Source organism: Salvia splendens, chromosome 1 (assembly GCF_004379255.2).
Source record: "Salvia splendens isolate huo1 chromosome 1, SspV2, whole genome shotgun sequence".
NCBI lineage: Eukaryota > Viridiplantae > Streptophyta > Magnoliopsida > Lamiales > Lamiaceae > Salvia > Salvia splendens.
Window position 1 is genome coordinate 34,429,248 of NC_056032.1, and position 72,089 is coordinate 34,501,336.

General features: G+C 38.8%; 4 protein-coding genes and 1 pseudogene across 4 annotated transcripts in view; 4 read left to right on the forward strand and 1 right to left on the reverse strand.

The window, feature by feature from the left end:
- Positions 1-2,863: 2,863 nt before the first annotated feature.
- On the forward strand, positions 2,864-7,609 carry LOC121798815 (pyruvate kinase 1, cytosolic-like). The gene is made up of 16 exons (XM_042198021.1): positions 2,864-3,124; positions 3,208-3,304; positions 3,385-3,482; positions 3,614-3,769; positions 4,056-4,133; positions 4,320-4,451; positions 4,570-4,650; positions 4,738-4,809; positions 4,938-5,027; positions 5,600-5,744; positions 6,015-6,103; positions 6,481-6,576; positions 6,700-6,767; positions 6,848-6,947; positions 7,033-7,092; positions 7,228-7,609. Exons 1-16 carry the CDS (start codon positions 3,053-3,055, stop codon positions 7,378-7,380), a joined length of 1,587 nt encoding a protein of 528 aa, XP_042053955.1. The 5' UTR covers positions 2,864-3,052; the 3' UTR covers positions 7,381-7,609.
- Positions 7,610-23,622: 16,013 nt separating this feature from the next.
- On the forward strand, positions 23,623-25,265 carry LOC121803439 (putative homeobox-leucine zipper protein ATHB-51). The gene is made up of 3 exons (XM_042203106.1): positions 23,623-24,084; positions 24,237-24,574; positions 24,798-25,265. The coding sequence occupies exons 1-3, from the start codon at positions 23,985-23,987 to the stop codon at positions 25,014-25,016; spliced, it is 657 nt and encodes a 218-aa protein (XP_042059040.1). The 5' UTR covers positions 23,623-23,984; the 3' UTR covers positions 25,017-25,265.
- A 26,543-nt stretch (positions 25,266-51,808) lies between these two features.
- LOC121802783 (probable glycosyltransferase At5g03795) lies at positions 51,809-53,562 on the forward strand. The gene is made up of 4 exons (XM_042202486.1): positions 51,809-52,086; positions 52,166-52,329; positions 52,393-52,738; positions 52,811-53,562. Exons 1-4 carry the CDS (start codon positions 51,916-51,918, stop codon positions 53,480-53,482), a joined length of 1,353 nt encoding a protein of 450 aa, XP_042058420.1. The 5' UTR covers positions 51,809-51,915; the 3' UTR covers positions 53,483-53,562.
- A 335-nt stretch (positions 53,563-53,897) lies between these two features.
- On the reverse strand, positions 53,898-58,506 carry LOC121804506 (annotated as a pseudogene).
- An 8,705-nt stretch (positions 58,507-67,211) lies between these two features.
- Positions 67,212-72,089, forward strand: part of LOC121748072 (ER membrane protein complex subunit 1-like) — a 6,413-nt gene continuing 1,535 nt past the window's right edge. Inside the window, exons 1-8 of the mRNA XM_042142285.1 lie at positions 67,212-67,444; positions 67,540-67,667; positions 67,783-67,845; positions 68,102-68,223; positions 69,306-69,421; positions 69,510-70,320; positions 70,826-71,557; positions 71,710-71,931. Of these exons, the coding sequence (XP_041998219.1) occupies positions 67,344-67,444; positions 67,540-67,667; positions 67,783-67,845; positions 68,102-68,223; positions 69,306-69,421; positions 69,510-70,320; positions 70,826-71,557; positions 71,710-71,931 (2,295 nt within the window). The 5' untranslated portion in view covers positions 67,212-67,343. The remainder of the gene's footprint in view (positions 67,445-67,539; positions 67,668-67,782; positions 67,846-68,101; positions 68,224-69,305; positions 69,422-69,509; positions 70,321-70,825; positions 71,558-71,709; positions 71,932-72,089) is intronic.

Below are 72,089 nucleotides of genomic sequence, written 5' to 3' on the forward strand. Positions count from 1 at the left end.
AACAACTGAAACTCTCACGAGAGAATTCCTAACTTCCTGTGATGAATTGGAATGGAAACTCTCTCTGCTTCTCTATCTTTCTTCTGTTTTGCAGCCTTCCTTTCTATGATGAATTGGAAACCCAATCCAGTCCATTCTCAATCACTTGCGTACGGATGTACTATGTGATAGTATACCCCCTTTTCATATATTTCTCTAGGGATGTCAATGTAGCCCGCAACCCGTGGGCTGACCCGAATAGCCCGCCAAATTTATAGGGTTAGGGCTGGAAATTTCTAACCCGATAAAATTAAAACCCGATTAGCCCGCACCCGATTAACCCGCGACCCGTTAGGGTTAGACCCGAAAACCCGATGGGCTGGCCCGAAAACCCGATAAAATTTCTATTATTCTATTTTTTACTCATAATTCGACATTTTATTGATTAATTTTATAATATAGATAACTAAAAAAATAACTTTCAATTTTATATTAAATATATAAATTATATATTGAATTTTTATTAATATAATAATTGATAAATAAATTAAAAACTTCAAATTCACTTAAAAAAATATTTAAATTTCTACAACATCACATTAAAATTTCTCGAAATATCTCAAATATTAGTATTTGATCATGTTTATGATTGAGTTTGACCATATATCTCAAATGTATCATAATTAAATATTTTACATGTTATGAATATAACTAATTTTCATCGTTATTTATTGGATTGATTGTATGCTAATCTTATCGGTAGCAACTCGATTAACCCGCTGGGCTAGCCCGAAACCCGAGCTTTTAGGGTTAGGGTTGAACTTTTACAACCCGAAAAAATTCACAACCCGATTAGCCCGCACCCGATTGACCCGCAACCCGAGTAGGGCCGGCCCGAAACCCGATGGGCCGACCCGATTGACATCCCTATATTTCTCTAATCAATCAAACACTACATATAATTTTTTTATTACTATAAGATTATACTCCATCCGTCACCATTAGTTGTCCACTTTTGTTATTTTCGTCCGTCTCTAGTTAATTGTCCACTTTCACTTTTTCCCATAAATGGTAAGTAGGCTTAATATTCCGCTAATTCATTTCATTCACATTCTATCATTCCATAAAACTATATAAAAGTGAGACTCATATTCCACAAACTTTTTAAACCCACTTTCCTTATTATTTCTTAAACTCGTGCCGGAACAAAAATAGACAATTATTAAGGGACGAAGGGAGTATAATAACAAAAATATCATAAACATCCACTAACTTTTTAACCCATTTTCCTTATTATTTCTTAGAGGGAGTATCTTTTTAGATCCACAAACTTTGTCAAAGTATTATTTTAGGTCCGTGAACTTTGAAAATATCATTTTAGGTCCGTCAGCTACAAGTTAATATCATTTGAGGTATTTTGAACTTTTTTCAGACGAAAATACCCTTAAGGCCTTCAAAGGGCAATTTGAACAATTCTTTCGCCACTCATCTTGCGTCAAACACCTAGAGTCCAACAATTTTTTGTACTACTGTTTAATTCAATTACAATCCAAATTGAATTTAAATATAATTAAAATTTGCCGTAAAATAGTACATTTTTCTATTATTAGATGACCAATTATATAGGGATAGTGAATTGGGACTTAGATACTTTATTTTATTTTTTTTAATTTAAACTACATTTTAAGAACTTATTATAGGTGATTTGTGAATTATATTTAGTTTATTTGTTTTGAAATAGGATAGCTATTAATTTGGATTGTCATTCGGAGTATTATTTACATGAATTTCAGAATGAGATCAATTAACATCCAAATTAAATTTAAATATAAAAATTTGCCGTTAAAAATTGTTGGACTGGTCTCTGGCGCAAGATGAGTGACGAAAGAATTGTCCAAATTGCCCTTTGAAGGTCTTAAGGGCATTTTCATCCAAAAAAAGTTCAAAATACCTCAAATGATATTAACTTGTAGTTGACGGACCTAAAATGATATTTTTAAAGTTGACGGACCTAAAATAATACTTTGGCAAAGTTTGTGGATCTAAAAAGGTGTTCCCTCTATTTCTTAAACCCGTGCCCGAACAAAAGTGGACAATTATTAGGAGATGGTGGGAGTATAATAACAAAAATATCACACAATTACTCAAACCTGAGATGGATTGCATACAATTAGGTCCATAAATACCCTCCAGCCCACAAATGACCTTTGTTATCTTCCTGTCTGGGCTACACACTTCTAAATTACTTATGATTCTTTCATTTTTTTAACTTGTGAATACTATTGAGATAGACACCATTGAAACACATGATTTTCGATCATGACGTGTTATATTTCACAAATCAGGTCGACCAGAAGACTGCCTATTCTGCAACTCGACTAACAACTTATGAAGTTCCAAAATTAAACACACCTAAAGCTTACACATTTCCCCTATTGGTAATAGGTAATGTTGTGCCTGTCATGGTCCCATTTATCAAGCCTAACATTTTATATAGCTAAGATGGATATGGATTTAAACAAAAACTGATCACTTATGACTTTGCGAGAAGTAGATCAATAATATCCTAATAGGATTATAAAACAACCCTTTTCATGAGCCTTCGAATTCAAGCAGATATTAATAAAATATATTTATTGTACTGTATTTAATGAATGGAGAATTGTAGTTGTAGATGGGAACAACGTAACTGTATGTTGAGGTCATCAGATTACCGATGTATTTGCCATCAAGACTTCCCAATATTCCACCATTTATTAACAAAAATAGTAAGTAGAGGTAATTTGGGGAAAGAATTTAATTTAATTGAGTTTTAAGGGGAACAAAAGAGGAATATGCTCGCGCATCTAAACTTTCCACTACTATTAATTGGATCTACGTTTTGTAGCACTCGCTACTTATTATTGGATCATTCATTACGTGGTGATTTGTTATTGAATATACTAATTAAAACAAAAGTATCAACTAAGAGGAGTTAAGTGCCACTGGCATGTGTTTCTCTGCGCAGATTTAAATTTCTTCATCGTCTTCCATTCTAATCATTTATTCGCCGCGAAATTCATTTTTGGAAATCATGCATCATTCGAATCACCTGCTGCTCGAGGAGCCAATCCGCATGGCCTCCATTCTGGAGCCATCCAAAGCGGTTAGTATCTGTTGCAGAATCTAGATTTCGTAATAGATCTGTGCATGCATGATTTTGATATTTGCATGATCGATTTGCGGCAGAGTTTCTTCCCTGCAATGGCGAAGATCGTCGGGACGTTGGGATCGCGCTCTCGATCCGTTGATCTTATTTCTGATTGTCTTAAAGCCGGAATGACTGGTAATTTGATCGACCTCCTTTTTTTATGAGGTCGCTGTTTTGATTTATATGATGTTCTTATTCTCTCTCTGTTTCGGCAGTGGCGAGATTTGATTTTTCGTTGGGTGATGCTGAGTATCATCAGGGAACTCTGGAAAATTTGAAGACTGCGATTAAGAGCACTAAGAAACTCTGTGCTGTATGTATATTACTTTTATTAAAAATCGAAACAAACACATGAATTTAATAATTAAGGAATCAGATTATTTCTGTCAACCAAACATGGCCTTAGTGTAGAGTGTTGATTTTACTTTGTTTCTTTCTTTGCAGGTTATGCTAGACACAGTGGGACCTGAGTTACAAGTGGTTAATAAAGCTGAAAAGGCTATAACACTTGAGGCTGATGAAAATGTTACTCTAACACCCGATGAAGGTCAAGGAGCTTCGAATGGAATTTTGCCTATCAACTTTGCTGGACTCGCCAAGGTTAAGCATCTTCCCTCTTTATCATTGCCTGGTGGCTTTATGTATTGGGATTCTAGTGAGCATGTCATTTGCTGGTTGTTTCATTCCAAGAATATGGAATACTTGCAAACACCTATCAACCTCGTTTCAACCGTCTGGGCATGATTTCCTGTTGCTAACATCTTTCAGGATGTGTCAATGAAAAAGCACAGTGATGAGTAAATTCATTTCTCATGTTTAATGGTTGCATTCTTTATAAACTAGTCTCCCTTATCTGTACTTTGTAATATTTCTTGGATACTCGCAGGCTGTGAAGAAGGGCGACACCATTTTTATTGGCCAATACCTATTTACAGGAAGTGAAACCACTTCGGTGTGGCTTGAGGTATGTCTAGAGAAGGAATTCAATTATTGAAATTTTACAATATTCATAGTGAGGCTCCTTTTCCCCATTATTCTTCTGAGGCCTTTTGTCCTGCTTGTGGGTGATTTTCTTCTCCCTTCTTTAAGTATCTCTCTATCATTTGTTTGCGGCTTTGCATTGCTAGATATTGGTGGTTTTGCTGCGCAGGTAAATAAAGTAAAAGGCAATGATGTGGTTTGCGTAGTCAAGAACGCTGCAACATTGGCTGGATCGTTATTTACATTGCACGCTTCTCAAATCCGTATCGAACTCCCTACTCTGTCTGATAAGGACAAACAGGTTTGTGTAGGACAAAAGGGCGATGTATGTTTTGTGGTTTCTTTATCTGGTGCTTTCATAAAAGGTTTTTTTAAATAATTTGTCTTGTGCTTCTAGTAATATTGCTCTTGTACTTCAGCTTATCAGCACTTGGGGTGTTCAAAACAAAATTGATTTTCTATCATTATCTTACACCCGCCATGCAGAGGATGTTCGTGAGGTAACTTTGAAAATGAAAAGAAATGTTTTAACAGGTTAATGTGCATTATATGACCCACCAACTTACTGATGCCTTCTTGTAATGCAGGCACGTAATTTTCTATCCAAGCATGCTGATTTAAGTCAGACACAAATTTTTGCTAAGATTGAGAATGTAGAGGTGATTTCATAAGCTATATCTATTTCATTTCGTATAGTTGTTGCAGTTTGTGTGAGTTCCAGAAAATGAGATATGTCGTAGTTAAGGGGAGTTAAACTGTTTACTTCAGCATCTCCCTCACTTTGCAGGGTTTAACCCATTTTGATGAGATTTTAGAGGAAGCTGATGGCATCATTCTTTCGCGTGGAAATCTTGGGGTAGATCTTCCACCTGAGAAGGTTAGTTGTTACAATTTCTAAGCTATCAATATCTTCCAGGTTCAACATATAGTCTTTCTGTTGGATTTTATGATTTTTGTATATAATTGCCTAGATATAATCCCTGAATTTGCTCGTGCAGACTACATCTTAGTGTGAATTTAACAACACATTTATGAATAAAAGCTACAAAGAGCCACAGTCTATCCCCACCAACGACAATATACTGTAAATGAGCAGTCAATAACTATAAATATGCATTCTCTAGCCCCATTGTTTAAGGAGCGTGATACATTCAATATAACCAATAGGCTTCATTTTTTTTACCGTAAATCTGCCATGATGTGTAAATACCTTGCATGTTTACCTATCTTTCAGTTTTATCTCATATCCCACATTCCAAATATTTCCTTGGGTTATTCTTGGAATAAGAATCTCTCCTAGAGTATATTTCTGAGGTTGTCCAGGCTTTACTTAAATAACACAGAAAACTCAGAATGATGCATCTTTACTGTAGGTAGATTAGCATTAATTTGATGCTATTTTACTTGCCTGCTTTATTTTTCTTAGTGAGCTTTCTTCTGTACTTGCAGGTGTTCTTGTTTCAGAAATCTGCTGTTTACAAGTGTAACATGGCTGGAAAGCCGGCAGTTGTAACTCGTGTAGTTGATAGTATGACCGACAATCTTAGGCCTACCCGTGCTGAGGCAACTGATGTTGCAAATGCTGTTTTGGATGGTGTGGCACTCTGCTGAAATCTCAGAAGAATTCTTCTTATTTTCTCTTTCTATTTTCTTACTAATATCTTTGAAGAAATCTTTTTATCTACCTTTTGATATTTCTTGAAGAAATTGTTAAATTTTCCTTTTTTCTTGCTGGGAATATGTTGTCTTAATAATCTCTTATCTTACCATTCTATTTATATTTATTGTCCAGATACTGATATATGTTAATAGGTTGCAGCTTACTGGTAGCTGGTGAGATTGATTCCCGGTAACTATTTTACAGGATGTGATGCAATTCTTCTTGGAGCTGAGACCTTACGTGGACTATACCCGGTTGAAACAATTTCTACGGTGGGAAAAATTTGTGCTGAGGTATGCGTACATGATGTTCTTATCATAAGATACTTGTACACGTTTGCATCTGAATGTTTTTGATACCTCAGATTTTTCTTGCATTTATAAGTTTCATTTGGCTGGCGTAGGTGCCTTTTCTTCTTACAACTTTGTTACATTTCCTTTATAATTGGTACAAGTTTGATACCCAATCAAACAAATTGTATATAGAGTATTTGAAATTATTTCTAGCCCACGTCTTAACTCGACTGCCCTTCTTGTAGAAGACTAGGATATGCACCTGACCATCAAGTAGTTTGACAGTCAATGCGTATCATAATGCAATCTAAAGCTTTTGCTTTAGTAGGAAATCATAGTATTTAAAAAGTATTCTTAGTTTTTAAATTGACATGCAGGCTGAGAAGGTTTTCAACCAAGACCAATACTTCAAGAGGACTGTAAAATATGTTGGAGAGCCCATGAGTCACTTGGAATCTATTGCATCTTCAGCGGTATGTTTCTCACAAAGAAAACAATAAAGAATCAAAAGGAAGATAGTTTACTTAGTGCCTTCTATTGTTGGCATGTGTTCAAGAGTTCATGGTACAGATAAAAAACTTTCGGAATCTGTTTAGGTTCGAGCTGCCCTTAAAGTGAAGGCATCTGTTATTATATGTTTTACCTCATCTGGAAAGGCTGCTAGGTAATCCATCAGTTGGTATATCAATTTTCTTTTATAGTTCTGATTCATCTGTGAATTCAATACTATCCTGTTAAGTGCAGGCTGATAGCAAAGTATAGGCCAACGATGCCTGTTTTATCAGTTGTCATTCCCAGGCTCAAGACGAATCAGTTAAAGTGGAATTTTAGTGGTGCATTTGAGGTATCAGTTTGATCTTACAACATAAGAATATAAAAATATGTTTTTCTTTTGTTGTTTATATATATATATATATAATAATGTTCAGGCAAGGCAATCACTTATAGTAAGAGGGCTCTTCCCCCTGCTTGCCGATCCTCGCCATCCTGTAAGTTCTTCATGTGCTGCAATAGTTTAGAAAATCATAATCTTAGGTTGCAATGTTTGGTCACACAAGTTATGTTAAAAATGTGTTTACGGTCTGGGTTTTTGAGCGTTGTCTTCATCACTGCTTGGTTTACAGGCGGAGTCTACAACCGCAACTAATGAATCAGTTCTCAAGGTAGCTCTTGATCATGGAAAAGCCTCAGGAGTGATCAAGCCACACGATCGAGTTGTGGTCTGCCAGAAGGTTGGAGATGCATCCGTGGTAAAGATAATTGAACTTGAAGATTAAACACGCCACTGCCTCCGATTTGCCACTGACTCGTTGCTGAATTTTGAATGGCCACACGTGTGCTGGCGAACGGAGAAATAAGCCTTTTTGGTGCTTATTTAGGATGAAATGCGGCACAAATTGAGATGCCACAAATGTAATTGTAACAAGTGGGAGTGTAAAACTGGAAACGATTCTCCAGACACAACTCTGGTATCTTAACTCTTTACTCAATGCAATAATTGCTGCAGATTAGAACGAAATCTAAACCTCTAGCATTTTGTTAGTATTTGTTAAGTTTTCTTAGGGCATCCACGATAAGAAAATCCAAGCTATAGCTCAGCCACAAACTACTCATGCCACATCATCAGCACTAAAAATCCTCCTACCATATCATCAGGACCAGCAAATAGCCTAGCAATAGCCTAGCCACATCACTCAAAATTATATAAAACAAATAATTGACAATCACCCAAAATACGGAATTAAATTTACGACACAAATACGGGAAAATTCAATAATAATATTAAAATTTAAAAAAATACATTAATTAAAAAAACACACTTCATTAAAATTAAAATAACATTACAACATCCTCATAAAAGATTTTGTCCCACATCGAAAGTGGAACATAAAACATTCAAGGATGTCTCTATAAAAAGAAACGACCAAAAATGAGTTTGTCCCACATCGAAAGTGGAACATAAAACATTCACGGATGTCTCTATAAAAGAGAAACAACCAAGAATAAGTTTCATAAAAAAACATTAAATAAAAAAAATTAAAATTTCCGCTCGCCGATCGGGAGCCTGCAATAGCGGCCAGCCGATCGGCGAGCGCTCGGGAATCGGCGTGCGCTCGCTGTTTTTCTCGCCGATTTGGCGCTCGCCGGCTGCAATAGTTCGGCGAGCGGACCGGCGAGCGCCAAAAATCTGTGAGCCGGTGCGCTCGCCGCTATTGGAGATGCTCTTAATGGTAGAAACAATCACACTTTTAGGTGAAGAAAAGGTATTACATTCAAGGGAAGGACCTTTTTGCAGCTAAAACTATCTATTTTATAGTTCATTCTTGATTAATACTCACTATGTCCCTGAAAGGTACGAACATTTAGTCAAGAGTGAGCTCCACATTATTGGTAGTGTAGTGTAATGGTATAAGTTGTAAATAAAATGATGTGTAAGGTAATGTGTTGTTTAACTATTCCAAAAATAAAATGTTCATACTTTTGATAGACAGACTAATAAAAAAATAGTTCATACTTTTTAGAACGAAATGAGTAGTATAAATGATTCAAGCATAATATTATAAATCCAATTAATGCAAAGTTTGCCACAACTTAATTCCAGACGCTATAAAACATTACTCATATAAACTCTGTAGAACTAATAAAGTTACGTAGTAAAATACTTTCTCAATTTTATGAAAATAGAATTTTTTTTTCTATTTTCTAAACAAAGAAACTCTTCAATTTAAAAATAGACCTCACAATTCACTAACATTAATTCTACTATTTTTTCTAATTGTCTCTCTTACTTTACCCATTTTTTCTCTGCATCTCTCTTACTTTACCCATTTTTTCTGTGCATCTCTCTTACATTATCAATTATACATTAAAACTTGTGTCATTTTCAAAAAATTTATTTTTAGGAAACGCAGTGAGTATAACTTTGATAATTAAAATAAGAAGCGCCAATGGCCTAATGGATAAGGCGTCTAACTTCTAATAAGGCGATTGTGGGTTCGAGTCCTACTGGGCGTGCATTTTAAAAGTGTCTCATTTTGCCATTTTAGAATATCCGCGATTTAAAGTCTCATTTACCTTTAGCTTTTTACATTTTAGGTAAGTGTATCCCACCACTCACCAAATTATAAACTCACATTCTATTATAAAACTCTTATATAAAAGCAGAATCCACGTTCCATTAATTCATTTCCTCATTTTTCTTCACAAAGTCAAATAATTTCTTAAAACCGATATCAAGTCAAAATGAGACTATATATTGCAGACGGATGCAGAATATGCTCACTTGAGTCAGACAATGGTCATCTTAAATAAACGGGAGGGATTATGTTTTTTGTCTACAATCTTATCTACAATATATTATTTAAAAGTTTATTGTTTTTGATAGCAAAACGGTACTAAAAGAAACAAAAGACAGTACGAAGTTTGAAGTAGACTTGGAGAAGAACTCCAGGAAGCCATCAAAGCAAGGGACATATCTCAAGCAGAAGCAGAGGTATGTGCATTATGTATTCAATATGTGCATTTTGTGCTGTCTGTGTGTGTGTGTGTGTGAGAGAGAGAGAGAGAGAGAGAGAGAGAGAGAGAGAGAGAGAGAGAGAGAGAGAGATTTTGTGACGTCATGAGTCGTGAGTTTAATTGAATAATCATTTTGGAGGTGGACGTACATCTAAAATAAATCAATAATTCAAAAGCATATATCCGTTGATTTAAAATTCAAGTATTTACGTTTTTAACAAACAAAATGAATGAAATTACTTGGATTTGAAAGTTGAAACTCACCAGCCAAATTCGGATAAATCGTAGTAGTAATGAATATACCTAACCCAAATTGCAAAATGTGCAACCTATTTTTATTTTTCGAATTTGTATCATAATTTCTCTCTTTCTTTACACTGTTCTTAAGATCATTATAATTTGATGTTTGATTTAAGATCCTTGTGGTAAATAATTGAACCAACATTAGATAATCTAAAAAAATTGCACAAGTTACGCATTTTCAATCCATTTATCTATTTTCTTCATACCGATTTCCCTAAAACCTATTGAATTTGCAACGGCAGATTAATCCATACCAATTGATCAAGAGAATGATGCAGTAGATTTAGAGTTGATGTTGATGTTGATCAGAATGCAGTATAGTTGATGTTGGAGTCGGAGTTGGAGTTGAGGTTGAGGTTGAGGTTGTCATACATAATACATTGAGTTTGGTAGTTGAGTAGTACTAACATTGAGTAATGTCGGCGGCAATTTATGGTGAATTAGGTGCTGCGATCAATTCTCCAACACCGTTTCCGTCCAAGGCGGCGCCGCTCCTCTCTTTCTCAACGGTATATTCTTTTTACTCATTTAGGATTTTATTTTCATGCATGTCTCTCTTGCATTGGATTTTACTACCACTTTGTTGTTCCGTCATCTTTTATTTCCTCTCTGCGATAAGTAGTATTTTTTAGTTAGAGGTTTCCAAATTTAATTACCTCATCACACGCAAACTCATCAACCTAATTCATATATTTGCATTTCAGAGTTTATACTTGAGGAAATACTAATATAATCACACAATTTTTAATTAGGATACTATATTAATTATTCCAATTTTTACTCGTATGTAGCACCTTCAATTTATCAGTTACTCCATCAAACAGTCTCACTACAAAAAAAACTTACTAGTATTTTTTAAGAACACAAAATTTGAGAAGCAATAAATTGCATTGGAAAATTTTTAAAAATAACAATTTTGGACGCAAAAGAAAAGGATTTCTAGTTTAAAGACAAATTAACTTAATTTTTTTGCTTTTTCAGAACGCTTCTATTTGCGTCCTCTAATTTTAGTTGTGACGCCAGCAATAAGGACATTTTTTTGAAGCATTAGGGTATATTTAGAAACACAAATTAATGTCCTTAATTGTATTAGAAAATATCCTTATCCGATATTTTTGTAGTGTCTGTACTGTAAGCATGGTGGAGAAATAGTGAGAATGCTTTAATTGTAAACAAATTTAGATAAAAAGCATATTGTTTCTTTATCAATGGTATGGAACAACATGAAGCAGACTTCTCTTTCGGGTGGAGTAAAACAAAACATAAGTAGGACTCATGTTATTTCTAACAATTAATTCTTTAGATTTATGATTTTCCACGTGATAGAAACTTTTGATAAAAAGTAATAATCGAACCAAAGTTCAAACTATACCCTAAACTATATGCTAAGAGGAGAAATAATAAACTGAGGAGGCAGTTATTGCGTTTCGAATCCTTTAAAGGTCGTAAATAGTCTATACTTGTTTGGCTCTGATATGGAGTCAAGTCTATGGATTTATCCTCAAAATTTACTTTATCTGAAAGTTGAAACTATACATAACCATTGCTTTTGAAGAATTTCATTTCATATGAACAAGCATACACAAATAATCTACAAATATCACTGTACGTTGCAGTTTGCACACACAATAATATATTGCTATAAAAAAAAGGGCAACTAGCCAAATAAAACCCACCAAATTTGGTCAAATTCTGGTCTCACTAGTACGACCAAAAATTTTTTGTTAAGAATATTTTTTAATGCAATTAAAGACGTTAATTTGTGTTTCTAAATTCAACATTAACGTTTCAAAAAGTGTCTTTATTATTGGTATCTCAACTAAAATTAGAGGATGCAAATTGAAGAAAAATAAAAGATTAAGTTAATTTGTCATTAATTTAGGAACGCTTTCTTTTGTATCCTAAATTATTGCTATTTTTTGAATTTTCTAACGTAAGTAATTGCGTCTCGATTTTTGTAGTGTCTATCCCATAACTTTAAAAATAACTTTAAAAAATGACTGATTAAATCATAATTTTGACGATTTTCTGAACCTGTCCTATGGATTTTGAATTTGGAGAAAATTGAGCGTGACATGGACGATGCAAACGTTCGTGATTGAATCTGTAATTCACAACCTCGTGAGTGAAAGGATATATGAGAGAGAGATAATTCAGATCCCTAGTGAGGTTCCATCATAAAATTATTTAACGATAGATGAAGTGATTCACTAGACATTTAACTTATCTCTCTTTCTTCACATCATATTTGAGATGAGACAACTTACATGTATTTTCCCTAAAATCCATGAGGATTTTAAAAAGCTACTACCAAGTAATATGCTCCCATCAACATAAATTTGATTTCACTTATATCCACTTTTATTTTTTTCTTTGGTGGGTAAATGAACATAATTAAAATCAACTTATGGAGAAGCAAAAGTATAAACTAGTACTACTTATTTAATAAATTTGTCATAAGATACTTGGTGATGAGAAATTGTAAAAATGCGATAACCGTTAGAGTGAGATTGTAAGGCCGTGCATTTACGTATCCCTACACACATCGCCGGCGTCTCATCATGACTCATGAATGTAACGTTCATTTTCTAGGGTTTGAGTTTCCATTATTTATTTCGATGTTGGGAGTTGAGACTTTATTATTTCTCTGAATAAATATTAAATAGCACACCCCAAACTACATATTCCTACTCTTTTTCTAACTTGATGTTTTGTTTTTATATGTTATCGTATAACATCATGTTGTCTTAGCTTTATATCTATATAGAAGATTTATTTCAAACTGATTTTGATCTTATCTTTCCTCATTGATGGGGTACGTACTAAACAAGCCCAATAGCAGTGACAGCTCGGCCAGCCCAAAGCCCAAGAGTTCAGTTCGGCATTACCAAAGAGTTCGGCCTCAGCCTACAGCTCGGTAAAAGCCAACCAATCAAGCTCTGCTCTCAGGTCGGCATCAAGCTCTACTCTCAGATCGGCAACCAAAGCAGTTCGGTCTCGGTATTCGACCGAACAAGGAGTTAGTGGACCCATACCGGATGTCCAACACACCCACTACCACGTGATGTCAGTTCAGGCCACGATCGTAGGCCATGACCTACGCTTCACCCACGATCTTAGGCCATAACCTACACGACATCCACGACTTAGGGTGGTGACGCAAGCCATGATCTGAGTTCATTATATAAATAGAACTTAGATCTGATAGAAGAGGTTAGAATCTCTCTAGAGAAATAATCATATAGCAAGTCTGTGTTGTAAGCTGTAATTCGCAGATCAAGCAATACAAACCTGCCCCCATTTCTCCCCGTGGACGTAGATTTACCTCAGTAAATCGAACCACGTAAAATTCTCTGTGTCGTAATTTATTTTTACGAGCATTTATCATCATCAAAAATTCGCGGAATCATCACTGGCGCCGTCTGTGGGAACCAGAGAACCAAATTTGTGATAAAGCGAATTTTTGACCATTTTTTCAACCCAAAAAATGCATACCAGATCGCAGAGTACCCGTATTCCTGCCCGTGAGAACCAGGAGGAAGCCAATCCATCCCATAGGACGGGAAAACAGCCTAGGGATAAATCCACCACCAGTTCTCATGGTGGAGGAACAAGCCGCTCCAAAAGCCGTCACACCGAGTCTTCCCAGCAGCCCGATTTGAACGAGGCTGTCAAGCTGTTTTTGGTGGAAAAGCAGGAGGAATTCTTAACCTTCCTGCAAAAAAGCCAAAAGCAGCCGGGGACAAAAACGGCGGATTCTCCCTCTCCCTCCATACGAGACAGTCACTACCGCAGTAGTGTCATGTCTTCCAGAAGAAAGAATCCTCGGTACCGGAATCACAGGAGAACTCCATCTCCTCCATACCGAAGAAATGTCGGGTTCGCCATGTACGGAGCATTGAGGACTCCGTTCTCGGACGATATTACCCGAACTCCCCTTCCACAGAACTACCGAACTCCGTCGATAACCTATGACGGACTCGTGGATCCTCATGACTTCCTGGGACGCTATCAGTATAATATGGCGAACCAAGGTCTCAATGAGGTCCATATGTGCAAGCTGTTCCCCGAGCTGCTCATCGGGAACGCCAGAAGGTGGTTCGACAGCCTTCCTCAAGGCAGCATTAGATCCTACCGAGATCTAATGGATGCTTTCCACAGGAGGTTCTTTCAGAAAGCGGAAGCCCGGATCACTTCGGCTCAGCTGCTTTCTATACGTCAAGGTCGCGACGAAAAGATCAGCGATTTTATGACGAGATTCCACAAGGAATGCCTACAAGTAGATAATCTCAATGATCTACTTGTCTTTTCGGCATTCCAAAATGGAATCCTGCCCGGAGCTCTCTACAGAAAGCTCGTGGAGTGCGGTCCGCAAACAGCTCAAGAGATGTGGGACATTGTGGACAAGTTTTCTCGTGCCGATGAGGCAGACCGTCGAAAACGGTCTTTAGACAGCTCATCCAGAGAAGACAAAAAGAAGCCCGGTCATAGCGATCAGAGGCATCCTCGCCGAACACCTTCTCCACTAAAGGAGAGATAGCGGTCATCCGAGGTGATCGAAAAAGAGCAAGTGTGTTCGCAGATTGCGCTTAAAAGTGCCGAGCAATCAGTTCGGTACCATCAAGCATAGCAATCACAGCAGCCGGAATCAGAGGCCGGCGAAATGGCCGAAGTCACACCGGAGCCGAACTCGATGGTGTACGGCACTGAAGCCGTGATTCGGTTGAGATCGGCATATCCAGTCCCCGAACTCAATTTCTCCTCAGAAATGAATGGTGATGGACTGAGAGCCGAACTAGATCTTGCCGAAGAAAGAAGAGAATTGGCCTGCCTAAAAGCAGCCAAGTACAAGGAGCAAGTAGCCCGGTATTACAACCAAAGGGTGAAGAAGCTGCAATTTCAAGTGGGAGATCTCGTCTTGTGAAACAACGAAGTAAGCCGAGCAGAAAAGCTGGGCGAACTCGAGCCCACATAGGAAGGTCCATATCGGGTGTCAGAAGTCCTCGGCAAAGGGTCTTGCAAATTGACTCACGTCAGGAGCACAAGTACCCCGAGCATGGTACGTTTCCAACCTCAAAAAGTTCCATTTGTAAGAGACAGTCCGGTCAGTCAGTCTTATGTGTTTTCTTTGTTTTTTACTTGTTCTTGTCCCTACGTGCGTTGTGTCTATGTGAGTGTCGTCTCTTACAAATAAAACTGAGGTATATCGTTCTTTAAAGACTGATCCCCTTTTTAGATCGATTATTAAAGACTATTGTGAGTCCAAGCTTCTAAGGAGGATATAAGACCACAATTCAGCTTAACAAGCAGTCCGTCTGAAACGAACTGCAATAAGCCAACGATTGTGAGTCCAAGCTTCCAAGGAGGATACAAGACCGCAATTCAGCTTAATAAGCACTTCGTCTGAAACGAACTGCAATTAGGGAAAGTCCGATCCACGCGATAAACCTCGCCGAATTAGGACGACCAAGTTCGGTCAAAGAAGTTTACCTCATAAGACCGGGGACGATCATGTCTAGTCAAAGAGGTTTACTGCATAAGACCACTTCGGTTAACTGGGAAAGTCCGATCCACGCGATAAAACTCGCCGAATTAGGACAAGGGAAAGTTCGATCCCGGCGACAAAAATCGCCAAATTAGAACACAAACCAAGTCCGGTCAAAGATGTTTATTTCATCAGACCAAAGACGAGTCCGGTCAAAGATGTTTATTTCATCAGACCAAAGACGAGTCCGGTCAAAGATGTTTATTTCATCAGACCAAAGACGAGTCCGGTCGAAGATGTTTATTTCATCAGACCAAAGACGAGTCCGGTCAAAGATGTTTATTTCATCAGACCAAGGGCCAAGTCCGGTCAAAGAAATTTACTTCATAAAACCGAGGACAAGTACGATGAAATTTTTTCGCTAAGCTGTAAATACAGTGTTAGAAGCGAAAACAAAATTTCATTTATCAAATCTTGTTCAGCATACAACTCCGCTACCCTACAAAATGGCGTTACGCTATTACAAAGGACTATTCTACTGTCCAGGGTTGCTGAAGTTAAGCCACCTATCTGCAAAATCCTCTGGAAGCCGAGTTCGGTTGTTCCGAGCAGATGAAGAATAAGCAGGTCGACGAGATGCTATCCTCGACCCAACGCCTCTTCCCCGAGCCCGAGAAGTCCTAACACCTCGGCGATGAAGAGTCTCTGCAATAAGCATCTGCTGGTCTTGCTCGCTCATAGTCACAACTCCTCGGCGAATTTCAGTCCGTCCCCGTCTTGACGATTCCGGTTGCTCCTGAGCCCGTTCTCGTCTTGACGTTTCCGGCTGTTCCGGAGTTCGTTGTTGGCTGGGAGTAGGATTTTGAACAAGGGAACCAGAGGTTTGATCTGGAGTGCGAGCATCTGTTGGCGCGATATGCCGGAGGAATCTCTCAATTGAGGGACGCCGGGCAAGAACAATGTCGTACCGAGAAGCCCAGCGCCGCAATGATTTCACGACTTGTTGGCAAGCCGAGCTCTCCAGCGCATTGTTCCTCCGGAGTACATTATACTCCTCCCACAGTTCGTCAACTCGTTCCTGAACATCTGAGATGGTCAATCCCCCGCGCACACGGATGTAATCCTCGTACGCAGTCCTCTCAGCAATGGTCGTATTCAGCTCGGCCTCCAGATCCTTCTTATCGGACTCTAAGTCCTTATTATCGGCCTCCAGCTTCACTAAACGAGCCAGAAGCTCGTCATTCTTCGTCTGATCGGCTATAGCTCTTCTCTCAGCTTCGTCTAAAGCCGAAGAGTACAGCCGTTTCCAGTGAAGTATCTCCATCTCCTTGAGTACAAAGCAGCTATATTAGTTCGGCAGCTGTACCGAGCAGATAGTAAAATACAACAGGAGTAAAGGCGAGTACGCAAAGCTATACGAAGACAAGTGTAGAGAATTTTTCATTCACAAGGAAAATTTTTTACACTAGGGCTTCAAGGCCATTTTACAAGGAAGAAACTAGACTAAGAGAAGGGAGACGAAATCATACTCCGCCAGCTTCGTCTCCGGCTCCTCGGTCTGGTACAGCTTCTTTCTCTTGGGCTACCTCAGCCTCGGCCTCGCTTCCTGCCGGCCTCGCCTCCGCCTCCTGATCGGCTTCCTCCTCCGGATGCCCGGCCCGCTCGACTTCGGCCTCCGGCTCCAGCGGCTCGGCCTCACCCTCTCCGTTGTAAGTCGAAGCGGGTGAAACGGGTCCCACGGAGGCAAAGATAGCCTCCAGGTTCTCGTCCCGATCAGCTCGACAACTCCGGACTCGGTCTGCAGAAAGCAGGACCGAGGATGAAGCGAGCTCCTCAAGGAGCGGCAGATTCTGAAGCCGAGCAGCTATCTCTCGGCTGTACAGAGGCAGCACGACGTCGGGCCCCTGCTCGCCCTTATCGGCAATTAGCCTTACCAGACTACCGACAAAGGCCGAGAACTGGCTGCTCAAAAAGAGTCTCTCCGTGTAGGCACGGAGACCCTCTCCTTGGGCAACCACGGCGGCAGCATCCCTCCGTTTCGTCTGCTCTCGCTGGATGACGAGCTGGTTTTTGGCAAACTGAGCTTCATCCTGGGCCGAAGTCCTAGCAGCCCTGGCTTTCTCAAAGTTTGCCTCAGCCTGCTCGGCCCGGTGACAAGCAGCCGCCAATTTCCTCTGCATCTCGGCATAGTCGTTGGACGCTTTGGAGAGTTCGACGGCGACGAGCTTGGAGAGCATATCATTCCTCTGAAAATGGATAAGGAAAAAAGTTAACAGAGGGCACCAAAAATACAAGACAAGCCAAGCCAAGGAATCAAGAAGACAATTCACCTCGGCGAAGTCCGTGGGCCATAAAAATGGCTCACAGATATGCTCCGAAGGAGGCGCCAAGACCACGTCTTTCTCTGGCGCCCTTGGGGGCTTCTGGGTCTTCCCCTTCTTGCTTGCCGAAGTCGACTCCGGCTTCTTTGGACCCGAAGAGGTCTTTTGCCTCTTCGGATTCTTCTCGGCATCAGGCGCCGAGCTGGTAGCCTTCTCTCTCTCCGGCTCCACAAGCTCGGAGGACTTTCTGATAGCCTTATTCAACATGAACACTGCCAAAAAGCAAGAAAGCAAAGTCAGATTTTCTTCGTTAAAGCAGTAGAGCATAAAGATAAAGAGAAATCCTCACCCTCGGCCTCTTCGTCCGAAGACGAGATGTCGAACACGACGTCGCCCTTGACGAGCTCAGACTCCGTGTATTGTTTCCTAACTATGGGAATCTTGTTGAGCTCGCCATCGAGCTCGTCCAACGGTTCAGGCCGAGGGTGACGGATAACGGACTCCGGCCCTCTCCAGGGAAAACTAGGAGCCGCGGTCCTATCATAGTAGAAGAAGCGATTTTGCCACTTCGGCCACTTCGTTTTACAAAAGGCCCTAAAGGGCTGTAAAGGGATCAAGTAAAACCAAGACCCCTTCCTCTTAAATTGAAAGAATTTAAGGATCGCCTTCAAAGACAAATCCCTTCCTAACCTACGGAGTTCGGCAGCGAAGGCCGACAAGTGCCTCCAAGAGTTCGGAGTCACCTGGCCTAAAGGAAGCTGAAAAAAATCTAGTAAATCTATAAAGGCAGAAGGGAGGGGGAAACGAAGCCCGCATTCTAAGCAGGCCTCGTACACGGTGACGTAACCCTCCGGCGGGGAGTCAGCCCTGTGATCACCGTCAGGTACCACCGCCTTCCCCCCAGGAAAAGAGTATTTTTCGTAAAGGGATATCACAGTATCCTTACTCAAGATACTGTGAAAATACTCTACGGTCTTCTCCCCGGATTCTTTCCGGCTAGAAGACCCCTTACCCCCTTTCCTAACGCTACCCGACTCCGAAGAAGAAGAAGAAGACATTTTTCTTACTTTTTGAAGGTGAAGGTAGTCTGAAGAAATTTTTGAAAGCGGAAGGAAATTTTTCACGCAGAAGATAGAGTGCAGAAGAAGCCAATAGCAAAGGTGTTCAAATGATGAAGAAAGACGGTATTTATCAGATTTGGAAAAGATTTCAAATCATCGCACCGTTTCATATCCCACCTTTTCAGGATTCAACGGCCGGATTTTACTGTCGCATTTAATGCCGCATTTAATGCAGTCACGCGCAGGGCACGTCCCCTGACTTCAGCCTCCCCCGTACCCTTTTCCAGAATGCCGAAGTGACTCGCTTCGCCGAAATGAATCACTTCGCTTTTCGGGGGGGGTAGTGATGGGGTACGTACTAAACAAGCCCAATAGCAGTGACAGCTCGGCCAGCCCAAAGCCCAAGAGTTCAGTTCGGCATTACCAAAGAGTTCGGCCTCAGCCTACAGCTCGGTAAAAGCCAACCAATCAAGCTCTGCTCTCAGGTCGGCATCAAGCTCTACTCTCAGATCGGCAACCAAAGCAGTTCGGTCTCGGTATTCGACCGAACAAGGAGTTAGTGGACCCATACCGGATGTCCAACACACCCACTACCACGTGATGTCAGTTCAGGCCACGATCGTAGGCCATGACCTACGCTTCACCCACGATCTTAGGCCATAACCTACACGACATCCACGACTTAGGGTGGTGACGCAAGCCATGATCTGAGTTCATTATATAAATAGAACTTAGATCTGATAGAAGAGGTTAGAATCTCTCTAGAGAAATAATCATATAGCAAGTCTGTGTTGTAAGCTGTAATTCGCAGATCAAGCAATACAAACCTGCCCCCATTTCTCCCCGTGGACGTAGATTTACCTCAGTAAATCGAACCACGTAAAATTCTCTGTGTCGTAATTTATTTTTACGAGCATTTATCATCATCAAAAATTCGCGGAATCATCACTCATTATTTGGGAGTATGCAATTTATGAGCATTAACAAGAAGTCATGAAGTATTATATATGTACCGTGTCTCCTTTCTTTTAGGGTGTGTTTTAATTTCTTTTTAAGAAAATAGTGGAAAATATATATTTCACCATTTTTTCATATTTTGCAAACTACTTTATTTTAAATTAATTATTAGGTTATATAAAATTGGATACTGCTGATTTATCTGATTCAGGAAACAAATTATTGAACATAAAGTAGTGCATATCCCTTCCAAAAGCATATGGACATATACTTCAGCTAATCTAATAATTTTATTCTTTCGAAGTTATATTATTCCAATCACGAGAGTTCTAATTAGTTATGAGTATAGAATATTCTTTATCATTCCTACTCATTAACGTAGCAGACTAATTCATATAAACAATTACTATATAAATTAATTACAGGAATTTTGAAATTACAAATTGCAAAATCGAAGTTGCCCTTAACTTAAGGCTATTTACTTCACTTCAATACTATAATGAATTATTGCCACCAAGATTTATTGATTTATCTATATTAGGTATGGCTGGACTTTCTCTTTACAACAACGTATCAAATTAAATTCATCTCCCTCGTTTTATCTAATAAGGGTTGGACATATTTCAAATAATTCTTTCCAATCATTACAATGTGCCTTAAAACTGGAAAATAAAAATGATCTTAGTTTAGAGAATTCTGGACGAGAAATAATATTAGTACAATTTACATGGATGAAAGTTTATGAAATAATAATAACTTATTCTGAATAGTTTGAATATATTTGTATGTGTAAAAGTTTATGAAAACGTGGATGAATATAATGGGATTGAATTCCAATTTCCAGGCGGTGAAGGTACAAGTATAGTTGGTTGTACTCAAAGATTGAATAATAACAACTAGGGATCGGCGCCTAATGCATATGCCTTAATAATTATAATCCATATCTACTTAATCATAATCTATAAATCCTACCTATTAATATTCGTGTCAATGTTGATGACTTGACTTTTCTTATCTGCCACCACTATTATTAGATACTTCCAATGTTAATTATTTAATTTTCACTTCAAAAAATTGGTGTATAAAATTACTAATTAAAGCAATCCCAACCATACTATAAAATAGCTAGAGTAAAAATACTATTTGGAATTGTATGAATTGCAATTGGACCTCTATACTCTATTTTGACGATCTAGGCAGTAAAAAATTAAGAGGAGTATGATTTTTGTTTCGTAGTCTTATTTTGTTTTATTTATTTAGTTCTTTACATTTTTAATTGATTTTTCATATGTAATGTAAATCAACTAACATTATGGTTATACTACAAACCGGCCTCCTTAGTCCTTGGAATGTCAATTACGATTTATTGAAAAAATGACAAATTACTTAGAAAATGCCGAATTCATTATGAACTACATTTCGTTTTGCAGAATCAACTACAATTTGAACAATCTCTTTCGTTGATTTTGCAAACTCTTTTATTCAGCAGTTCTATATTTTTTCAAATGAGAATCATTTTTAATTACAAAATCATTATTATGACTATTATTGTTGTTACTATTATCCTTGGAGTTTCTTCAAAGTATTTTCTCCAGGTGGGATGCTTGATTTAATCTTTAAAGGTTCATACACACTGACAACAGAATATTTTTTTTTTCTTCTATTCGTTTATCATTATCGAATTTTCAGTATTTTGTGTGAATTGATGTGAAAAACTTATGTCATTGTACCGGAAAGGAGTAGTTATAAGTTTGTAAGTGGTTTTATGAACTTGAAAATATATGGAGTAGCTCATATATACCAAAACAGATATATGCATTCATCCGCGTAATTTAAAACGGATTAGTTTCCATGTAAAAAGAGAATTTCATACGTTTCTATCATATGTGTGTACCAAATCAAATTTACCCATCAAGTAGAATACTGTTTACTGAGAGCTCAGATAAACATTATGAGAAAACCGCAAAAGATTTGATAATAGTAGTAATTGACATTCAGATTAAAAATCCATGTGGCCAGCTAAAGAAACACGAAAAGATTTAACACAAATATTAACCCAACATGATTTGCTTATTCTTCTTTTTTTTTAACTAGTATAAGTAATTGAAATGGTTAGTTGTTACGACATACGTGGACGGGTATAAATAAAATAGGAGTAATAAAAAAGAGTGTTTTTGTATTAACATAAAATGGAAGGGTTAAATTTGGAAGTAAGTGGGGGCAAGGGTACAGTCATTGAATTTGGATCTTTGTATAGATCCTATTCCTACCCAAATCTTTAAATGCGCGCAGTTGCAGTGTGAAAGAGAAGGGAGCTTCATACAAAACTTAACTCATTTAATTACTCATCTAAAAAGCAACACAAAGTATTAAGAAATGGCATGCATGCATCTCTCTCTCTTTCTCTCCCCCCTACCTTAATAATACTAGTTTTTTACAAATATTCTTTTACACAATCCAATCTAGCTATGGTGTGTGTGCTATTTCCGTCTTTACTCCATATATATAGTGGAGTAAAAAAAATAAAGTTCTTAGGTCCCAGGGTCGTCAGTTCCGGTCAAGAGGAATTGGTCCATATAAAAAACAAAGAATCATACACTATACTATATCTTGTTTTTCTTGTTGATGTTTATGGTAATATATATTTTTGAAACGCTCTAAGTTATAGGATCGGAGTACTACTACTATTTTCGTTCAAGACCAAATATGCCACTCAATTGCATTTATGATTTTCTTTTATGGAATGAATTCGTATCTTATATTGCTATTTTGGGATGTTCATTTTTAAACGTCTCATTTATTTTTACTATTTAATATATAAGTCAACATTCTACTAATTTATTTTATTCATATTTTATTATAAAATCTATATAAAAATAGGACTAACATTTCATTAATCCTTTCCTTCTACTTTCCTTTATATTTTTGTAATCAGGGAGTAAAAATGTGACATTTAATTATGGACGGATGGAGTAATAAACCATAACACTAAACGTAGATGGGATATCCACACCACCCTAATGTATGAAATATACTCCTATTACACTGCAAATAAACGGTATTTGAATCCAAGAACTGTTGCTAAAAAGAATTTAGTGGATGATTAAATAAAATCTTGAAGCCCTACATAATGGATGGAGTAAACACGCTGCTTTATTGTCAACCCAACTTTGATACTTATATGTAGCTAGCTCCTCGTAGGCGCTCAAATAACAATTTTATTAGTATTTTATTTTCTCAGTATCTATTTTATGAAATTAATGCCAACCGAATACGGATATACTATAACAAAATGTGAGCGGTATTATTTTTGAATTGAAACTATGAATAAAAAATTGTTTGTCCAAAAAAAAGGAGAATGAGTATCCAAAGTTGCGACAATAGGCATGAATGGAGGCTCCAAAGTTAGATCTCCAAAATCTCAACAACAATATTTTCCAATCCAAAAAAACATCATTTAGACATTACCCAGTGGACAAGGAATTGGATTATCGAGAAATAAAAAAAATAAAAATGGAGAGGAGAAGAGAAGGTGTAAAGTGTACGGAGAGGAAGGAAACATAAGAGTGATGAAGGAGAAGGCGTGAGCGAAAGAGGATGCATATTGTCAGTTGTATGGGGCAGGGGTTTAACGGGGACCAGATCGTGACCTCTCCACTATTTTTCAATTTTTACAACTTAACCATTATTACACGGCCTATACTTCTTAAATACTATATTGGTTTTTGTTATTTACACTCACACTCATAGACTCGTCTTCTTTTTTCAAATATGTTGTATATTACTCCATGTGTTTGTTGATAAGGAAGACTTGCATTTTTGCAGTAAATTAATTAGCAGTAGCCTACTTTTACTATTTTTAATCTCTGTGTGTGTGTTTCTCTTACACACAGACAGCACAGTGAGTATGGGTACTGTTGTGGTGTTAGTAGTATTTATGAGTTGCATCCAAAGTTAGAGGCATGGATTGTTACAAAAGCCAAAGGCCTTTTGTCCAATTTCCTCTTGTGGTGGGCAACATTCTTGTAAGAGTAAAGCTTCCAAAAGAGATCCACACTCCCTTTCTCATATTCACTTTGTTTCACCAAAAGGGAACTAAAAAAATAAACCCCCTCCCTCTGTCTACTACCTCTGCACAGAGAGAGTGGTCCATTTGATTCACTAATCCCTCACATCACCTCATCATCATCATATATACACTACACAACATTACATTCTTCTCTCTTATTAAACAAACCATGGATTGGAATGGCAACCTCCGCGTCCCTTTCGTTTCTCGACCCGCCGCCGATAACTCTTTCAGCTTTCTCTACAACTACAACTACGATCACTTCCCAGGCAAGCCTTTGCTTTTGTCTCGTTAACCATGCAACATACTTTACTCGGAGTTTTATGACTAAAAATGACGGGTTTATCATGTTTTGTTTATTTATTTATTTATCTTTCCTACTGAAGTGGCCATAAAAATGACGTGTTTATGATTTCTTCAGGGATGGAGATGAAGCAGGCGTCCGCATTGCTTCCGGCCATAATGGACAAGAGCAGCAGCAGCAACATGAATTACGGAATGGGACATGATCCCAAGAAGAAGCGGCTGAGCACGGAGCAGCTCGAGTCGCTGGAAAACAGCTTCCAAGAGGAGATCAAGCTGGACCCGGACCGAAAAATGAAGCTGGCAAAGGAGCTAGGGCTTCAGCCCCGCCAGATCGCCGTCTGGTTCCAAAACCGGAGGGCGAGGTGGAAGGGCAAGCAGCTTGAGCGCTTGTACGACGCCCTCAAGCAGGAGTTCGATGCGGTCTCCAGAGACAAGCACAAGCTCCAGCAAGAGGTACCTTCTTTTCTTTGTTTTTTTCTCTTCCAAAAGAAGAACGCAATTTCAAATGTCATTTTCATGCAAACAGAAACTAAAAAACTGCAGGAACAACTTTTTTGTGGCTTTGTGTTTCCATATATGCATAAAGTTGTGGAGTTATTTTGTACTCTAGCTAGTTAGCTCACAATTATTATTATTATTATTATTATTAAATTTTATATTTTTTTGAAATATCTAGGTTTTGGCATTGAGGGCGATACTAAAGGAACAGGTGGCGAAGAAGCAAGCGTCGGCAGGGTGCACGGAGGTTTCAGGCGAGGAGACGGTGGAAAGCACGAGCTCGGGGAAGGGGAGAGGGGAAGGCAACAATCAGATGGGAGAATGCAACTATGTGCTCAACGTTGAAGACTATAGTCCAATGATAATGACTCCTTATAATTGGGATGCTCTTCCTTGATCAACTTAATTATATGTTGCTTGCTGTGTTCATATGATCATTAACTAGCACTACTTCAAACTTTGAGATTATCACTGTAATCCCTAATTTTCTAGGAACCCCTAACAAATTAAGGTTCTTGTAGGAGAGTTGGCTCGCAGGGAATTAGATTTTCTTGGTTTCTTCACCTTACTTTACAACTTGCATGTTTCCAGACTTGTTACTTATCACTAATTATTATTTGCTTCATTAAGATTTTTATAAGTTCTATTTTTCTTTCTTCGTTATCTCCTTAATATTCTGCATGGTTGCTGATTTTCATTCCTATAAATTCAATATAGGAGTAATAATTTTTATCTCCTTAACATAATAATTAACGAATTTTAATTGTCACAATATCACATAATCAGCACATTATCAATATCATTTAATCACCACCAAAATGTTGGTTGAGAAGTGGTGAAGTTAAAAATTTAATTTTATGAGACCACGCATTATCTCTACAAATCATTATTGGTTCAATCATGTCATAGCTTAATTAATTAGTCGCTATTAATGAGCCGTGGTTCAATAGTTATATGTATATTGAATTGCTACTCGATAAGCTTAATTAATACTAGGTAGTATACTAAAAATGATACCAGCACCCGAAAGCACTCTTTTTTAAAATCAATAAGTAATGTTGATGCTATAATGTATGTGCATTTACACTATATTAAATGAACGGGCATTCTTTTCTTTCCATCAAAGTGATAAAATACAACGTTACGAGGAGAAAAAAACTAAAGAAAGCATTTATTATGCTGAATATTTAAAAGACACACAAGCAAAAGTAAGTAATTACTGAATAGTGAATATAGTATTCAATTTTGTGTCACAGTTAATTGAAAGCGTATTAAAGTAACAGAGAGGCTCTTTCGTACGTATGCACAGAAATTGATCAATGCAAGCGCTCGGTCAAGACATCATGCTTCTTAAGTCCACTGGAGCACAGGGTCCAGGAACTCAAGAGAACATACAGTGCTTCAGTCGTTGGGCACTCTCAACTCCCCTTTCAAAAAATAATATAAATCCCTCAACCCGAATACTATGAATTAGTATAGGGAAGTGGGGTCGATCCCACAGAGATGGACTCGCAAAGTAGTGCTCAGAGGCTTTGGACAAACAAATGGCTGCTGCCACGCAAAAGGGTTGAGAATTTTAAACTAACTCTAAACCTAGGCAGGAAATGTAAATGCTAGACCTAGGACATATTAAACTTGTAAATTCAGACTTCAACAGCAAGAAACATAACCACTTCCTAGACAGTGTAAACAACTACCTAATCTAGCTAAACAGAAGATAACTGAAAGTGGGGACCATAATTCCAAAAGTGGCAAGTACGGAAAAAAAACTGCAGATAACAAACTCTGACGCTAGCTCGCAGCGAAATGTATCCTCTCAACCGAATTAAACTTGCAGATGAACAAAACAGAGCACAAAGCGAGATTCGAACAGAATATAGAAATTTGGTCGTCGGAAACTTGCCACAAAACGGAAACACATTAGATCTGCGTACACTAGACGGAATGAAAGAAAAACTCGTAAACTAAGCATGAAAATCAGATCGAAACTACTCAGATTCACGTCAGAATACTTGATCCACTCCGGATCCAAGACATCCGAACCCAACAACCAACAAATCCAGCAAATCCAACCAAAGTTCTTCCACAATCCAACTCCAACTTCCCAGATCTGACCATTAACCTATAATAACTCAGAAAACAGCTGCGAAACGCATCCAACTCAGACAATTTAAAACACCTAAATCTCAATAAACGAAGCAATCAAACTAGAAATCAACACAATCACCATAACGGAAAATCAAACTTGCATTTAAACCAGAAACTATTTGGTGAAAACAGAGAACCGAGCTTCGAACAACGAAGCTCGGCAGAGTAAGTAAAATACGGAAAGCGGAAAATAAATTGTTTCTTCGCTCCTAACAAGAGCGGTGTTACACCATATCGGAAGCTAAGATGAAACCCGAACGTGTGAACTGAGATCTCCTCAAACTAGTATCAAGTGTGTGTGTGGGAAAGTGAACTAGGCAACAAGCTGTGGTGAGGTCTCCACCGAGAAGATCCCTCCAGCTTGCATGCTTCTGCCTTTTATAGATGCGGACATAGCCCTTGAGTCTTCGTAGAAATCCCTATTCTACCCTTCAACTCTAGAGCTTCCTCCGTCGAGCAATTCTCTTCATAATCGTTCACTAAATCGCCAGTTCCTCGACCTTGTGATTTTTTTGTCTTCTTTCTTGGACCTGGCGAATTCCTTTACACACCTGGCTTAAAACGTGTGTTAGCCCCAGTAAAATCACGAATTAAATCCCTAGACCCATGCATGAAATTAGCCTTATCAAACTGCTCACACTTAAACCATGCTTGTCCTCAAGTATGAAAGACAAGAAAAAGAAATAAGGCGAATTTCAATGCACGGTCCCCCCAAGTACTATTCCACAAACAAAACAGGCTCCTAGACCTAGACAACTACAACACGAAACACATAAAAATCACAAAAGAAAAGAAAACACATAAGCGCATAAACTGGTATTTTCCTAGCAGCCATCCCCACAAGTTTAAGGTCAATCCAAGCGTTTACAGCCTCAGATTCCTCCCCCTCCCTTCTTCTGTCTAGTCAAGTTGTCAGTTCGTCAAGATAGCCTTTTGACTTCCCAATTGTTAGAATCACTCGATCACTCATTCCTCACCAGGGATGTTAGGATCGAATCGCTCTTAAGTTAAAGTTACACCACTGATGCGTCGGGTTATGAGAGTTTCTCCTTCCTACAATCCTCCTTGTACTTTTATTTCCTGGGTCAGGTTACTACTGCTTCCTGCCCCTTAAATTTTTTTTTTTTTTTTCTCTGGACTTCGTCCAGCTTATACCTCCTTTTCCTGGACTTCGTCCAGCTTATACCTCCAGAACCCTATTCCCAATTTTTTCTCCTTCAGACTCTTCTCCCTAAACATCCAGTGGCGGCCCCCTTTTTATACATGTTAGCTCAAAGTGTTTTGGCTTATAACTCACTTTTATAGTAGGGCTGCACAACTAGGTTATCTAAGGCATCCTCTATCGTTTTTACTTCATCCAACTGACTTTGATTTATTAAGAGAAAAGGATTCACAAATTAGCATGTATTTTCTCTTCAATTACTCTCCCTAAGGGGCTTTTGCTATTTATTATACCAGTTATGCAAACACAGAACCTAAAAAAAAAACTGCAAACTCCTAGGCCTAACAGAATATGTACAAGACACTAACTACACTAACTGTTTCCCCCCTCCCACTTCATCCATGCTTGACCCCAAGCAATCCCAATGAAGTGGAAAACAGGACAGTTAGTGGCGACAAGAAACGAACACAACAAAACACAAACTTCTCACACTCAGACCAAGCATTGGGCTGAGTGGGAGAAGGGACAACATACAACACGAAACATGTTATGACATACAACCCCTTCTCACACTTAGACCAAAGATTGGGCTAAGTGTGGAAGGGTTCAACACGTATATACAGAACCTAGCATGCTGGCAGGTATAAACAGAAATAAAAACGAAAGCACTTTGAAAGAAAAGAAAAGAAAAAGTTACTTAGGTTTGAGGGGAAATTTAATTCGGTGTCTGGCCCCCGCGGGAGCCAAACTTTGGTGGCACCGTCGGCTGGGTCACCTTTGCTTTCTTACTGGCCGGCATCTCCGGCTTCTCTGGTCTGTCGTCAGTGGGTCGGGGTATGGCTGTTCTCAGGATCACGGGTCTAGCAGAAGAGGGGGTGGTGTGAGGCCTCGGGCCATGCGATGGCTTCTGCGCGGATACACTTCCTGGACTCGGCGTTGTAATGTTGCCGCTAGACCCAGGAATAATTTCTGATGTATCCGGGAACTTTTTGTGCAGCCATTTCAGCATTGTCGTCATTAAAGCAACACCCTCCGCCATCTTGTTGGTTTGCTTAGTTGACGAAGCCACCCAATCGGTGATACGTCCCCTCAGGACTGCGGCCTCTTCCCTGCTTCTTCCGAATTCCCTTCGGATCTCGGTCATTTCCTTGCGTACCCCGTCGATTCCTTTCCTTACCTCCTCAACTTCTTTCTGCACTCCCTGAACCATTAGCCTGACTTCGTCCTCAGCGGCTTGATCCTTTACCTCCACACCATCGGGTTCCTGCTTAATTTGTGCCTCTGACTTACCGACCTCATAAAAACACACCTCCTTCCCTCGGGCGATCAGCAACCCCTTGTTGAAAAAGAAGTCGAAATTGAAGACTTCCGGAGCTGAGCACATTTTTACTTCACGGCAGGCCTTGCTGATTTTGATTACAACGTTGCGCTGCAAATAGGCCCCGAGAAGATGGCACGTGTACAGATGCCTGGACGGGTTGGAGGTGACTTGATGGCAGGCCTGGGCTAACCAATAACCCAGATGAACTCGTACTCCTGTAGCCATGCACCACGTAAAATATAGGTCGGCGGTCGTCAGGGCGTTGTTGGCAGTGCCCATCAAGTTGTAGCTGACAAAAGTTTGGGCGAATCGCAGGACCCGATTCTCTATATGGTGTGCCTTCGAAAAACTTGTTTTAAATTGACCCACTCTTGAGTGAGTCAAGAACTCCCACGCGCCTTGTGCCTGAAATCCTGGCGTCAACTTCGGCGGACCAACCATTCTGTCGTTCCACAGGCCCTCATCATCTTCTGTTCTCGTTAGCAAGCCCATCCGCAAGGTCCACTCCCGGATACTCATCCTATGTTCTTCATTAAAAAGCCTGAAAGTTATGGATTCCGTATCCAAGTCGGCAGTGGATTTGAACCGGAATGTGGAGAAGAATTCACGGGCCGCGTCAACCGGAACTTCGAAAGTGCTGTGCTTTAGTAACCAATCAAAACCGATTGCATCTATAAACCCCCTGAACTCATCGTTAGAGCTAATATGATTGAGCTCCGCCGGGTGGTACATCTTACCGGACTTCGCAACCTTTCCCTCAGCACTCTTTTCCTTGTATACGGCCACACGTTTTGGATCGTCAAATTTTCTCATATCGTCTAGCAGCTCCCTTGTAACCCAAATTTCCGTCGGCTCAAAGTTCAGAACATCTTCTTCTTGCTCCTCCTCTGAATCACTGGACCTGGCTCTGTGGCGTATGGTACCTTGGCGGGTGGAGGAAGTGGAGATTCAGTAGATTTCCCCCTCGCCTTCTTGGTCGAGGAGGAAGCAATTTGTTTCCCTTTCCTCTTCTTAGCCGTCGCGCGGCGCCCTTCCTCTTCACTCTCCCTACCACTCGGTCTGGGAGAGTCTTCCTGCTCAGACACGGCTGTCGCTAGGTCCAGCGTTTCCTTATCCTTTTGTTGGGCGGATTCGTCAATGTCATCAAGTATACTTCGACGTGTCCGTCTCCTTGTTCCCCTTAGATTTAGCTGCGAATCGGCCTCCTCAGGGACCTCAGTTAGATCCACTATCATGTTGAGTCCTGCATCAACAGTTTCTTGAGCATCCTCAGAATCGAGTGCTCCACCTTCCTCTGCTAATAATGGGGTTGCCCCCGCGATATAAACAAGGGTTTCCAACCCCTTAAGATTTCCTTCAGGTTGGGCATCAGTGCCCACAGACTTGTCGGGAGTCCTTCCCGCAACAACATCTTTCTCAGCAATTTGGGCTTCATCACCCTCAACTACTTCTAGGGCTTCGCCCACTTGAACATCATCACCATCAACAACGGCATCCTTCTCAACAGACGCCTCCAGAACAGGGGTTCCCCCCTCAACATCCTTACTAACAGTGATAGCGGTGTCCTCAACTACCGCCACAAGAACATTTACCCCCTCAACAACACTCTCCACTAAGCCCACAGCAGAAATATCATCACCTCCATCCTTTAAAACGGGGATTTCCCTCTGAGAAGCAGAAACTAACCTGGGTTCACTTACGACCAATAAATTCAGTCCCGCGGCCAGATCTGTCTCTACTTCGCGAATTTCCGCAGTGGAAGGTTCTGGAACGGCGGGTACTGTAATGTCCTCCGGCCTGGTGGTGGTTTCTGGGACTGTGTCCTGTGCAGAGGTGGTTTCTTCTGGAATAATGGTAGCAGCCTCCGGTGCGGTTTCTTGTACAGCAGTGGGCGGTGTCTCGACAGCTTCCGGTTGTGTCACGGTGGTTGTTGGACCGGCTGGCATGGTTTGTCCCATTGCGAACATCGCGAACGCCTGCATCGCTTTATCGGCCCCTCCGAACTTCTGAAATAGTTCATTCATAAACTCCGCCGCACTCTTCTCGGCGGATCCAGAGGCGCTGCTAGCTTCTTGTTTGTTATCCATGGTATTCGATTATAGTGTAGGCATGGGAGAGGACATCTTTCTTTTGCAGGCGGTGGTAGGTGGTGACGCTAGCGACCGTACGCCTCCCCATAAAGTGCCATGTGAAATCCGAACTGGTGCCAATTCCCTCCAAAACTCCTTTACCCCACAATTCCTTGCTCAAGTAAATCCCTACTGCCAAAACACACTAAAAGAAAACATCAAACTAAAAAGAATGAAACGCCAAACTCCCCGGGCCTAGGATATGACAGCATCAAAATCATTCCCGATGGGTCTGGTGTTTCGAAAATATTTTTGAAATTTTTTTTTTTTTTTTTTAAAGAAAGCAATTAAATATTTACAAAATTTGTTTTTAAGTGTTCTCAAAATTTCCTGGATCAGGGTATGGTCAAACTTTTAAGTGCTAGACCCAGGAGATATTCTAAGAACACTTCCTTCCTAGACTGGTTAGGTGATATCAAAGAGTGCGCGTAGTGGCACTTCGTCCACTACACACAACTCCGAGCTATCCCTAAAGACCTTTATCCTATGTCCATTGACAAGAAAGGGTATGGAATTTGGTGCACTTCCCTGGATTTCAACTGCTCCGTTTGCTCGAAGTCCCACGATGATGTAAGGCCCAATCCATTTAGACTTTAACTTTCCAGGCATCAACTTGAGCTTGGATTGAAACAAAAGGACTTTCTGTCCTACCTTGAGTTCCTTGCCCCGGAGATTTTTATCATGCCAAAGCTTAGTTTTTTCCTTATACCACATGGCAGATTCATAAGACTCAAGCCGTAACTCTTCCAGTTCCTGGAGCTGCATCTTCCTCTCTTTTTCACAAGCCTGCGGGTTCATGTTGATCTCTTTGACCGCCCAGTATGCTCTGTGTTCGATTCCCACGGGCAAGTGGCACATTTTTCCGAATACCAACCTATATGGTGACATACCAATAGGTGTCTTATAAGCTGTCCTATAAGCCCATAATGCATCATCCAGTCTCTTACTCCAATCCTTCCTAGACGGGTTCACCGTTTTTTCGAGAATGGCCTTTATCTCCCTATTTGATATTTCTGCCTGGCCGTTGGACTGAGGATGATAAGGTGTAGACAACCTATGGTGGACTCCGTATTTCTTCATGAGAGCCTCTATTGTACGGTTCTTAAAATGGGTTCCTTGGTCTGAGATGACAGCCCTAGGGATTCCGTACCTGTTGAAAATGTTAGATCGCAGAAATTTGGCTACTTCTACAGCTTCGCAGGAGGTCGTAGCTTTTGCCTCTATCCATTTCGAAACGTAGTCCACCGCCACAAGTATGTATGTATTCCCATATGAAGATGGAAATGGACCCCATAAAGTCCATACCCCAAACATCGAAAATCTCACAAACAATCACCGGGACTTGTGGCATTTCGTCCCTTCTAGAAATTCCTCCGGTCTGCTGACACCTTTCGCAATTCTGGCAGAATTCGAATGCATCCTTGTGTAATGTCGGCCAGTAGAAACCACTGTCTAAAACCTTCCTTGCAGTCTTCCTAGGTCCAAAGTGACCCCCACAAGCTAGAGCATGGCAATGATTCAGCACATCCCTTTGCTCCCACTCCGGAATGCATCTCCTAATTACCTGGTCAGCTCCCATTTTCCACAAATACGGATCGTCCCAAAAGTAGTATTTGGCTTCACTTTTTAATTTCATCTTCTGGGCCCGGGAAATTTCGTCGGAGCTGGGCACTTCTTTAGTGACCAAGTAATTTGCTAGGTCAGCGAACCATGGTTCTGCATTCGTCTGGCATTTCCCTTTTTCAGCACCTCCTGGACCTGTCGCTGCCATTACTTCTTCAAAATCGATAGGTCTAGGAGAATCGTTAAGATAATAAAGATGTTCTTCCGGGAACGCATCAGGTATTGCTTCATCCGTCTCACCTTGGTGAATGCGACTCAAGTGATCAGCCACCTTGTTCTCCGTTCCCTTCTTGTCTCTGACTTCCCAGTTAAACTCCTGTAACAGTAACACCCAACGGATCAACCTTGGCTTAGACTCCTTCTTTGCCAGTAAGTACTTTATCGCAGCGTGATCTGTGAAGACTATCACCCTTGACCCGAGCAGATATGGTCGGAATTTTTCAAAAGAGTACACGACTGCCAACATTTCCTTCTCCGTGGTGTCGTAATTTTTCTGGGCTTGATTTAGCGTTTTTGACGCATAGAAAATCACGTAACTTTTTCCGTCAACTCTTTGACCTAGCACCGCCCCTACTGCATAGTCACTCGCATCGCACATGATTTCAAACGGCAAACCCCAATCAGGTGCTCTGATGATGGGGGCAGATACTAATCTGTCCTTCAGCAGCTGAAAAGCCTTAATGCACTCCTCATTAAAAACAAACTCAACATCGTTGTGCAACAGATGAGTGAGTGGCTGAGCAATTTTGGCAAAATCCTTTATGAATCTCCTGTAGAATCCTGCGTGACCTAGGAATCCCCTTACCTCCTTTTGATTTGTCGGGTGGGGCAGTTTTGATATCACGTCCACTTTTGCTTGGTCCACCTGTATGCCCTTTTCCGATACTACATGCCCTAGGACAATTCCTTCAGGGACCATGAAGTGGCATTTCTCGAAATTCAAGACCAAGTGCTTCTCTTGACATCTTTTCAGTACTACATCCAAGCTCGCCAGACATGAATCAAATGAATCCCCGTATACAGTGAAGTCATCCATAAAGATTTCAATGCAATCTTCCAGCAGGTCTGAGAAAATACTCATCATACACCGTTGAAAAGTGCCTGGTGCATTGCAAAGGCCAAACGGCATTCTCCGATATGCATACGTTCCGAACGGACACGTGAAAGTTGTCTTCTCCTGGTCCTCGGGGTCTACGTAAATTTGGAAATACCCACTGTATCCGTCCAAGAAACAGAAATATTGCTTGCCTGCTAATCTCTCCAGCATCTGGTCAATGAACGGAAGGGGAAAATGGTCTTTCTTGGTTGCCTCGTTCAATTTTCTGTAGTCAATGCACATCCTCCAACCGGTGACTAGCCTGGTCGGTACCAACTCATTCTTGTCGTTCCTAACAACCTGGATTCCCGACTTTTTGGGTACCATATGTACTGGGCTAACCCATTCACTGTCTGGTATGGAATAAATGATTCCTAGGGATAGCAGCTTCAATACTTCCTTCAATACCTCTTCCCTCATATTGGGATTCAATTTGCGTTGAGGGTCTCTGCAGGGTTTCGCTCCTTCATTTAGTCGAATGTGATGCATGCACAGATCAGGGCTAATCCCCACCAAGTCAGAAAGTGTCCAACCAATAGCGTTCTTGTTCCTTCGGATGACTTTCAGCAGCTCCTCTTCCTGTTCCTTGATCAAGTTGCTGTTGATAATCACCGGAAAAGTCTCATTCGCCTCAAGGTAAGCATACTTTAGGCCTGGCGGAAGTGTTTTCAACTCCTTCTTGGGAACATCTTTTTCCTGAGGCAAGGGGTTCTTTTCTGCTGCTCCAGTCGTCGTCCCCTTAGTCGATCCAGGAAGATCTTCCTTGCTTGCCCCATAAAGTGTCTCCCTCGATCTGGTTAGCTCGGGCTTGGTGCAAAACTCCAGAATTGCTTCTGCTAGCTCTTCATCCGACAACTTGCTTGTATTCATTGCTTGGCACCAACTGGCCACTTCCCTATCAACAGCATGACTCATCTCTGAGTTCTCAATCTGTCCCTGCATTAATTCAGTCTCGAGGTATTCCTGGACCAAGGGGTTAATGACATCTACGGAATGCAAATTTTCAACATCAAGTGGCTTCTTCATTGCCTCATCTATGCTGAATGTATATTTATCCCCATTGTAATCGAGACAGATAGTACCATCAAAGACATCAATGATAGTCTTAGCGGTTCGCAAGAAAGGTCTCCCCAATAATACTCCGCCAGACTCTTCAGACTCATTATCGCTCATCTTAATCACATGGAAGTCAGCCGGGTACAGGAAGTCGTGTACCTTGACTATTACGTTCTCGAGCACTCCTTCAGGGCAGATGCATGACCTGTCCGCCAATTGGATCACAACCTTCGTATCCACCATACCTACTCCCACTAACCTCTTGTATATGGACAGGGGTAACACATTTATGGATGCTCCCAAGTCACACATAGCATGCTCAATTTTTACATCGCCGATAGAAATGGGCAAAGTGAACATACCCGGGTCATTGCATTTCGAGGGCATCCTCCGCTTCTGAATCACCGCGGACACATTCTCGCCTATCAAGATTTTTCCACTAGGTCGAGCCTTCCCAGCTATAAACTCCTTGATGAATTTGCTGAAAACTGGCATTTTCAAAGCCTGTAAGAAGGGTAGATTTATCTCCAGTTTCCCGAAAATATCCATAAGATCCACTGGCTCATCCCTCTTTTTCTTTGCCTCTCCTCGGTTCGGGAAAGGTTTTGGTCGTTTCCCGGTTCCAGAACATTCACCTGCTGAAGATTTATCAACTCCTCTGTTCTCTACCAATTCCGGCTCTGGATCTAGGAAAAAGGGTTCGATTGTCCTGGGCAACTGTTTCTCTAAATCTCCTGCCCGAAGTTCATCTCTAACCGCAGGGTTGCTCTCAACCGAGTCCCTTGATTCAGTGGTTGTATCCTCTATTCCCTTATCCTTAATGGGGGTCGTGACCTCTCTGTACCTCATGACCGGCACTTCGTACTCCTTCCCAGATCTTAGTGTGATCTGGCTAATATTGGCTCTGTCAGGTGGTCTTACCGATACAGGAATCTTGCCCTCGTTTCCCCGCATATCACTCAAGGAAGTAGCTATTTGAGACAACTGTTTGGCCAACATATCCATTGCTGCCTTCTGTTCTTGCTGCGCATCCTGAAGCTTGTGGACCACATCATTGTTCGACTGTAAATTGTTCTGAATGTGCTGCTGGGAACTGACGAGGTCGTGAACCATCTCATCAAGGTTCCTTGGTCTAGAGCTTGGCTGACTGGAACCTGGCCCTATATTCTGGATTGTTCCACTTCCTTGGCCTGGGCGAATGTGCCCTTGACCTCCTGGATTGTTGTTGAAATTACTTCCTTGACCTGGGTAAGGTGCTTTGGCATTCCTTTGATGTGGTGGTACATAAGAGTTCCCTTGATAATTCTGATTCTTGTCTCCCCAGGTCGAGTGATCTCCTTAGTTACGGTTATTCCAATTTCCTTGCCCCTCATGATTTCTCCAGTTACCCTGCCTCTCGGGCTGCGGTGCGGACTGTATACTCAATTGGGGTGCTGGCTGGCTTTGCTCATTTTCAGACCATCTAAAGTTCGGGTGATTTCTCCAGGGTGCATCTCTTTGTCTTCCTTGGTTCCAACTTCCATCAGGATTCCAACTTCCCATCGCGTTCGCCTGGGCCTGGTAATCACCTTCCTGAGGTCCGTAATATTGCTGGAGTTGATTATCTCCTGGACCTAACATCTTAGCCGTTTCCTTTAGTGCGGCTGTATTAGTCCTTTCGATAGCATTCAGCAAGGCTTTCTCCAGCCTATCAATCCTTGCTTCAACTTTGTCATCCTCCAGCTCCCTCAATGCATTCGCAGAGCCTCTTCTCACAGCATTCCTCGTGTTGTCATACGCCTTCTTGGCGTCGATTAATCTTCCCAAAATCTCTCTTGCCTCGCTTCCTCTCTTCCTTGTAAAATTCCCCCCGCTCGAGGAGTTCATCAAATCCTTAGACTCGGGAGTTGCCCCTTCATAAAACAGAGAGTATGTCTCCGCCTCTATCATCCGATGATTCGGGCACGCGTCCAGCAATCCCTTGAACCTTGACCAGTATTGGCTCAATGACTCATCGTAATCCTGCTTGCATTCCACTATCTCCTTCTTCAGAGCGTTCGTCTTGTTGGATGGAAAGAAGTAATCTAGGAATTCCAATTTAAAGTCCCTCCAGGTGCGGATAGAATCAGGGGGTAATCTCAACAACCATGTATTTGCCTCCCCCTTTAGAGTGAAAGGAATCGCGCGCAAGCGATAGTCCTCCTCTGTCGCATCATTAGGCCTCTTTTGAATGCCACACAACTTGCTAAACTCGTTCAAAAACTCGTACGGGCATTCACTCCTTCGCCCAGAAAATGTTGGCAAGACGCCTAACACATTCGTTTTGATCTCAATAGATTTCTGACGTGGGTTCATCACTATTGCATGCGCTGGTTCTCCATCGAGATGAGCCGTTAGTGACCCTATTTCTGGATCTGGGTCTGCTACGTGCGCCATCTCAACTTCCTCTTCCTCCCCTGTTTCCGACTCTGTTTCTGATTCTGGGTGGGACTCCGGATCCTTTCGTCCTGAAGATTCCCAGGATTCGTCACTCAAAAACTCAGTCGGGAACGGATCTCCCGTCGTGAACCCTGATCTGGTAGTTACGGTGGAGGCTGTATCCTTGATCTTCCAAACGGACTGACCGTGTTTCCAACCAGACGAGTTACTCCGGTAGAAGCTCCTGCTCATGCACTACAAAGAAAACGAAAAAAAAAGTAAATTAAAATTATTCGTACCAACTACTCTAAGCACTAACACAAAGTACGCCATCCGTCCCCGGCAACGGCGCCATTTGAAAGCGTATTAAAGTAACAGAGAGGCTCTTTCGTACGTATGCACAGAAATTGATCAATGCAAGCGCTCGGTCAAGACACCATGCTTCTTAAGTCCACTGGAGCACAGGGTCCAGGAACTCAAGAGAACATACAGTGCTTCAGTCGTTGGGCACTCTGAACTCCCCTTTCAAAAAATAATATAAATCCCTCAACCCGAATACTATGAATTAGTATAGGGAAGTGGGGTCGATCCCACAGAGATGGACTCGCAAAGTAGTGCTCAGAGGCTTTGGACAAACAAATGGCTGCTGCCACGCAAAAGGGTTGAGAATTTTAAACTAACTCTAGACCTAGGCAGGAAATGTAAATGCTAGACCTAGGACATATTAAACTTGTAAATTCAGACTTCAACAGCAAGAAACATAACCACTTCCTAGACAGTGTAAACAACTACCTAATCTAGCTAAACAGAAGATAACTGAAAGTGGGGACCATAATTCCAAAAGTGGCAAGTACGGAAAAAAAACTGCAGATAACAAACTCTGACGCTAGCTCGCAGCGAAATGTATCCTCTCAACCGAATTAAACTTGCAGATGAACAAAACAGAGCACAAAGCGAGATTCGAACAGAATATAGAAATTTGGTCGTCGGAAACTTGCCACAAAACGGAAACACATCAGATCTGCGTACACTAGACGGAATGAAAGAAAAACTCGTAAACTAAGCATGAAAATCAGATCGAAACTACTCAGATTCACGTCAGAATACTTGATCCACTCCGGATCCAAGACATCCGAACCCAACAACCAACAAATCCAGCAAATCCAACCAAAGTTCTTCCACAATCCAACTCCAACTTCCCAGATCTGACCATTAACCTATAATAACTCAGAAAACAGCTGCGAAACGCATCCAACTCAGACAATTTAAAACACCTAAATCTCAATAAACGAAGCAATCAAACTAGAAATCAACACAATCACCATAACGGAAAATCAAACTTGCATTTAAACCAGAAACTATTTGGTGAAAACAGAGAACCGAGCTTCGAACAACGAAGCTCGGCAGAGTAAGTAAAATACGGAAAGCGGAAAATAAATTGTTTCTTCGCTCCTAACAAGAGCGGTGTTACACCATATCGGAAGCTAAGATGAAACCCGAACGTGTGAACTGAGATCTCCTCAAACTAGTATCAAGTGTGTGTGTGGGAAAGTGAACTAGGCAACAAGCTGTGGTGAGGTCTCCACCGAGAAGATCCCTCCAGCTTGCATGCTTCTGCCTTTTATAGATGCGGACATAGCCCTTGAGTCTTCGTAGAAATCCCTATTCTACCCTTCAACTCTAGAGCTTCCTCCGTCGAGCAATTCTCTTCATAATCGTTCACTAAATCGCCAGTTCCTCGACCTTGTGATTTTTTTATCTTCTTTCTTGGACCTGGCGAATTCCTTTACACACCTGGCTTAAAACGTGCGTTAGCCCCAGTAAAATCACGAATTAAATCCCTAGACCCATGCATGAAATTAGCCTTATCATTAATATTCAAAATTTTGTTTTTAAATTTGACATTACATAACACGTAAAATTATTTTTAAAGATAGCAACATTATGGTATTATATTACGGAGTATTCAATTTTGAAACCTTACATTTCAAAATACAAAAGAAATTACATAACTATCTAATATATTTTCCGATCAATCTCCATTTTTTGAAAATGTAACCTCGTCCATTTTTTGAAAAATGGGCCCGAACCCATTTTTATTCATTTTTTACTCACTGCTCTTTCGCAAGAGCACAACATCCACATCCATGTTCTTCTGCAAGAGCATGCTTAAGGGTCCCACCATTCTATTATTCAATTTAAATACTTCAATTACCAAAACCATTTCCACAATATTAAAATGCATTAAAAGTACCTGAAACACTATTACAAATTACTAAAAAATTAAAAATTACATAATTAAAATCCTAAAAATTAAAAATTACATAATTAAATTCATAATTAAAAAAAATTAAAGTATGAATAAGAGATAATTTGATGTAAAGAATGGATGAAGAATGTGAGTATTTATAGATGATTTTGGGATAAAAAAAATTAAAAAAAATTGAAAAAAACGTTATAAAAGACATTATTTTTGGGAATCGGAAATTTTTTTTCTTTTTTTTTCGGATTATTTTCAAATTTTTTTTATGAATTTTAAAAAAAAATAACGGAATAAAAACGAGCTCAATTAGGAGGCGCGCCACGTAGGCGTGCTCTTCGGCACGGCGGTGCTCTTGCTATCGAGCAGGGCCGTGCCATCGGCAAGCGGACCCAGGTGGGGTCGCGTGGGGTCGACCGACCCCACCGGCGGTCCACTGAGTGCTGTCGGAATACTTCATTTTCGACCTTTGACCCAGCCCAGCTCCGTCTCCGACCCCACGGCAGCTTCAAATCCACCCAAAACCTTCTGCCTATTTTCTAAAAATAAGAGGAGAGTTGAGAGGTATAGAGAGGGGTTGCAGAAAACTGATGTTGGAAGGATGACGGAGAAGATCTAAAATGTTAAATGATTGAAATAATTTGGGCCTATTTTGTGCAAATAAGTTGGGCCAACTAAAATGTTAGTGGGCAACTAATTAAATAGACTTGGCTCTTTGTGGATTTATTAAGTATTAACTATTTTTATTATTTTCATTTCAAGTTTCATTATATTTATATTTTATTTACTAATATTTTAAAACTATTACTATAAAAATGTTTGGTGCTAACAATTTTAAAATCGCTGTTTAACACTTTTACATACGGATATTCTGAAAAATTAACTATCCCTCACAGAAAATGACTATTTAAATTATATTCCCTCCGTCCGCGAAATGTTGTCCAGTTTTGTCATTTTGGTCCGTCCATGAAAAATTGTCGACTTTGCTTTTATTCTACTTTTGGTAAATGGACTCCAATTTCCACTAAATTTTTACGTTCGCATTCTATTATGGAGTAAAACTTATATATAAATGTGAGATTCTCATTCCACTAACTTTTTCAACTCATTTTTCTTCACATTTCTTAAAACTCGTGCCGAGTCAAACTTAGACAATATTTCATGAATGGATGGAGTAATATTTTTAAATATTATATTTATTATTAAATTTTTAACAATATCCGACCCCACTGGCTTTATTTTCTGGATCCGCCATTGGGCAAGAGCACAGCAGCGAGTAGGGTACTCGCTGCGCCGACGGCACGGCGGATGCTCTTAACTAAGCACCGCTGCGGATGCTATTAGAATCTCATAAAAACATCACCATCTTCAATCAATGTCCTTTTCCGCTATATATTCAGTAAGCATAGTTGTACTAGTACATATCTTTCTCAAATAAATGAATGGGCTGATTACGTAGAGGTCCGAATCTGAAGAAGCCCAAAAACAAATAAAAAAGGTGATATAAATTGATAAATCATTACCAATGTCAATGTGTAATACTATAAATCATTACCAATGTCAATGTGTAATACTACTAATACTACATTTTGTACAATATTAGTCACGCATGTACAAATTGTGTTTGAGGTTGCAATTTTTTCTATTTCTAAACTCATTTGCCATAATTTTCTTTTTCTATAATCAATACGTCCACAACTTATTTGCTTGTCTATTTTTAATAATCTATTAACTTTTGAATATATTACAAATGGAGCTTTTTTACTTCACTTACCATTCATCTTTTATTGATTAAGTCAATCTAATTATTATTACTCTTATGGGAAACCCTTGGTAAGAAAGGTTATTTCTTAATAAAAATTGTAATTTCACCCATTTATTTTAAAATTCTTAGCTCCATAATATGGTCGACGGGAAGGGAGGGGGGAGGATCATTAAGCATTTGTGTTAAATAGGTTAATTAGGTGATGAATAGAGGCACCCACGGTTCAGGAACTCACAGTTCTGATTCCAAAAAAAACTTGGAACTATAACCAGATTCTTAACCATTTTGATGGTTCCGAATTTAAACCGGAAAAATTGCTGGTTTTTTATGGGTTTTGACGATTCTAATTCTGATTTTGACGGTTTTTCAATTTTTTAATAAAAAATAATTTATATATATAAATATTTATTTTTTTTGTTTATATAGACATCTATCCTTGAATGAATGCTCTGTTCTTTTCAAAGTGAGAAAAATAGAGGACAAACTTATCACCCTTTTTTAGCCAAGCACTAGCATCTTTTATACATTGCCAACTCTTTTAATTCCTTTCTAAACGAAGCACTTATTCAAAAGCAAAGTGTTCGGATACTCTATTTGATCGGTGTCAAAGGACCGTAAAAAGGCCGTTTTCAGAGATAAGAAAATTGATAGCATTAATTCAAATTCCTCCCCAAATTCTAAAGTAGAACCAATCACGACCACCATCCTGCTCTCATTTTCTATAAATAGCCCAAGGAAAAATGTTCTCAATATTGATACTTTTATCCTCAAAAAACTACTATTTAGTATCTCTATTATCCAAAAAATTACTACTAGCATATTTCAAGGCCGACGTGGGTACTGCATTGAAAATTTAAAGGTATGTTAAATTTGCAGAATTTGTCAAATGTCCCTATTTATTAGAGAGTCGCCAATTGTTATCTTAGTCAATTTGAAATAGAATTTTGTTAAGTAATCATGTGATCATAATGATATAAGTACTATAATAGTAACTCAAAGAGTGTAAACTAGTCATCTACTGCTTCTAGATTGTAAACTTATTTGATGGAAGCCTTTTATTTATGGGAAAATGTCTTTTAATTTATTTAGGAGAAAAAGAGAGAGAAGCAAGGAGATAAATGACGCGGATTCAAATGGTGAAGCTCGTGCATGCCGGATTATCTGCCGGACCTACTCCACATTTTAATATCGCATAACCAAATCGTGCCGGCCCCTTCACGTTATCCTATTTATATGTTGCTAATAATTCCATTTTACAGAAATTTAGAACTGTACTTGTTTGAAACAAAGAGAGGAACTAGATTATCTACACTTACTATTTTACCCTTACGTTACAATTTGGTATATAACTTTGGCTTTAATTTTAGAAGACATATAGTTCACACACTTCAGAGTCTTATGCAGGATATATTGTTAAGGGTGTTTCCCTTAACAAGCACCGGCGGCGAGTTCGCTCGGCGGTGGAGATAAATTTCCGGCGACCAACAGGCTCGGCGGACGATTGCAGAGTTTCTGTGTGCGGGAGTCGCTCCCGTCGGGCAGATAACTCGGCGATGATAGAATACTCCGGTGTCTAATTAGGATCGGCGGAGGGAATCCAAAATTAGGATTGGAAAACACACGTTATCTTTGGGGGAGAAAATATTTCATTAATTGATTGAATAAAAAAGATAACAGTCTATCCTATTTATAATGCTACTGACTTAATGAACAAGAAAACAAAGATATAGAAAAAGATATGCTAAATCCCTATAATATCCAAACTAAATAATAATAATAGAGGTTCCTATCATTTATACTCTACCCAAAATGTGCTACTAAATGTATTTCAAATATTCACGCATATACAAATTATGTGAATTATAAAAATGTTCCTGATGTTTCAATCATTGACATAGATAGTATCTTAAGAATTTTATAGTCTTGGGTGAACTACGTAAATGGTCCATAAACTTTGTCTTTTGCATGTCAATAGTTCCTGAACTTTAAACATATCACAAGTAGTCCATAGACTAACACGTAATCACTTTTATGATACTTTTCACTATTCGTCATAATTTTGCACCAAATGCCCGTAAGCAGAGGTTGACCCATGTAGAGGCATGGTGGGTCCTTGGGACCCCAGCCATTTGGATTTTGATTATGTATATTCCTAAATGTTTGCCAATGTGTCATATAGCGAAGCTGGTTGCAGAATGGGTCTGATTCCTACTGCATGCGTTCTTTTCCATTTTCGCATGTCTACAAGACAAGCTTTCTTCTCTTCATTTTCGCACAGATCTTGCAATTAATTCATTTATATTAGTATAGTAACTTTGTGTAATTTTTACTATTCGTCATAATTTTGCCCGTAAGCAGAGGCGGACCCATGTAGAGGCATGGTGGGTCCTTGGGACCCCAGCCATTTGGATTTTGATTATGTATATTCCTAAATGTTTGCCAATGTGTTATATAGCGAAGCTGGTTGCAGAATGGGTCCGATTCCTACTGCATGCGTTCTTTTCCATTTTCGCATGTCTACAAGACAAGCTTTCTTCTCTTCATTTTCGCACAGATCTTGCAATTAATTCATTTATATTAGTATAGTAACTTTGTGTAATTTTTACTATTCGTCATAATTTTGCACCAAATGCCCGTAAGCAGAGGCGGGCCCATGTAGAGGCATGGTGGGTCCTTGGGACCCCAGCCATTTGGATTTTGATTATGTATATTCCTAAATGTTTGCCAATGTGTTATATAGCGAAGCTGGTTGCATAATGGGTCCGATTCCTACTGCATGCGTGTTCTTTTCCCTTTTCGCATGTCTACAAGACAAGCTTTCTTCTCTTCATTTTCGCACAGATCTTGCAATTAATTCATTTATATTAGTATAGTAACTTTGTGTAATTTTTATTTATCTCATTTGTGCTTTCTTCTCTTCATTTTCGATTAGATCTTGCAATTAATTCATTTATATTAGTACCTTTTTGTATTTATTTATCTCATTTGTATAAATCTTTTTATCATAAGATCATGAATTATGCCCAATAAATGACTTTTCCACATTAATTCATTTGACCGATTCTCTAGGTTGTGTTTGGTATACGGAATTGGAATTGAAGCTTTCAATTCCAAATCTAGCGTTTGGTATTATAAAAATTATAGGATTGGGAATTGAATTCCAATTCTAAATCCTCCAATTCCACAATTTGAATTCCATATCAAAAGTAGTGGAATTCCAAAATATTCACACACACACTACACACACTTCACATATTTCACACATTTCACACATTTCACACAGTTCACACACTACACACAATACACATATTTCACACAATACACATATTTCATACACTACACACACTACACACACTTCACACATTTCACACACTACACACAATACAAGTATTTCACACACTACACAATTTCACACATTTCTCACACTACACACACATCACACCCTACACACACTTCACATACTACACAATTTCACACATTTCACACACTTCACACACTACACACATTTCACACACTACATACACTGCACACATTTCATACACTACACACACTTCACATATTTCACACACTACACACATTTCACACAGTTCACACATTTCACACACCACACATTTGAACTGTATGTAGTGTGTGAAATGTGGGAAGTGTGTGTAGTTTGTGTAGTGTGTGAAGTGTGTTTAGTGTGTGTAGTGTGAGAAGTGTGTTTAGTGTGTGAAGTGTGTGAAATGTGTTAAGTGTGTGAAATGTGTGAAGTGTGTGTAGTGTGTGTAGTGTGTGAAATATGTGAAATGTGTGTCGTGTGTGAAATTGTGTAGTTTGTGAAGTGTGTGAAATGTGTGTAGTGTGTGAATTGTGTGTAGTGTGTGTATTGTGTGTAGTGTGTGAAATATGTGTAGTGTGTGAAATATGTGTAGTGTATTAAATATGTGTAGTGTGTGAAATGTGTGAAGTGTGTGAAATATGTGAAATGTGTGAAGTGTGTGTAGTGTCTGAAATGTGTGAAGTGTGTGTAATATTATATGAAGTGTGTGTAGTGTGTGTATATTTACCAAACATGTCAATTTAATTTCATATCAATTCTTCATTTTACCAAACATAGGATTTGGAATTGAATAATATTCATAGAATTCCAATTCCAATTCAATTCCAATTCCGTGTACCAAACGAAGCCATAGTATATTTCTTGCACTATAAATGATCTTTACAATTTAAAATTAAAAAATAATTTATTAGCCCTATAAATATGCATGTATAGCATATAATATTAATAGATTAATTATATAATTGTACTTTTTATTAAAAAGATTTATTCTTCCATTATTTTTGGCATCGATATTGTCATTGTACATATCTTTAATTTATATTGTTCATTCTCAAATTATGTATCTCTCGTTAATTCGTTATTCATGTATTGTTCATGTCATGGTTGTTTCTGGTATCGCTGACTCTAAAAATATGCAACAATTTTTAACTGGAGTTTGGACCCCAGTGTCAAAATCCTGTGTCCGCCACTGCCCCTAAGTCTAGCACATCTAGGGTTTTTTGTGAAGAAAATAATGATAATTGCTTGAAAGATAAAAGCCAAGAAAAATAAAATATGTGATTTTTCTATTGATTATCGATTATGAAATACTCCACCCATTTTTATAATATATGGAGATACAAAAGTATATCAAAAATATTCTAATATACATGAATCATATCAAATTTTAAATATAATACTAACCAACTAAGGAAATAAATCATAAAAATACAAATTACTAATATATAAATATGAGTTAAATCTAGTATAAATATATTTACTCACTCTATCCAACTAATGAGGGATTAATACTTTAGCCAAAAACATGTGTATTTCAAATATTCACGTACAGCAAAATGAGTGGACCACATTTTAAGATGGGGATCGTTTGTGAATTGTGACATTATAATTTTTGGAATTTTTGATTAGTTTTTCTTTATCTTTCATTTTGTGGTTTTTAGTCTAGTAGGATTATGATAACTACGAGAATCGACCAATATCATTTGAATTATAATTAGTATTTTTAAATCCTGGAATTAGAGTTAATTAATCCAAAGTTAAGGTATACTTTTTCAAAATTCTAAATTTCAGTAATAAATTTTTTACTATAATAAATACTCCAAAGTATAGGATTAATTTTTTTTTTCTAATTTGATTTCATCACCAAAATCGATAAAAAATGCTTTTTATAGGTTGGAGGGCCTTTCTGTTTAAAAAATTAGTATTTCAGCGGCACGGAAGACGTCGTCCGCCGCTGGCACGGCGCTGCTCGATGCATCGAGCAGGTGACGTGTCGTGCTGCGATTGGGCAACGGCTATGCCGTTGCATTTGAATATTTTTATTTATTTTTTTTCAAAAATTCGGTTTTTAATTATAAAAACCGATTAAAAATAAAAAAATTATTTTCCCAATCCCCAAAAAATGACCATTTTTTGCCGGTTTTTTCTGTATTTTTTTATTTTTTTTATTTTTTTTCCCAAAAATCATCTATAAATACACACATTCATCTTCAATTTTCCACATCAAATCATCTCTCATTCATCTCTCATTCATCTCTCATTCATATTTTTCATACTACTTATCTATACCTTCATCTCTCACTCAAAACCTCAAATGGATTTCACCCATCTTATTGCGGAAGCGGAGCGCGAAGAACAAGAATACTACGAACAACACCGTGCTGCTTATGATGCATATGTCGCAGCGAATACCCTGCCCCTCCTCCTCAACCAACTAGATCAACTTGCCGCTACATCCATCGTGACCGGGAGGGAGCCCACGAAAGGCTCGTTGCCGACTATTTTGCCGACCCGCTGCGGTTTCTGGCGGATTACTTCAGGCGTCGTTTTCGCATGTCAAAGCGTCTGTTTATGCGTATTGTCAACACATTGTCCGCAAAGTATCACGTCGTTGCAGAAGTGTACGTGTGCCATCCGACAACTCGCTACTGGGCAAACGGCCGACCTCTTCGACTAGTATTTGTATGTCGGTGAGTCCACTGGAATCCTTTGTCTTAAAAATTTTTGCAAGGGCGTTCGTACAGCTTTCGGTGATGAATTTCTTTGGGCACCCACCACCGATGATTGCCAACGGTTGCTTCGTTTTCACGAATCAGTCCATGGCTTTCCCGGAATGCTTGGCTGCATTGACTGCATGCATTGGAGGTGGAAGAATTGCCCGACTGCTTGGAGGGGGCAACACTTAAGCGGCCACAAAGGCGGCGACCTAACACTTATCCTTGAGGCGGTCGCCGACTACCGCCTATGGATTTGGCATGCATATTTCGGCGTTGCCGGATCCAACAACGACTTGAAGGTGCTCTATTCTTCACCCCTCTTCAATGCTGTGTTAAATGGTGTAGCACCGGTGATCGACTTCACTGTCAACGGAAATACATACCACATGGGTTACTATCTCGCTGATGGTATCTACCCAAGGTGGTCGACTTTCGTGAAGACGCTCAGGCCATCCACAATAGGCGCCCAGCGACCGCCGGCGCTGGGCGGTTCGCTGGACGATCTATTGCAACCGCCCAGCGGGCGATTGGAGAGAGAAACCGCGCAGCGCTGGGCGGTCGCGTGGCGCTGGGCGGTCGGCTGGGCGGTCCGTTCGGCGCTATTGCAGCGCCCGGATCGCCCAGCGCACCGCCTAGCGCGAAAATTAATTTTTTTTTTCCGAAACACTATATATACGCGCTTTGCTCGTCATTTTCATTCGCACCACTTGTTTTAACGAGTACTCTCTCTATCTTAATTTCTGTTCAAGATCAACAACGGGAAATGGATCTCAACAACGAGCCTAGTTCCGGGAGTAGCGGGTCACAAACTCCGACGATCCCTGTGGGAAGTGGATGGGGTCAGGTGCCCGGGTACTACAACATGTACCCGTGGCAGCAGATGATGCCCGGGGCCCCAATGGGGGGGAGTCCGCCGGGGGGGTTTCCGCCGATACCTGGGTGGGTACCCGGGATGCAGATGATGCCCGGGGGAGCACCGGCGACACAGTGGACTCCGGGGGTCGTACCGGCGACACAGTGGACTCCGGGGGTCGTACCGGCTACACAGGGGACTCCTGGGGGGTCCCCGGTGACGGCGGGGGATGTCTATCGCCCCAGTTTTGATTTTTCGACTGGGTCTTCGCACACATCAACCCAAACACCCTTGGGGTTTGATATTTTCTCCTTAGATGAGTTGGGGTTTGATACTCTCGGAGCTCTGGAGACTCTAGTTCAAGGGGGGGGGCAGTGCCGGGGCGTGGCGCCCCAAAGAAGAAGGGCAAGAAGAAGGTCGGCGAGTCGTCGCAGCCGGGTGAGGAGGAGGTACGGAGGAGGTGGACGGACGACGAGAACGTCGCGCTCATCAAGGCGTGGGTGAGTGTTTGCGACGATCCTCTCGTTTCGAACGAGCAAAGGATCGTCAACATGTGGGGCAAGATAGCAGCAGCCTACCAGATATTTTGCCCGGAGGGGAGGCCCCGCAACGGGGAGGATTGCCGGAAGGGCTGGAACCGAATCAGGGCGGCGGTCTCCCGATTTTCGGGTTTGTACACCAACGCACTCCGCATGATGAGCAGTGGCCAAACGGAGGATGACTGCAGGAGAATAGCGGAGAAAGCCTTCCCACTGAAGGGTTTATACAAGGACTTCACCTACTGGAACTGCTATCTTGTACTGAGCGAGTCCGAGAAGTTCCGAGTAGGTGTCGACTCTGGCTGGCCGAAGAAGCAACGACTGAACTACACCGGCGATTACAGCGGCAGCAGCGTAGGTTCCCACGACCTCCCCGAGACGACGCAGGAGTTCCCCACGCCACGTTCGGTCGGTGGCCGACCTCGCCCGATTGGGCGCAAGCGCGCTCAGCAGGCGGCGAGAGGAAACGCCGGGGCTTCCCAGGAGGTCCAGTCGGCATCCCCCCTTGGCCAATCCACCCAGGAGCTCAAATTCTTCGCTCGCGCCCAAACGCGGGCTCAGTTGATCAAGACGATGGCCGAATGGCGGGTGGCGACGGATCCCGTGGAGAAGAGCGTGCTTCAAACCTTGCTCATGAGCCTGCAGGACGAGTTGGAGGCTATACGGAGGGAGACCGGTGGCGGCGGCAGCGGCGTAGGCGGCGGAGGCGACGGCGATGGTGGCGGCGGCGATGGTGGCGACGGAGGCGACAGCGACGGAGGCGACGACGACGGAGACGAGGAGTGAATTATCACTCTTTTTTATTAATGTATTTTTTAAAAAAATTAATGTACTTTTTTAAATTATTGTACTTTTTAAAATTTTAATAGTATTATTAAACTTTTCCCGTATATGTCTCGTAAATTAAATTCTGTATATTGTGTGATTGTTAATTATGTCATTTTATATAATTGTTATTAGTGATGTGGCTATTGATGTGGCTGGGCTATTTATGATGTGGCTAGGCTATGGCGGGCTATTTATGATGTGGCAGGAGGATTTTTAGTGCTGATGATGTGGCAGTGGTTGGGCTATGGCTGGGCTATTGCTGGGCTATTCCTATTGTGGATGGCCTCAGCAACCCGCAAGACCCGAGAAGGGTTCTTTTTGCGCAGCGTCAAAAGTCCGCGCGGAAAGACGTCGAAAGAGCCTTTGGGGTCCTTCAAGCCCGATTCAACATTGTGAAGGCCCCGGCTCGGCTGTGGTACTTGAACAATATCGTTGACATCATGTACACGTGTATTATCTTACACAACATGATTATAGCCGACGAAGGACCGAGGGCGGCTAGCTTCTAAGACGAGGATGAAGCCGGAAGCTCAAGCGCGAGGTCTCCCCCACGCCGAGGTGTGCATACGACGGTGGGTGAGAGGATCGAAACAAGGCACACAATGCGTGATACTCGAACCCACGTTGAGCTACAAGAAGACCTAATCAAACACATGTGGGCGAAATTCGGCAACGCGTAGTGGGTTTTTTTAATTTTACGAATTTAATTATGTAATTTTTAATTTTTAGTATTTTAATTATATAATTTTTAATTTTTAGGATTTTAATTATGTAATTTTTATTTTTTAGGATTTTAATTATGTAATTATGTCTTTTTTATTTTATTTGTAATTTGTAATATTATTTCGGTTTTTTTAATGAATTTTAATGTTATGGAAATGTTTTTATTTAAAATGAATTGTGTTTGTCCTTACGGAAGAGCACAACTGTGGGTGTTGTGCTTTTGCCTAAGAGCATGCAAGAATAGTGGCCACAATTGTGCTTTTGCCTAAGAGCAGGCAAGAATAGTGGCGTCGGGCCCACAACCGTACTTGTTGGCAAGAGTACAGTTGTGGGTGCTCTAAGGCAGTAAATCATGTCAAATATGATAGAAGATGGAGACTGTTTATATACTTAAATCTTAGAGCATCCACAACCGTGCTCTTGCCAGCGGCACGGTTGTGGGCCCGGGCGGTACTATTCATGCCTGCTCTCTGGCAAGAGCACTATACCCACAACTGTGCTCTTCCGCAAGGACGAGCACAATTAATATAAAATTCAATTAAACAAAAACATTTCCATAATATTAAAATTCATTTAAAAACCACAATAAATATTACAAATTACAAATAAAATTAAAAATTACATAATTAAAATCCTAAAAATTAAAAATTACATAATTAAAATCCTAAAAATTAAAAATTACATAATTAAACTCCTAAAAATTAAAAATTACATAATTAAACTCATAAAAATTGAGATTTAGAGAGTTGTTTAGTATAGTGTCATTTTTTGTATTTGAAATGAGAGTATTTATAGATGAAAGTATGAATTTTGGGGTAAAAATAATGAAAAAAAAATAAATTAAAAGTGTGGAAAAAATGGATATATATTATAAGGAAGTGAGAAAATATTTTTTTTATTAATTTTGAATTTTTCAGATTTTTTCGATTTTATTAAAAAAATAATAATAAAAAATGATAAATCAACGGGCCAATCAGAAGCTGCCACGTCGCCACCTCGTGCTCTTGCCGCTGGCACGGACGTGCTCTTAGCTAAGAGCACCACCCTGCCAGCGGCAGGGCGCATCAGCGGACGAGCTCTGTCCTTGCCAGCGGTGAGCATGCTGCTCACCGCTGCGGATGGTCTTAGTCCATTTAACATAATGATCGAAGTAATTTGGGCCCTACTAAATTTCGATAGAGGATCTAAAAATGAAAATATACGTCAGTCTCGTTTGTCGTGTCGCAGGCGAGATATAGATTCACGAAAATGTGTAGCGAAGAAATAGAAGGTTGTTGCACCTAGAGCACATGACTGCTGTTTGCTTCCATTTAATGTTGTTGAGATTAGAGGAAAAAGAGGAGAAGAGAAAACAAACATGGCGGATCCTTCATCCTCTTCTTCTTCTCCCAAATTCGTTTATTTTGTAGTGATTCCGTTAATCATGCTCTCCGCGCTTGTGCTTATATTCAACCACAAGCCTTCTTCCTCCTTTTCCTTCCTATTGCCGCCCCAACCTCTCTCTCCCACCTCCGCCGCCCCGCCTCCAGTAAAATATTTATCTATGTTTTGATTTCTTTACTTCGAAAAAAATACTAGTTCTGATTTTCTCCCCCAAAATCCGGCAGGTAGTTGAGAGCAAGAGAAAATATGGCGATTTAGATATGGTGGAGGCCAGTTTAGCAAAAGCTCGAGCTAACATCCACGAAGCTCGAACGAACAACGAGTCATCATACGACGCTGACTACATCCCACACGGCCCACTCTACAGAAATCCCAATGCTTTCCACAGGTGTTTGTGCTTCAAAACAAATTATGTTGATGAATGATTTTGATTAACGTGGTGCAACTGCAGGAGCTACTTGGAAATGGAGAAAACGTTGAAGATTTACATATACGAAGAGGGAGACCCTCCGCTGTACCACTACGGCAACAGCCTCGGTATCCTCGGTATTGAAGGCATCATTCTTCATCAAATCGAAATCTCCAGCTTCCGAACCACAGACCCTCTCAGGGCCCACCTCTTCTTCCTCCCGATCAGCTTCCAGTCCATCTCCAACTACGCTTATGTCGTACACAACCGCGCTTGGTATCCCTTGCAGAACATCGCCAGAGACTACGTCAACCTCATCTCCACGCGCCACCCTTTCTGGAACCGCTCTCTCGGCCGCGACCACTTCATCGTCGGCTGCCATGATTGGGTAACTATATTCATCACCTTTAAATTGAATAGAGTTGTGACATGATATTTGTAACATGGTATGCTGCTGCAGACGCCGAAAATTTCTATTGGTGCGGAAAATCTGTACAAGAACTCGATCAGGGTCCTCTGCAATGCCAACACCTCAGAAGGGTTCAAGCCGGGGACGGATGTGTCAATGCCGGAGATACACCTACCCGAAGGCACCACGGACGGGCTGATTGGAGGGCCACCAGCAGAGGAGCGCTCTGTTCTAGTTTTCTATGCGGGAGGGATCCACGGCTACATCAGGCAGGTCCTGATGGAGCAGTGGAGGAACAAGGACCCCGAGGTTCAAGTCCACGAGTATCTCCCCGAGAACATGTCCTACTACGGCATGTTCAGGAGGAGTAAGTACTGTGTCTGTCCCAGTGGATGGGAGGTGGCCAGCCCTAGAATGGTGGAGGCCATCTACATGGGCTGCATTCCGGTGCTGCTCAAGGACCACTACGCCAAGCCATTCGACGATGTTTTGGAGTGGACTAAGTTTGCAGTTGAGGTTGAGGTGAAGGAGATTGCAAACTTGAAGAAGATATTGATGGCTGTACCTCGAGAACAATATTTGGAGATGCAGAGGAATGGTGTGAGAGTGAGGCGCCATTTCGAGGTTAACTTCCCTCCTAAACGCTATGATGTGTTTCACATGATTCTGCATTCTGTGTGGCTTAGAAGAATCAATGTACAACTCCATCAACCACATATTTGACCAATTCCATCATATTGTATGCATCTCTCTTTCTTCTACTACTAGTATATTTTTTCACAACTATACATATGTGATCTGAAGCCGATTTTTTTTTTTTTTCACTTGATCAGGAATATAGAGATCATAATTAGTACCATCTGTAAATAACAATTGTATTTATTTTCTACTATTTCCAAAGTGAAGCATATCGACATGCTCAGCAGGAAGGTGAGGAAATCGAATACACATTACTACAACAGAAGAGCTTAAACTATTAATTTGATTTAGTTAATTAGTTATAGAGAGCATCACTCATTGCATTGTTATATTTTGACACACAAATAAACAAGTCGCCTCATACTCTTCATAATTATTGAACTATAAACAGTTCATTTTCGACAACTTATAAACCTGACAAGATAAGTCGCTTGTACGTTCACCGCATCAGAAGCTGGAAAGCTTCATTTTCAGTTTCCATTTCATACTCGTAACCAAGACTATTTGCACGCTCCCGAAACTTTCCCATCTCAGCATCAGAGACTTGGATGCCAACCAACACATCGGCACCAGTTTCCCCCTAAAGATGGAACAGATGGGGTAAGTTTTCTGAAATGGAAAGTCCAAAATCTATTCAATCAAGAAAAGGGTAAGCTTGAGATAATAACCTGTGCACGGTAATGGAAGGAAGAGACTAATATTCCAACGTGGAGTAAAAGCGTCTAAGAACTTCACTACGGCTCCTGGCCTCTCAGGGAAAACAAAGCGGCACAGTAGCTCATCTTTGACATTTGATCGGCCGCCCATCTGCAAAATGAATCACATACAGATAGGTTAAGTAACCAAGCAAGACATATAATCAATATTTTTAAGGTTAAGCCAAACAGAAACTTAAGTGAAGTTGTAGGAAAACAGAATAAAGTTATCAAAATCCAAAACTCAAGTGTCAACATGAGGATTGAAGTGAACTCAAGCCAATACTATTTCACCAAGTCATTCTTAGTGAGATTAGTAGTATGTAGTTGGGACGATTTTAGTCTTTCCACCATTGCACCAAGTTCTGCTTTTGTGTGATGACCAACACTGTATAAAAGAGAAAAGGGTAAACATAATTAGAGTAATTATACCAAACATGTTTACTGCCTTGCCTGTATAGTACTAGAGATTTTTCTTAATCTGGATTGAATCAGTATTTGAGTTCAGTGATATTCATAAGTCCGACCTGCAATAAAAAAATATCTAAATAATAAAAAGGGGGATTTATCGGTTATAAAGGAATGACAACAAGAAAATCGCACAAGATCACAAAAGCGCTTAAAGCTTCGTGGCTCCTCTGGCATGTAAGTTGCCAATACAGCTTCACGGTGTCTACCGACATCTGCTACCACTCTCAGTCTATTAAAATTCATGTTAGCACCACTTGTCACAGCTACTACATTAGCACCCTTGAGTCCATAGTACTTGCAATAAGCCTCACCTCCAGCCAGGGAAAGGGCACCTGCAGGTTCTAAAATACTCCTTTTCTCCTCAAACATGTCCTGTTACATAGCAAATTAATTGATGCAGTATTGGAATATAAGACTCGGACACTAATCAAGTTATATTTTTTATTTTATTTATTTCCTAATTAATATAATTAGTAGATGGAAAAATATTAGAAGTAATTGCTTTTCCTTCTACAAATTAGGTTTTTCTATTTTGCTTATTTTTCTTTTAGTTATTTTCCTTCTAGTTTTATTTTCCACAAGTTTATAATTTCCATTTGCCTATATAAAGGGTTCATTGTTGAACTTAAAAGACAGACTTTTGATTATTAATTTTACATTGAGTTTTATACTTTGAAGTTCTCAATTATTTGCGTATTTTTTACTAGTTTAGTCATTCTCTCTTTGTTTCTGCGTCATTTGGTATCACGATCCAGGTTGATTATCAATGGCTGAACGTAGATATGGCGGCAGACGTGATGATGCTCGTGGTGGCGGTTGTGGTGGGGGACGTGGAGATCTCCCAAACGAAGAGGCTGAACGACAACGTGATCTGCGCGACATCGAGAACAATGATCTGAGACAACAGGTTCGAGACCTTCAGCGTGACATCGAGAACGGTGATCTGCGACGACAGGTTCGACACCTACAACGACGATTGGCGCGACTGGATGAGCGTCGGGGGAAATCCAACGCGATGAGGTCTAATACGCCGGAGCGTCGTTCGATGGACGATCCATCATTCAGCGACGTCTTCACATCATTTGATGCGGATGAATCATTGAAGAATAGTAATAGCAATATATCTTCGATGTTGGTGTATGATACGCCTGTATACGATGAGGATATATTCTATGAGCTCCTCGAACCATCAAAGAATAGTAATAGCAATATATCTTCGATGTCGGTGTATGATACGCCTGTATACGACGAGGATATATTCTATGAGCTCCCTAAACCACCGAAGAATAGTAACAACAATATATTTTTGATACCGGTATATGATAAACCCGTATACGACGAGGATATATTCGATGAGCTCCCTGGATTGGTGAGCAAATCCCCGCCTCCTTCCGTGAAATTTGACAGCGCTGCCGAAGAGGATGGCTTTGACTTCAAAGATAGTGTTCGTGTTTGGGAATGTTGGCGGCGCTAGTGATCTTCTCACGGTGTGCCTTCGGCCAGTTTCTTCACCCATTCTGACAGCCGAGCACATACCCGAGTTTCTCTTTTGCTGCGAAGACTATGGCTGCGAAGACTACGTCTCTAGGATCATTCTTCGCCACTCTTCAAAACAACCAAATAAAACCAAAGGGTTTTCTCAATGGTCATCTCCCATTTTTTATGAGCACAAAACAGCAATGCTCAGGAAGTTAAATTTTCACGTTGGTGGGCAGATCCTTAAACTAAAGTGCTCTAGAGACAAAGAGATGAATGTCTGCATGTGTGCTTTGGTTGATGGAGTTGCTGCCGAAAGCACAAATAATGTAGTTGGGGAAATTTTGAATGGGCTAAGGTGCTATTTCAATAAAGCAGACTTGAGGACAGACTCGAGGACGAATCTTTTAGTATGATGCAGTATTGGAAGATAAGACTTGGAGACTAATCAAGTTATATTTTTTATTTCCTAGTTAATATAATTAGTAGATGGAAAAATATTAGAAGTAATTGTTTTTCCTTCTACACCATCAGCAAAGCCTCCCACATGATCCAACACTACTCTCGGGCCATGGTGCAACGATAACGCCATTGCATTGGCATCAAAAGGTTCAACTCCAATAATTTTGACTTCGGGAGAGACCCTTTTAACATAGGCAGCAATGCCATTGCCAGCTATAAGCCCACCACCACCAGGGTGATCAAAGGGAGGAACAAATGTGCGGCCCTCCTCTTCGGCCTGCTTTTTTGCGAAAGCTTGTGCTTCATCATATGAATCGCCCACAATCACTACAGTCGCCCCTAGTCTTTCAACCGATCTCCACTGCCATTATCACGTGAAAGAGATTTAGAAGCAGTCTTAACTAAACAATAGTACTATGAATTAGCACACCACCTTTATTTCTGGAGTAGTAACAGGCATTACAATCACAGCATTGCATCCCAATTTTTGGGCAGCTAATACTACGCCCTGTGCATGATTTCCGGCTGACGAACATATCACTCCTCTTTCAAGTTGTTCCTTTGATAGCTTCGCCATCATATTGTAAGCCCCACGAATCTTGAACGAAAATACCTACAAAACATGTTTTTTACTCAAATGTCAAATCTCTAGTGACATTTGTACTGTCCACCGATAAATCTCATTTTATCATTTTCGTCTACCCACTAATAAATATTTCATTTTTTTTTCTCCCTCATGTCCCAACTAAGTTGAATCAAAATTTGGACACAAAGATTAAGAAATTGTGTTGAAAAATAGGAGAGGGTAATAAATTATGAAAGATAAAAAGAAAGTAAAGTGTGTGATGGAATAAAGTAGGGGTGATTTGATGTTTTATTTTTTGTCAAAAAAATGAAATGACACAACTTAGTTCGGACATCCCGAAAAGGAATACGACTCAACTTAGTTGGGACGGAGGGAGTACTACTTTTGGTAATGAGCCCCACATTCCACTAGTTTTATCTCACTCACATATTGTTACTTCCTCCGCCCCTAAAAATTTGTCACTTATTTCTATTTTCGTTCGTCCCAAAAATTTGTCACCTTTCGCTTTACCATGTTTTGTGGTGGATCTCACATTTCACTAACTCATTCTCCCCACATTTTATTATAAAACTAATATAAAAGGATGACTCATATATCACTAACTTTTTCAACTCACTTTCTATCACATTTCTAAAAATCTATGCCGAGTCAAATGGTGACAAATTATAAGCGACAGATGGAGTATAAAATTAATACTCTTATATAAAAGTAGGATCCGCTTTCCACTATTTTTTTCCAATCACTTTCGATTACATTTCTTAAAACTCGTACCAAGTCAAACTGAGCATATTATTGATGTGTACGAAGGGAGTAAAAATCTATATGTTTTCACAAAATACAAGCGCAAAAGAAAGAGAGGAGTGGAGTATATTATTGGAAAATGATGTTAAAAATTTAAAATTGAGAACAAAAGCAATGTGTCGCAAATACGTACAGGCTGAAAATCCTCTCGTTTGAGCCATACGTTGGCACCCAACCTATCAGACAGCTTGGAAGCCAGCTGCAATGGCGACTCATAGGCCACGTCATACACCTTCGACGACAGAATACTCGTCAGATATTCCATTGCATTCAGCGTGCCATCTCCACCAGCAGAGTTGCCACTGTACCTATTTGGCAGCAGATATCCGCTCTCGCACTGCAGCGAGCTCGGTGGAACCACCTCCTCCGGCAGCGGAGGAGACAGCGGTGCAGCCGAACCAAGCTCTTTGACGTTGGACAAAATCGGCGATGGCGCCACCGCAACCGCAACTGTGGCTGAGAAAGGCTCGCTGCCGGAAAATGTGGCGCGGCGGAGAGGCGACTGCGCAGGGACAAAACGGAGAACTTCCATTTTGCAATCGAATTTGTGTACGTAAGGTTCCTGCAATGGAGTTGAAAGCCTTCTCTGTTTATAAATGTTAATTTAAGACATACTAGTAGTAAATCTTATAGGTACTTAAATATTATTATAAGGCAATTAGGGTGCTAGTTAGTCAAGGTTTTGTAATATATAACTATGCTATTTCTAAGTAGGAATTAAAGTGAGTTTAACTGACTCAATAAATAGGACTTAACTAAATACTCCACTTTGTTCCTACCTGGTAAAGTAGTTGGTAATTAGTACTCACTCCATCCCGGATAATTTGTCTCATTTTTCCATTTCGGTCTGTCCCACATAATTTGTCTCATTTCACTTTTTACCATTTTTTGCAGTGGACCTCATATTCCACTAACTCATTCTTACTCACATTTTATTATAAAACTAATATATAAAAGTAGGACTCACATTCCCCTAACTTTTTCAACTCACTTTTCATTACATTTTTTAAAACTCATACCCGGTCAAAATAAGACCGATTATTCGGGACGGAGGGAGTACTCTTTTTTGGGTTCTCAGTATTCAATAGTCATACAAATGGTGTGGCTGAAAATTCTACAGATAAGAATTGAGTGTTTTTTAATAAATTAGGTATACAAATGGTTCTACTAGTAAATATTTTACAGTTAAGAATTGCCTATGTGATTCCAATACATTAAAGTGACTGTCAATTATCCCATATAAATTCATTTAGGCACAACAAATATTCGAGAATCAAAAATCCAAAATGTCCAAACATATATTATGACATCTCATTTTATTATATATGCTAACAAAAATAAATAAGATATAAAATTAAGGGAACAGGGAGAAAGATTAATACTAGTAGACAATAGTAGAGATGAGAGAGAGCAAGAGAGGAAAAGTAAAGAAGAGATAGGAAATTATAGAGTTAAAATGTAATGGAATTTGATAATAATAGCCTTTAAGGGCATTTTCGACCAAAAATGCCCAATACATGCAATAACCTTTCTGATAATGTTATATCAAAGGTCAAAATTATGTATGAATATTTTTAAAGAATATCACTGTATAATTCAAAAACCAAATTTGTACTAGTTCTCTATTTTTTTTAAAAATAAATTAAAATGTTAGAGTAGGCAAAGAAATGATATATTTCTTCCTTCCCTATAGGTAGTACTAGTTCATAGTAGTTCTCTCTTTAATTTAAATAAATTAAAGTTCCATAGCAAATAATGATATGGTATATTTCTTCCTTCCTATACAGATAAGTCGGTAAGTTTGTAGTATTTAATTAATTATTATTGATTAAAAAATTCATACTGTCATATTCTAGTCTAGAAAACTATGGCAACGATATTATAAACTTTTGACTCATCCACATCAAAATATTTAACTCAACAATATAGGTACATACTATATTTGCAATTTAGGACTAAAATCATGTAGTATAATTAGGCCTAAAATCATACTCCAATTTCACGATAGTTGAGTCATTTCATTTTCTACACTCCTTTTAAAAAAAGTGATTATAAATAGTTAGTGAAGATAAAGTAAAAGAGTCCGTCTTACTAGTTTTTATAACTTTAACTAGTTATTTTTACGAGCGTAAAAAATAAAATGACTCAACTATCATGGAATAGATGGATTACTAGTTTTGTAATATTTTGAAATGTCAGACTAATTTTGCAATTCACTATAAATGTAAGATGAATAGACCATACACTTTTTTTTGTTGTTAGACCAAAAGGAGATCCACTAGTAGGTGATTATTCACTGTGCTAATTCGTAGGTTCTTTGAACGTGGGACAATTGATCCAAGAATTTAAAACTGGTTTATATCAAAAAAACATGACAAGAATCAATTCTCTAGCCATTTAACTAAGAACGGATAAGTCTCATGTTATTCGACCACACTACACTAGTTGTATTTTAAAAGCATACACTCTAATGATTCCTACACTTTTAATAGACGAATATCAAATTGTCTTCACTGCACGTTTCAAACCTGCCTATTCCTACTTATTTTAACTAAACGAATATACTCCACCAACATCAATTTTATCAATACATACACGCGTATCCAACTATTGCACTAGCCCATGACTTGATTATATTCTAAAAGTCGTCACTCACAAACAAATAATATTAGAAAGTAACTAGCAAACAACTTTGGTGGATTAAATACGTACTCACACATAACAAACAATCCCACACATAATTGTTGTCATTTATGTATATAAGTCTTAATTAAATAAATAGACAACAAAATTACTTGCTGATTAGCAGATTGTGCACTTATATTTTAGAAGGTTTTTTCATTTCAAGTAGAGTAGAAAGATAGTGGTCGGTACCACTAACTTTGGTAAAGGAAAAACTAAATACTAATAAATTCCACTATAATTTTAAAAGAACTAGTTTTAGCACCCGCACTACATGCGCTCACACACAATTCTAAAATAATGATTGCAAATTGCAAATAATTAAAAAGAAGTATGATCCTTTAGTCCTAATAAAGAAAAGATTGCATATTCCTCACTCAATTTAATACTCCCTCGTTCTAAAGAAGATGAATATTCACGTCACCATCATTTGAACCACCAATAAATGCAATCCAAGATGAAAATTTGTTAAATTTTGAAGTTTCATCACCAAATTAAAAATAATCCAACATGAGAAACGATTGATTTTTGCTTTTATTAATTCTCCTTGCATACGATGCACCTACTTTTTGACACAAACGCCCTCATTTTTATTCAATAACAACCGGTCTCTAATAAGTTCCACTGTACTTTTAAAAGAATTAAGAGGTTTGTACATTATACTCCATATAGATAACTATATTAGTAATAAACTCAAATTAATATGTGTGTAAGTTGGTTAAGCGGTAGAGAGGTAATGCCTAAGGCCAAAGGTAGATATGAGACTACAAAAAAATTTTTGTTTAAGTGTATATTGATGCTTCTTATTAATTACCAATACAAAAAATCTTTCAAATTTTTTGACATTGATGCTTCTTATTAATTAAAGTGTCCTTGTTTAAGTGTATATTGATGACACAGTGTAACTTAAATGATTAAATATATATCATCCATTTAATAAGTCAGAGTTAGAGTAAACAAAGACCATTATTAATCCTTTTTTAAAAAAATCAAATGCATTATATGGTTATGTCTATTATGTACATTCAGGAAAATTTGAAATTGAGAATAGTAATTCAATTTTGTAAACTTAATTCCAATAGTATATCATCCAACAAAGAAAAATTGAGAATAATAAACATAAAATTACTTCCTAAGAATTCAAATGGAAAAGGTTTGTGAGTGAGACGAAGCTCTTTGGATTTTCAAAATGGGATTGCATTTTAATCATTCCTATTAGTGTTAGGGGTTGTATTTTAATCAATGAAAACATACTACATGGATGTGGTTGAACAGAAAAATTTGAGTAGGAGAATACATTTTCCCTTGCGGCTGTTTGGTTAGGAAAAACAAAAGAATTACCTTGGAATGATCTGGATCTTCTGCTCTCTGTTTTCTCTCTCGTTTCTGTTTGAGAATTTGGACGTGAGTTTTGGGGTTGGAGGAGGTTATGGTGTGTTGCAGGTATGTATAAAACCTTGTAATGTAACTAATGGAAATTAATTGAAGAGAAAAGATAAATGTACAGAAAAGATAATGTACGCATGTACATAATATCCTTAAATTTTAAAATTTGATTGAACTTCAGTAAAAATTAATTTTATTATTTATTGTATTATATGTAGCAATAAGAAAGAAGTGATATAAAAATTTTACGTCAAATCGTAACATAATTTCGAGCTTGATTTGAATTAATTATATAGTATTTATTAAAAAATAATTATAATAAAGATTATTTTATTTATTGTATTAAAATGATAATTTAAATAATTGGATTCAGATTTTCATAATTTATTAGTTTATTTTATTATAATCATAAGTAAATATATTTAATATTATAGTAATAATTATTTATTGATTTACAATTGAATAAAATTTATAATTCAAAATTATATTAAGGCTTTGTTGATTAAATATTAATTTATAAAATAGAATAATACTTTATTAATAATATTTTTATTATTTATTGTATGATACATAATTTAAATAAATGTATTATAATTATTTAATAAATAATAGTTATAATAAAAATTATAAATATTATAATAATATAATTATTATAATTGTAATTGTAATTATAGTTATTTATTATAATGGAATTAAGTGGTGTATAATTCATAATTTTAAATTATTTTCTTTAAAAAATATTTATTTAATAATAATATAAGATTATACTCCACTCTATTAAATACCTAAATATGTAAGAATCTTAAAACTAAGAAAATGAATACATAAGAAAAGCTAGGATTCAAAATCTGGGAAAGTTGTACTATTTTCCTTATTTTTAGGATTCTGATTACTTTCTCTGTTTGATTAAAACTCAAAACAAACGCATGAATTTGAAAACTAAGGAATCAGATTAATTTCTCAAACAGAAACCTGACAACCAAACATGGTTGGGTTAGACTATGTATATTAGCAACAACTCAACCCAACTCAACCATCCACTTTTTCAATATTTAATTAATTTATATCTCATCCACATCATCTTCCACCTCATTCTTATTCATCCAACCCAACCACACTTTTTTTCATAGTTTATCAATGACCACCCAACCACACCAATATATATTTATTTTTATATTATTTTGCAATAATAATATTAATAAATAAAATATTTATCATTGCACAATAAAATTTATAAAAAAACACAATAAATATCAACTAAAAATTATAAAAATAAACAAATGAAAAATAAGTACAATAATTAAAATACGAAATTAAAAATATATAATTGGTGCAAAACTTTAGCAAAAAAAACTAAAAAACACTCCATGAAATTGTATCAAATATAGATTATGGGAGGAAAAAAGATGATATTTTTAATGCAAAACTATAGCAAATGTGGTCTCTATTTATTGAGGGTGAAAAATTATAAATTTTGATATAATTTTTGGATATAATATATAAAAGATATTTTAATTTAAAACAAAATATTTATCAACCAATGAAATTGAGCCATTTGGCAAAATCTCATTAGCTGATGTAATAAATATGGAGGAAAACCAGACGGTCTGCGGTTGCCCTCAAAGGGACCGAGGATTGAAGAGAGAGAGACCTTGGCTTTCAATTTTTTTTAAAATAGGAGTATATGATGTGGCGGTCGGCCACATCTAACCGATAAACATGGTCTTAATGGTAAGGAGTGGAAGGAGAATCTGCAGTAGGGGTGTCGAAACAGGTGCCTGCACCGGATTTCGGCCAAAAAGTTAGTCCCGATACCCGTCCCGCAGTGAGTCGGGTATCCCGCACCCGACACCGCGGGTACCCGACCCAAAACATGTTTTTTTTTCAAATCTTTTTTTTATTTGTATATATTTTTTGCACACTTCTACTCCTATATATGATTTCACATAAACCCTTATATATGATATTTTCGGATGTTTTTTTAAAGAACTACTTGCTGACTTAGAACTTTATTTTTATTAATTTAACTTTGTTAGGAATTGTGATGAAGCCATGTGATATGTCTTTATCTATACTAAATTTTGAGCCTTTTATATTATTACAGTTTCATATCTAAATTTAAGAATAAATAATGACTTAGAAGCTTAAATAATCATATAAGTTGCTGCTCATTTGTAAAAAAGTTACATTATGACTTTTGAGTCATCCAGTCAGCAAGTATTAAAATTAAAAATTATAAAATATTTATATATATATCGGGTATTCGGGACTAACGGGATTACCCACAAACCCAAATAATTGTACCCGACCCCGTCCCGTTTCCTGATTCCGTCGGGTAATGAGTACCCGATACCCTCCGGGTATCAGACTAGGTTCAGGATTACTCGTTACCTGCTACCTGTTTCGACACCCTTAATCTGCACGGACGTTTGGGTCAGTGAGGGCCTCTGAACTCCCAACAATTGGGCTCAACAAAACTTTTATTTTCTTGGATAAATAAGGCCCAACAGGTTGTAGAGTACTGTATTTAATTTCTTAGACCCAATAGAGAGTAAATTTGGACATAAGTCTTTTATTACTGTTATACAACTATACAGTGTAATTGATATACTCCTATTAAAGAAATCATTGATGCATTTTAGCTTTCCAATTCCTCATACTTGTTACGAAAATAAAAATTATTATTTTTCCTTTAAACTATTCCTTTCTATCTCACAATTATTTGAATCGTATTCTATTTTGGAATGTTACAAATTACTTAAGTCATTTTTCTTTATTTCTAAAAATAAAATATCTAATCTCGCTTATTTTATCTTCTCTCATCTTTTCTCTCTCCTACTTTATTCTCTTGTCTACTTTATTTTATCTTTATTAACCTCATTAAACACAACTTCTTAAATTCCACGCCAAAAGAAAATGCATCAAGTAATGCGGGACGAAGGAAGTACTAAAATACACCCTCCGTCCCTGATAATTCGTTCCAGTTTTCCATTTTTGTCCGTCCCACATAATTTGTCTCATTTCAAAATTACTAGAAATGGACATAAGAAAACCACTCCATTCACCCACACCACCCACAATTTTCAGTCAATTACCACCTACCTCCACATTTACTGCCCCGTCTCCACATTCACTCCATTAACACTCTCCACTATCCCTATCTTCTCACCCACCACCGCCCACAATTTCCTCTGAAACCTTAGATTCCAAGAGCTCCAACTGCGATGGCTGCTAATCCCGACTCCTCTCCTTGATTTTCATCGGTCGATCTGGACGACCTCGTCGTCCCAGACACGCCGGACCACCACCACCACCAGACACGCCGGACCACCATCACACGCCGGACGACCTTGTTTTCTGCCCGGAATTTTATATCTAATCTAAGTAGGTTGTCCAACAATTTCTTGTTTTTCGATTAGGTTGGAGGTTGTGGTTGGGTTTGAAGGCTGTGGTTGTTGGTTGAGTTTGAAGGATGTGGGACCCCCTTTCCACTACATAGATCCATTTAATACAAAGTCAAACAACATTTCTTAAAATTCGTACCGGGCCAAACTGACCCAAATTATATGGGACGGAGGAAGTATAAATTAAACTCCTCTCAATCGATCATGTAAGAAGTACTATTACGCATCTAAAAAATCCTCACTCAAGAAGAGACATGACCCAACAATACATGTCGATCACACGTAACATTGTAACAATGATTACTTCAAACACGACACATGATTAGTTCAACTCCTTTCACAAGCCCAAAGATGATCGCTAAAGAGATCACATGCCCAAAGATGATTTCTCCATCACTCGTTGCGGTCCCAAATGATACAATTTTATTTGAAGACGAAGATCCAAACAAAGACAGTGACAATGAGATGGAAGATTATTTTGATGACTTCCACCTTGAGGGCAAGGTGGTTTTCAACGGTGAGAGAGTTGATAGGGACATGATATTCTATTTTATTCCGGAAGGGAGCTGATATTCTCTCAGTCTATTTATTTAGTTTATTTATGTTTTAGTATTATTTAGTAATTACAATTTTATTTACTTTCCATAGTGGTTAGGATTTGATTTGCTTATAGGAGATCTTTTTGTACCACACATATTATAAATATGTGTGAAGTCTTTTATTATTATCAAGCAGAATGAAGAATTAAATTATTAATCTCGTTCTCTCATTCGGTTCTCCCTCTTGGAGAAACCGCCAATTTACACTATTTTCCTCCCTTTGTGCTCTGTTTTCATATAATATATTTAATTAGAATTAATCTCATATTAATTCCTATCACATTACAAAAGAATGAGAATTAGAAAATATGGATAGAAGATAAAGTATAGGTATATATAAGAAAGAACAGATATAATCAATTGCTAACTCATCTTTTAATTGCTAAGTGCAATTAATTTAAGACCTTAGGATTTTAGAGATCTAATAGTCTATAAATTGTCATGTGTAATTTTATTTTTTATTTTTTAATATTAAAAAGATAATAACTATTAAATTTAGGATTTAGGAACTTTATGTCAATATAATGCATAAAATATATCAACACGGAGATATAACAATGTCTACACAATTTCGTATTGACATTGTGGAAGCATTATTGACATATCATGTAAGTTGTATTGATATTACCGGCTTCTTGAAAAATACGAAAATTTATGAATTTTTTTTCAAATTTTGACATCGAAACATATGCATGTAGGATCTCGTTGGAATATATGTTATGCAAAAAAATAGTTTAAATTGAGATAGTTATATGCATTTAAAATTTTGAAATATTTTTTCCAAAGTTAGTTATTACTAATTTGTTCTTAATTGATACCTTTTGTTATTATATTGGTACTCAGGGCTGAATGAACTTGACTCTTAATTTAAAGATTTAATGTCTATCATTGAATTGTAGTTACCAACTTAAGGGTGAGTTGATAATATAACACAGTCCCTAATAAGAAATATAAGAGTAATGATTTAAATAAACTTTTTTATTTTATATAAGAGTAATGAGTAAATAAACTTTATTATTTTTTGATGGGACTATTTTTATGGATACCCTTGAGAGAAATATTTTTCATGTACGGAATAAATAATATTTGGAGGGATATACTATATCTATTTTATTAATTAGCTAATAGTACTTAGAATCAGATAAAATTCAATTATATTTATATAAGTTTCGAAACCAAAAAAATACAAAGAAAAACCTTCTGATGCAGATTAGATATATCTATACACAGGTGGGGAAGGAGGGACTCCCTTATAAACATTGCCTCTTTCCCTCAGATCTGTTGCTTTTGTTGTCTTCTCAGTAATTTTGACGAATCGTCATCATGAATATGGCGATTAGGGTTTATCTGCTTCTTTTCATCGTTCTCTCTTATTCCTACACCGCTTTCTCTCTCTATGAAGACCAAGTCGGCCTTATGGATTGGTCTCTCTCTTCACTCCATGCTTCTGCTATCAGTTACCATATCATGATTTTTGCTGTTATTGTAATTGACGATTGAATTTTTCGAAATTGCGCAGGCATCAACAGTATATAGGCAAAGTGAAGCACGCAGTTTTCCACACACACAAGGCGGCGAGAAAGCGCGTTGTCGTGTCCACAGAGGAAAACGTCGTCTCCTCGCTTGATCTTCGCCATGGCGAGATTTGTGAGTGTGTTTTTATTCAAATTCAAATTATATTTAGCTCTGGAAGTTATGACCGTTGCTCACGCTGCAATGTGCTGTGCCGCATCGGTTGAGTAATGTTTTGACTGTGGCGCAGTTTGGAGGCATGTTTTGGCACCCAGTGACGTCATCGATCAAATTGATATAGCTCTCGGAAAGTGTAAGCATAGCCCTTATTTATGCTTAATTGTTAGCTTTAGTAGTACATGATATGATAATAATTGGTTGTATTTGTTTTCTTGCAATCTACTTAGAGTCGATATATTTCCCTCCTTTTGGTGTTGGAGATTGGTTGATCAGCTTGCTATAACTTACTCAAATAATAACATGAATGTTTTTTATCAGCCCATTGTTCGGTTAAAGAAATAAACTGCTGTAGATCCCTTATCTTTTAAGTTACATTCATCTGTTTGCAGATGTTATTACTCTGTCATCTGGGGGAAGTATCTTAAGAGCCTGGAACCTTCCTGATGGTCAGATGGTGTGGGAGTCAACTCTTCTTGGCCCAAAGGCCTCGAAGCCATTATTACTAGTTCCGGTGAGTGAAAGTTGCTTAAACCACTCTAAAGTGATGTCTTATGGGTCTTTAAATGCTTAACAGTCTTTTTTTCGAGGGATGATTAGCATCACATTAGAGGATCTTTAGTTAGACATGAATGTGGACATTCCTGACTATGCAGTTGATTTTTAACGTAAGAGATTGGAAATATGCTTTCCTAAACATGAATACATGATCCATTATAAAATGAACTTAGTGTTTAAGCTTCAAGGTTTACAAAGGAAATATTCTTGTTATCATTTTGGCTTGTTACCCAACTTGGTTCAATCTTTACTATATGTAGTTACTGCAGATGCAGTAAGTGCCAAACTGTATGAACTTTATGAATTGTTTTGTTAAGTGTTTCTATACACTCACTTTTACTACTCACTGAACCAGTATATCACTATTTACTTATTTAATAATGTAGTAATATTGAACTGATTTATTCTGATATAACATATTACTGCTCAAGTATTTCTGTAATATGAAGGAATTACAAATTATCAGTAACAAAGCATGAAGGAATTATGATCAATCCAGAGGCTCCATTACGCCATGATTCTAGTCATGATTCTGATAGGGAGTGAAAAGCAGAACACCATGGGCTGAAAACGAAATAGAGAACACACAGAAACAGAAACGAAGCAGAAAATACTATATTATTGACATAAATAAAATAACAGAGAAACAATCCTCTTAACGGGGCGCGGCAAACTGCCGATCGGCGTTCACAAAATCTTATCCCTTGGATACCTTTCTTCAATCTTGAAGGAGGTATTTATAAAGGATTACAAAGACTCCTAACTGATAAATAATTAAATAACAAAAGGATAACGACTAATTCTAAAAGATAACAACTACGACTGAAACTAAATTGCAAAGGAATCCTACTAATAAGGAAAAAAATCTACTAACAAATCAAATCTAAAAGCTAACAGTGGCTATTCATCCTGATCAATATCAGATTCAAATATTTTAAATGCTTTTTTTTGCTGACTTTGGTTGGCCATTCATCTTCTTGATTCAAATCACCCAATACACTGCAGGAAATGGTATAACACGATATCTTTTTGATGCAGGCTAATTTTAAGATTGACAGGGAGAATGTAATGTTTGTCTATGGAAGTGGATTTATTCATGCTATCTCAAGCATTGATGGTGAAGTTATCTGGAAAAAGGAATTAGCTTCTGAAGGGTATGATCACCTTTAAACTCGAAATACAAACATCTTTTTTATTTTCTTTATCTAAAATATGGTTGAATTTTTCTCTGATGTTTTGCAGGATCAATATCCAACAACTTATTTATTCAGATGGGAGTGATACAATCTCTGCAGTGGGTTTTGTTGGTACCCACCGGTTCGGTGCTTATATATTAGATGTTAAGAGTGGCGAGCGGTTGAAATATATGAGCATGGAGTTTACCGGTGGTTTTTCTGGGGACTTGTCACTTGTGACAGACGACACAGCAGTAGCAATAGATTCTATTGGTACAAGCTTGGTTACTATACAATTCCATGATGGGCTGATTAGCTTCCACCAGACACCTCTCTCTCATCTCATCCAAGATTTTCGAAGGGCAGCTGTTATATCACCATCAAATATTCCGGGAGCGTTTATTTTAGACACTGATAATTCTGTAACCCTTATTAAAGTTATAAGTAGAGGCGAGTTGAAGGTTGTTGAAGAACTTGGTCATGCAACTGCTGTGAGTGATGCTCTCTTTCTCCCAGGAGGCCAACAAGCATTTGCTTTGGTTCAGCATCGTGATGGTAAGATTCTGCTGACTGTGAAGCTTGATAGTGATGATGGAACGTCCAATTTACTTGAGGAAACAATTCATTTGGATAATCAAAGGGGAAAAGTACAAAAGGTTTTCATCAATACATATGTCCGGGTGGACAGGTCAAATGGATTCAGGGTTTTGATTGTCATGGAAGACGATTCGTTATTTTTGTTACAGCAGGGCGAGATCGTCTGGAGTAGAGAAGATGGACTTGCTTCCATTGTAGATGTAAAACCCGTAGAGTTACCCGTTGAAAAGGATGGTGTATCAGTGGCAAAAGTAGAGAACAACCTTTTTGAATGGCTTAAGGTGAAATTTCACAACACTAAGGCATTAGTAGATTTATTTTCTATGATATATTTTGTTTATTTGCAAAGATGGCTAAGCCTATAGAGTTTCATATGGGTTCAGATTTTACTTGTTGACCACATTACTCACCTTTCTTGGGGGTTAAAATCTTTTTATGCTATAGGAACAATAGTTCGAAAAAAGCATAATAGGCCCCTGCTTTGATTTAATAGAATTTGCACCTCTTAGTCATTTGTCATGCTACTGTAAACTATTTAACTCTAACTAACAGTATGTTTGTTTTATCCACTGTGGGTAAGCTGAGAACATGTTTCAACTTCATGTGCTATCCCAAAGGATACCCTGTGTGCATCATGGATGAAATGGATAAAGTAAATACCTTAGCTTGTTGAAAAATGGGTGGTTTGTGTATGATATTGCATCTGCTGATCTATCCTTTTCTACTCTTAGAAAAGCAGAGCAGTGCGCTAATGGTTTCTCTTTTATATTCTTTTTCTTATGGAAGGGTCATCTGCTGAAGCTCAAAGGAACTCTAATGATAGCAACCCCTGATGATGTGGCCGCCATACAGAAGATGAGGTTACAAAGCTCTGGGAAAAGCAAGATGACTCGGGACCGCAATGGGTTCAGGAAGCTTCTTATAGTACTTACACGAGCAGGAAAACTTTTTGCACTGCACACTGGAGATGGGAGAATTGTGTGGTCTCGGTTACTTAGGACTCTTCGCAAGTCAGAGACGTGTCAGAGTCCTAGAGGGATTAGTTTACATCAGTGGCAGGACCCTCATCATCATGCTTTGGACCAGAATCCATTTGTTCTGATTGTTGGAAGATGTGGAGACAGTCTAGATTCTGCTGGATTGCTATCTATTGTTGATGCGTACACTGGGGAGGAGCGCAATCATATGGAACCTGTTCATTCCATTGTGCACATTATTCCATTGTCTTTTACTGATTCACTGGAGCAGCGATTGCATTTGCTATTAGATGCTAACAGGCGTGCTCACTTATATCCGAGAACTGCTGAGGCTCTTGATATTTTTCGGCGAGAATCAGGGAACATATACTGGTACTCTGCTGAAACTGAAGAGGGTACTCTAAGGGGTCATAGTGTGTATAAAAATTGTGTTCTAGAGGAGGCAGATAACTTCTGTTTTGACTCGAGGGACTTATGGTCAATTGTGTTCCCCTCAGAGTCAGAAAAGATTGCTGCAACTGCAACAAGAAGTTTAAATGAGGTGCTCCTTTTATCGTTTATCCTCTTTTTTGTGACAACATGAATTTTAGGTTTATGAAACTTTTGATTTTCCTTCAAGAGAGTTATACTGTGAAATTATTTTGCTGGTTTCAGTAGTTGATAAAATTTCCTCTGGTTTCATGTTTATTTCAGGTAGTTCATACACAAGCAAAGGTGACAGCAGACCAGGAAGTCATGTACAAATATGTTTCAAAAAATCTGCTGTTTTTGGCAACTGTTGCGCCCAAAGCTGTTGGTCCTATTGGTTCTGTTACCCCAGATGAATCATCTCTGATTGCTTATTTGATTGATACGGTAACTGGTCGTATTTTGCACAGAGTGACCCATCATGGTTCTGTAGGTCCCGTTCATGCTGTAAGTCTCTCTCTGTTGCAGTAACTATAGAAAAGAAACTGAACTGAGCACAGAATTTTCTTGCTGCTGTCAAGCTTCATAGTTTTGTCCTCAAAGTTATAATAAATAAAACTTCTTTACATTGCTCACACTAACCATTACTTGTTGATCTCTATAAA

What these genes read in the sequence shown, in the direction of transcription:
- LOC121798815 (XM_042198021.1), top strand. Translation starts at nt 3,053, where the DNA reads ATGCATCATTCGAATCACCTGCTGCTCGAGGAGCCAATCCGCATGGCC. An exon ending in GCACTAAGAAACTCTGTGCT is followed by an intron (nt 3,483 to 3,613) that starts GTATGTATATTA and finishes CTTTCTTTGCAG; the next exon opens with GTTATGCTAGACACAGTGGG. An exon ending in TCATCTGGAAAGGCTGCTAG is followed by an intron (nt 6,768 to 6,847) that starts GTAATCCATCAG and finishes TGTTAAGTGCAG; the next exon opens with GCTGATAGCAAAGTATAGGC.
- LOC121803439 (XM_042203106.1), top strand. Translation starts at nt 23,985, where the DNA reads ATGGATTGGAATGGCAACCTCCGCGTCCCTTTCGTTTCTCGACCCGCC. An exon ending in CAACTACGATCACTTCCCAG is followed by an intron (nt 24,085 to 24,236) that starts GCAAGCCTTTGC and finishes TGATTTCTTCAG; the next exon opens with GGATGGAGATGAAGCAGGCG. An exon ending in AGCACAAGCTCCAGCAAGAG is followed by an intron (nt 24,575 to 24,797) that starts GTACCTTCTTTT and finishes TGAAATATCTAG; the next exon opens with GTTTTGGCATTGAGGGCGAT.
- LOC121802783 (XM_042202486.1), top strand. Translation starts at nt 51,916, where the DNA reads ATGGCGGATCCTTCATCCTCTTCTTCTTCTCCCAAATTCGTTTATTTT. An exon ending in AATCCCAATGCTTTCCACAG is followed by an intron (nt 52,330 to 52,392) that starts GTGTTTGTGCTT and finishes GTGCAACTGCAG; the next exon opens with GAGCTACTTGGAAATGGAGA. An exon ending in TCGTCGGCTGCCATGATTGG is followed by an intron (nt 52,739 to 52,810) that starts GTAACTATATTC and finishes ATGCTGCTGCAG; the next exon opens with ACGCCGAAAATTTCTATTGG.